This window comes from Hevea brasiliensis, chromosome 10 (assembly GCF_030052815.1).
Source record: "Hevea brasiliensis isolate MT/VB/25A 57/8 chromosome 10, ASM3005281v1, whole genome shotgun sequence".
NCBI classification, from domain to species: domain Eukaryota; kingdom Viridiplantae; phylum Streptophyta; class Magnoliopsida; order Malpighiales; family Euphorbiaceae; genus Hevea; species Hevea brasiliensis.
Genome location: NC_079502.1, coordinates 6,021,254 through 6,092,446, shown reverse-complemented (window position 1 = coordinate 6,092,446; position 71,193 = coordinate 6,021,254). Strand labels below are relative to the sequence as shown.

General features: G+C 33.5%; 6 protein-coding genes and 1 pseudogene across 12 annotated transcripts; 3 read left to right on the top strand and 4 right to left on the bottom strand.

Annotated features, from left to right (window-relative positions):
- Window positions 1-9,395: 9,395 nt before the first annotated feature.
- Window positions 9,396-11,870, bottom strand: LOC110650704 (protein NRT1/ PTR FAMILY 5.2-like; annotated as a pseudogene).
- A 6,656-nt stretch (window positions 11,871-18,526) lies between these two features.
- Window positions 18,527-21,504, bottom strand: LOC110663364 (protein NRT1/ PTR FAMILY 5.2). Its single transcript, XM_021822636.2, has 4 exons — window positions 21,229-21,504; window positions 20,937-21,154; window positions 19,739-20,313; window positions 18,527-19,589 (listed from the first exon to the last, which is right to left on the bottom strand). Exons 1-4 carry the CDS (start codon window positions 21,359-21,361, stop codon window positions 18,692-18,694), a joined length of 1,824 nt encoding a protein of 607 aa, XP_021678328.2. The 5' UTR covers window positions 21,362-21,504; the 3' UTR covers window positions 18,527-18,691.
- Window positions 21,505-30,515: 9,011 nt separating this feature from the next.
- Window positions 30,516-35,513, top strand: LOC110663360 (thioredoxin-like fold domain-containing protein MRL7 homolog, chloroplastic). Of its 6 annotated transcripts, XM_021822628.2 has the most exons (6): window positions 30,524-30,707; window positions 31,067-32,210; window positions 32,882-32,966; window positions 33,350-33,461; window positions 33,560-33,671; window positions 35,200-35,341. In XM_021822628.2, the coding sequence occupies exons 2-5, from the start codon at window positions 31,273-31,275 to the stop codon at window positions 33,661-33,663; spliced, it is 1,239 nt and encodes a 412-aa protein (XP_021678320.2). In that variant the 5' UTR covers window positions 30,524-30,707; window positions 31,067-31,272; the 3' UTR covers window positions 33,664-33,671; window positions 35,200-35,341. The 6 variants fall into 6 exon arrangements, 5 of the variants coding, with proteins under 5 accessions (XP_021678319.2, XP_021678320.2, XP_021678317.2 ...); XR_009140633.1 differs by lacking the exon at window positions 35,200-35,341 and having other exon boundaries at window positions 33,330-33,461; window positions 33,560-33,594; XM_021822627.2 differs by lacking the exons at window positions 33,350-33,461; window positions 33,560-33,671 and having other exon boundaries at window positions 30,516-30,540; window positions 35,200-35,513.
- Window positions 35,514-36,171: 658 nt separating this feature from the next.
- LOC110663358 (succinate--CoA ligase [ADP-forming] subunit beta, mitochondrial) lies at window positions 36,172-41,994 on the top strand. Its single transcript, XM_021822623.2, has 12 exons — window positions 36,172-36,410; window positions 36,707-36,817; window positions 37,176-37,287; window positions 38,181-38,245; window positions 38,928-39,005; window positions 39,163-39,237; window positions 39,351-39,503; window positions 39,626-39,760; window positions 40,789-40,953; window positions 41,127-41,249; window positions 41,380-41,451; window positions 41,547-41,994. The coding sequence occupies exons 1-12, from the start codon at window positions 36,312-36,314 to the stop codon at window positions 41,622-41,624; spliced, it is 1,266 nt and encodes a 421-aa protein (XP_021678315.2). The 5' UTR covers window positions 36,172-36,311; the 3' UTR covers window positions 41,625-41,994.
- Window positions 41,995-42,109: 115 nt separating this feature from the next.
- On the bottom strand, window positions 42,110-45,187 carry LOC110663359 (long-chain-alcohol oxidase FAO2-like). Of its 2 annotated transcripts, none has more exons than XM_058129043.1 (3): window positions 44,866-45,187; window positions 44,384-44,656; window positions 42,110-43,920 (listed from the first exon to the last, which is right to left on the bottom strand). In XM_058129043.1, the coding sequence occupies exons 1-3, from the start codon at window positions 45,091-45,093 to the stop codon at window positions 42,190-42,192; spliced, it is 2,232 nt and encodes a 743-aa protein (XP_057985026.1). In that variant the 5' UTR covers window positions 45,094-45,187; the 3' UTR covers window positions 42,110-42,189. The 2 variants fall into 2 exon arrangements, with proteins under 2 accessions (XP_057985026.1, XP_057985027.1); XM_058129044.1 differs by having other exon boundaries at window positions 44,852-44,985.
- A 7,781-nt stretch (window positions 45,188-52,968) lies between these two features.
- Window positions 52,969-56,790, top strand: LOC110663357 (putative disease resistance RPP13-like protein 1). The gene has a single exon (XM_058129042.1). It carries the CDS (start codon window positions 53,094-53,096, stop codon window positions 56,487-56,489), a length of 3,396 nt encoding a protein of 1,131 aa, XP_057985025.1. The 5' UTR covers window positions 52,969-53,093; the 3' UTR covers window positions 56,490-56,790.
- A 719-nt stretch (window positions 56,791-57,509) lies between these two features.
- On the bottom strand, window positions 57,510-63,412 carry LOC110663356 (glutathione gamma-glutamylcysteinyltransferase 1). Its single transcript, XM_021822621.2, has 8 exons — window positions 63,122-63,412; window positions 62,310-62,466; window positions 61,607-61,845; window positions 60,694-60,857; window positions 59,954-60,005; window positions 58,893-59,120; window positions 58,291-58,800; window positions 57,510-57,741 (listed from the first exon to the last, which is right to left on the bottom strand). Exons 1-8 carry the CDS (start codon window positions 63,194-63,196, stop codon window positions 57,655-57,657), a joined length of 1,512 nt encoding a protein of 503 aa, XP_021678313.2. The 5' UTR covers window positions 63,197-63,412; the 3' UTR covers window positions 57,510-57,654.
- Between the last annotated feature and the right edge of the window lie 7,781 nt (window positions 63,413-71,193).

Sequence of the window (71,193 nt, the reverse complement as noted above, 5' to 3'; positions counted from 1 at the left end):
TGAAGTTTAATTAAATTTTTAATTAATTAATTAATTAATTATTATTATTTTTAAATTTTTGGGTTATTACATTCTTCCTCCCTTAAGAAAAATTCGTCCTCGAATTTTCGAATAACCAAGAGATAAGGAAAAGAAGATTATTAGAACAAGTGCAATTATTACTCCTCCGGCTATGCAGAGATTGGTATAACATTTATTCTTCAAACTCTTCGTATATTATATATGACATTTTACTGCTCTCTGATTCTATTATAGTATCCTATTTGTCATTATCTCTTCCTAGAGATGCTTTTATCTCTTGGCTATTCATTGATAATTTTTCTGACATCTCAAGTATTTATTATAACTCCACTACTCTCGACTTGATATCTAATAAATTTAATCAACTTTGGCTCTTGCCTCCTTTTTATTACCCCCTAACGTGTCTCTTGGTGACTTCAGTCATCATTCCTTTGTTTCAATAATCTCTGTTTCCCCAAAACATGACTTATGTTCCTTATCCTAAGGCATCATATGAGTAGCTTTCCTGTAGCACCTATCATATACATCTCGTTCGAAACCTTTACTTATCCTTTGACCTTAACGGTTAGTACCAACGCATCTTCTCACTTTCATGATACTTCAAATTTCTAATCTATTTGTGTCTTTAGTAAGGTACTTAGACTAACCTATGTCCATCTTATGTAACCAGTCAGGTAGAGTCCCCTCCAAGGGCCAAGTGTATCATTTATCAACATTGGAAAGTGAACTGGGTCTCTCCTTCTAGGTGACAAAAGTGTTTATATTCCCTGACAACTCAGTCTATGCGACTTTATCGTTTCCCACTCCTTCTCTGGAACGGAAATATCTAGACTTATTCCTAAAGCTGCTTAGTATGTGTCCTACTTCTGACACATTGGCACTTAGATCGAGGCTCCACTACTCCTTTAATATATCATCTCATAATAACTGATTTCAAACATCTCTTAATGTGTTCCTAGCATACCTATTCCTTCTTATCCTCATCATTTTAACTAGCTCTACTGAGCTTTATTCCTGTCATTTGGATCTTATCCACTTCCTTTTTCCTATTTCTGGTATTGTTGATATCTTTTCAACCTGCTGTACTTATTCCTTAATTTTAGTCCTGTCTCACCCTTACACCTTTTCCTTCAAGGATGTCCATCCTATCATCAACTTTAACTTTCTTTTCTTTTTTTTAGTCTTATCTTGATTACTAGTTCTATTACTTCAAGAATTCTAATTTTACAATTGACTCCTACCAGCACATTTTTCACATTACGTAACACTTATAATTAATCATAGAAAATTCTTTTTGTATCCCCTTTTTCCAACTTAACTATTAGAACATTATCATTCCCTACCTCTCTTAGTAGGAAATTGTACATCCTGGATGGATAGGAGCCTTAAAAACTATAAGTTTCATCTGAACTAACACGGCTGTGGGAAATGTGTGCCATGCCTTAATTCCAAACAAGATACTTCACGTGTTCATTCTCCTTAATATAATCACATATACTGCCCATAGCTTTCCAAACTTCAGCTTCAAATTACCCATCGCAACAATTTCATCTATTGAAACTCATCCACAAGTAGTACGTCATCCAGCTCATAGTTTAAAACAGTTGCAAGCCTTGGTAGCTAACTCCATTGACTCCTATCACTATTCTGATCGTCCTTTCATAATTAATATTAGGTATGCACTCACCGTCATTCTCCTAGCACAATTGTGCTCTACCTATAAGGTATCATCTGCATGAACCCTTTACCATAACATTGTCCTTTCTGACATAATATTTTATAATTTATTAACTGTACTTATACTCGACCTACGATTCATATCTATCATCGTTTATATTGTGCCCTTAACTTTTGTTGAATCCTGAAAGATTTCTCTCACTAATAGATTCTTCCAACACTAATTCCACCCTCATCTATGGTCATTAATTTGATCCTTAAACTTTTTAGTGATTTATAACCACTCATACTTGTCACTTTTCGTTCTACTTCTACTGTTGTTCTGTCGTTATTGCTTCACTGCAAAGTGATTCTGTTGATCACACTAAAAATGTTTGCCTGACATTCATAACAAACCTCTAACTACCTTCTCACTATCTCAAAAATCTAACCTAAAGCCTATGTGTCATTATCTATAATTCTTTCCTCTCATCATACCTATTTGATCCCTTAGATTGACTTTTATTCAACTTACTACTTGCTAACTTCTTTTTCTCTGCCTAATTAGATAGTTCGCAATACCATATCACACCTTCTAGCTTCTGCTCATTATTATTGTATTCGTCGCCTAATTTTCTTGATACTGTTAACAAGTTAAAAGAATCTTGCCCCATTATTATCCACTTCACTTTAGGAATAGGGAATAGATAGAGTATGATCCAATCATGCAACTCCAAGTACTATATTTTAGCTCCTAGCACTACCTCAATTACATCATGCTATCAATTGTCCAAACTTTCATTCTGCACTTTCTCTATCCATTGGTCTTCTATGATTTATCTTCACTAATTTATTACTCTTAATACTATTATAATTAGATTATACTATTGTTTTGAACAATATGAAGTTAGAAAGGAACTCAGGAAATTGCAGTTATACTTTTATTGTATGATCTCTATTCTTATCCTTTAGCTTACATAATACCCTTACTACCTCGAGAACTGATTCTGCAGCAATTTTTATTTATTTGTTATTATTATTATTATTATTATTATTTTTTATTATTATTATTTTATTATTTTTTTTCCATATTTACTCAATTAGTCAAAACTTAAGATACCGGGCACCTAAACCCATCATCCAATTCAAAGGATTTACATCCATCATGATCTGATTATATATGATTCCTATAATGGAACTTGTATCCTCTCCAGGATACCCGAGCCAACTACTCTCTACCACACTCTACAGTCCCATCTGGGGCACTATTTTGTTGGTCACCATTATTAGTAATAAACCCCTATCCCTCTTGAAAGAATAAGACCACTTTACATCATAATTGACTGCGAAAAAGGTACTACATCTTCCACCTTGCCACAACCATGTCAGGCTATCTACTCTCTTATTATACTACAAACCCCTTAAAGCGTCGTTTCACAGGCTATGAACATCATCCATAGCATCCTGTCTCTCTTAGGGGAGAAAAATCGTACCCTGCGCCTACTGCTATACAAGGAAGATACTGTTTTTCACTAAACTTTAGGCAAAAGGCCCATTACAATGCCAAAACTCTCTAAGACCCCATATAAAAAACCAAATGGCCTCACCCTATAGATGTTACCTTTAATTTATGACTATACTGAAACTGCTAGTCTTTCAGCAATTCCTGATGTAACTGTAGCTCATGTTAGGGTAACTGAGTCACTGACTCTAGCTACCTTGCAACTGTGACCCTTTAATATTCTAACTATAGGGTTTTAAATCTCTACCTAGGATTTCCAAACTCTTTTGCAGTAATAAAACCCTATTCTGGCATAACTGTACCAAAACAGAGACTGCCTGCAAACATCCTCATCATAAGCACTACAAGAAAGTACGCAGCTCTACACAATAATCCCATGTCGGTACTATAATCTGCAGCTTACAGAGCAGACATCGAGAATATTGTATAGTTACTACGATACGTCCTGACCGACTAGGTCTCCTAATCTCTTATCTCTCTTGAATATACTATTATCATAAACTTACTCTGACTGGGTCATCCACTGACGATTGCGAGCAGTGGTATCCTCATCCTTATCTAGGGCAACTGTACTTTTAAGACTCACCTTTATGTACTCGTGCCTTGCACGAAATGGGCACACCATTTAAACCCATACTGACAAAAATATAGTATTTATTGGAGTACGTGTTTCCATGGTAGACCTCAATACGTCTGCTAAATCTATTTCACGTTTCTATGTACTCCACGAAAATTAAGACACTAACTGAGGCGCTCTTATATTTCCTGAGGTATAACGCAGAATCTAGAAACAAAGAATTACAGAAAAAGACAAAACAGAATCCTATACTCTACATGTAACATTCTAACAAGACTCATTTTATACTCCCAAGTATATTATTTCCCATGAATCTAGAGCCTAAGCTCTGATACCAACTTTGTCACGACCCAACCTATAGGCCGGACAGGCACTAGGACCTGGGCCAGCTTAAAGCCCTCGAGGCCCGTAGTAAGCCTAACTATTCCTCAACCCATGACTAGGTCCCACAATTTAGGCCCAATATACATATAAAATAATTTAAATTAAACTGTTATAATTTTATTTCGGGCCAACTTAGCCCAGTAATTATCAGAAACTAAAATTAGGAGAGCCCAGCTCAACCCTGTTACATCATTTACAAACTATTTAAAACTCATAAAAATTTTTCATTTATTAATATAAAAACTTAAATTCATGCAGTCCCTGACAGGATTAATGCCACTACTAGTACATGCAGAGTTCTAAATTATAAATTTAGATAATAATAATACAGTTAAGTAATTTTTATTTTCATAACCTACGAGGAAAGGAACAGGTTATTCTGAAAAAAGTCTTCTCCTATAGCCTGAAAAAATATGGTGAACAGGAGTGAGCGTTCGACTCAGAGAGTAAAATATCAATTTTAACCATAATCTCTATAGCTATCCAAAGCTAATGCACCCTGTAGAGTGAAATGCAACATCGTCAATATTTTTACATCATAACAGTAAAAAGGTAATCTGGAGCATTCATACACCCGATAAGGTCAAACAATACATATATGGGAGCTGATCCCCTATACAGCCCTCTTAATCCAACCTGTGCCAGCGAAGAACTCAAGCCGGACTTTCGCTTAATAAACCAAATCGGGGTCCCAGCGAAGAACTCAAGCCGTGTCTACCCTGAAGGACTGGGTCCCAGCGAAGATCTCAAGCCGTGTCTACCCGTCCTGTCCATAGACAACACCATACCACACGCACGCTAACTCACGCACACTGCTCCAAATTTCCACAACAACATCCATGGCACTTTAACAATTATGAATGTAAAATAAAAACGTACCTAGTGTTTAACTACATAAATACATATTTATAAGTGATGCATGGGCATGCTTGAACATATAATAATTTTGAAATTACAATTAAAATTAATATTTTACTCACAGTACGCCGAAGACTATTGTGGCTGCTGGATGGAGAAAAATAGCTGACATCGATCACCTAATAATTAAATTATAAATTTATTAGTACTAAGTCAAAATGAAACTCTAAAGAGGCAACAGACAGCCTAATTCATGCCGGAAATCCGGCAGAGTTTTCCCTATACCTGGGACCTACCCAACCTATAAAAAGACTTCAAAATACACTTCTATATCCTCCAATCACACAATCACAACTCAATCACATTACAAGGCCCCTCCTGGGACCACCCAAACAGTCAACAACCAAAATTTGAAAAATTACAATTTAGCCCAAATAACTAGTCCTTTTGCAAAAATTATCCAAACGAGCTCTAAAAATTTTAAAATTTTGCCCCGCGGTTCTTAATAATATTATAAGGCTATTGCAAAAGAAATTATAATTTTTCAATCATCCACGAATATTTTATGAATTTTATTCTAAATCGATATTAGCCGAAAATGAGCAACTTGGAGTTCGGGTTTACCTATGCCAATTCTGATACCTGGAACGTGTCCAAAACGTCTAAAAATGTTAGGATTGACTATAATATCGACCACGTTCTGAGATGGGCCGTCGGGCAGTCGGATCTGGCTGAAATGCGGTCCCGACACCCGTGAGCTATCCTTGATCCGATCGCACCTAAATTAAGTCCAAATTTTGTTAATAATTATCATAAAATTATTTTTAAATTTTGAGAATCGAAAAAGTTCGAAAATCTCACCAAGCTATCTAGACCGTTTGATTATCGTCTTTTTCAAACGGTGTCCGATCGGAGCAGGACCGGTCCTATCTCAAAAGATCTTGTCGTCCCGAGTCCATTGGTGGCCTCGGATTTCTGATCCCACAGTCGGATCTCCAGAAAAGTGATCGAAACTGAGAAACCCATATGATTTTCTTCTAACTTTCCCTCACCGGTTCTCTTTCGTCCGGCCACCAAACGGGGTGCCACTGGTCTCATCTGAAAGTTCATCATCTTGGGAGTCAGTGGCACTTGAAATCACAGGGAGTGGCCGCCGGAGTTGGCTGGGGCAACGCCGCAAAGTCGAGCCCCTGTCACGCACGCTCTCCCTCTCTCCGCTCCTTCCTCTCTCCTTCTCTCTCTTTCTCACGCATCTCGCTCGGTCTTTGCCCGTGCAGTGGTTGTTCCGGCAGTGGGGAAGGTCGGCAGACGCGATCTTGGCCGGTCGAACGAAAATGGGAGGGAGAAAGTGAGGGGAGAGTGGAGTCGGGGAGAGAGATTTTTTTTTTTTTTTTGGGGGGGGCTGCTGCGTTTTAAGTTTCTACATTTTTTTTTTAACTTCTAATTTTACTATTAGTCCCTCAACTTTTTAGAGGTTTACAACTAGGTCCTAAATTATTTTATTATGTTAAAGTTTAATTAAATTTTTAATTAATTTATTTATTTATTATTATTATTATTTTTAAATTTTTGGGTTGTTACAAAACCGATCGGGTAACCGATGAATCAATTGACCAGACCAGATTTGGTCCGACTTTCCAACACTTTAAATTAAAAAAATATAAAGTGTGGGCGCTGAGTATCGAACCCAAAATTAAAAATTATCTTTTGTGACCAAATTATTCAATATCTAACACACCAACAGTTTTCAATTCATTATCCAACCAAATTATTCTTACAGCAATAAAAATATAATATGTGCAATTCAAACCAACTATTCAGCTTTGATTTACTCAGGATGGATGAAAAGCTATAAAAAGCATAAATTAGTTATTTATAAATAATTTTAAATTTTATTTATAATTCTTATGATTAAGTATAGTCCAAGAAAACATGTGTTGATGGTCTGGATTAATCATTAAACAAGTTCAAAAAACACAGTAGAACCAATGCCTACTATTGACTAAGGCACTGTATGATACTGTAAAAATTAATATAAAAAAATTAATTAATTATTTTAAATATCAAATTTAATTTTAAATTAAATATATTAAAGTGATGATAAGAGCAACTTTATGCTCATTCCAAGAAATTTAATATTTATTTAATTTAAGTGATTTTTCTTTTCAGAAAAAATTATTCCATACTTTTAAATTATAGAATTGCGTTAATAATACCTAAAAATGCATCTGTCAATGTCCAAATTCACGGATACTATTTAATTAGCTTCAGGGGTGGAACAAAATAATTTTAAAGAGAAATTAATTGAAATTTTGATAAAAATATATATAAGAAATAAAATAAAAATATAAATAAAATTACAGTAGTTGAAAAAATGATAAAAATATTGAAGAATCAAACAATAATTTTTTAAAAAATATATTAAAGTTTATGATAAAATTTTAATTTTATAATTTTTTGAGCGCAAACAATAAATTTTTTTTAAAAAAATACATCTAAATGTAGGATAAAATTTTAATTTTAAAACCTTTGGAGGGCCAAAGCCCCCCAAAGAATTACCTAATTCTGCCCCTAATTAGTTTGCTTTTATTTGGAATTTGAAGAAGTTATTCAAGTTGGATTATAATTATGAATTTTTTTTTATTAAGACTCGGTTCATTATAAACTCAAGATATAAGATCTATAGTAAAATTTACATATTAAATATATGAATCTCACTTATTTATATTTTAAACTCATAATAAATTAAATTTAAATAAAAATTTTCTAAAAATCACGTACACCTTTTCACAATCATACTTAATATTAAATAAATAATTTTTTTAATAAATATAAATATGCACTCATTAAAGTACATTTAATGTAATTTTTACACCTATTAAAGGTTCATTAAAACACTCCACTAGTGAGGTGTATTTATCATTAAATTTGTAATTCCCATATTAATGGAGTGTATTGAATAAATATTAACGGGTGAATATTTGCACCATTAAAATACGGTTAAATAAATATATTAGAATTCACCTATTATAAGTTGGACCTCTTATAAAAACGAATGTATTAATTATTGGATTAAATATTTATATTAAAATTAATATAATTTAATAAAATTATATATAATAAATATATAAATTTATATATAAATATTCAACCTAATAATTGTTAAGTTTATTTTCATATTAATTTAAAGTTTCTATAGTCACACCCAATCTATTTATACTTGGTAAATGTGATGGGTCAGATAATTCTGTGGGAATACAGCTTAATTTGTCCCTAAATTTCAGATGAAGTTCAATTAGGTCCAACTGCATTATTATTATTATTATTATTATTATTATTATTATTATTATTATTATAAAAAATTGCCTTGACATTCGCAGTAATTGATCTGCTAAGGTTAATTTTTGGCAAACTATTGTAGTAAACTTTTTATATCCTAAAAAAAAAAAACTTTTCATAGTTTATGCATATAAACAGCCCAAACTTAAGGGTGAACCTGATGTGTTAAATTCGTACCCATTTGTCATATCTCTCTAATTAAGAATAAATTTTGAGTAAATTCGTTAATTGAGACTCAGCCTTACATTTGTTCATGTGTTATTAGTTTGTTATTCTATGTTGGTGAAGCAATTTATATTAAATGACAAATCAATTAGATATAAATAAAAATATTAAAAAATTATAGGATTGATAATTTTTTTGAAACCCATTATTAAGCGATTATTATTTAATGGGACTCATTTATATATAGTTACTCATGTTTTCATGGCTTGATATTCCATACACATAGGATGTAAGGCATCCTACGTAGAATTACCATTTTATTTTATAATTTCTTGAAATGTAGATGGAGATTTGGCTGCTAGATTTGTAAATATATGCAACTATATGCATGCAAGAATCAATATGGTTGATAAATATTGCATCCATCCACTTTTACCGATCACTTTTTAAAAGTTATTTGGTTTAAAATTTTTTGTTACTTTGAGAAGATTAGGATGCATTAATTAAATTTTTTTCAGGTTTACCCTTATCTCTATTAAGTAAAATAATTATTTCTATTATTTTTTATAACTCATCTTATTATCTTCTTCTCTCTTAATTATTGTGCAAAATAAAGAGTAATTTAATTAAATTATGAAGGATTTTTTTATAATTTAAGTTATTTAATTATTTTTTTAATTATTATATAAAGACATTAAAAAATAGGATAAAAGTGGAGGTATTAAATTATTAAGTTCACTTGGTATAAATACATAATCTCTCATAATTATAATTATATAAGATTCACTCTGGATATATATTACAAGAGGACTCACTATTTTATAATAGAGAGAGTACCATTTTTGTATGCATAGAGTATTCTATAATTTTCAAGTGAGGTGGTAAAGTTACGTTCTTCCACGCCAATTAGAGCAACAGAGACAAGTAACAATGGTCCATCTATGGTCGAGCTTGTTTCCAGTTATAGATAATCAATGATACTCTTGCCTCTTTCTTTAGATTAGATCGGTGTGTGAAGATTTCAAGAAGCAAGAAATACACCAATAGCGTCTCAACTCCTATTAATTTTGTCCAGTTTTCAAGTCTTCCTTATCTTGGGTATGGAGCTTGTCTGGTCAAGCTTCAGTGGCTTCCTGCAAATCCGTTATGGAGTCCACATCGATCTTGTAAACAAAGAACTTGGCCACAACCAAGAAGGTTAGAAAGTTAAGGAACATCAACACGGCCAAGAATGCATAATAGTAGTCTAAGTGAGAGATGTTCAGATTATCCAAAATCCATCCTTCATGGCCATGCTTCTTAGTGATGATATCAACTGTTTTGAGAAGAACATTACTGAGAAAATTCCCAATTCCCAAGCTACTAGTGGAATATGAAGTCCCCAAGCTCTTCATTCCTTCTGGTGCTTGGTCGTAGAAGAACTCTAGCTTTGCAACTTCCACAAAAGTATTAGCAACTCCCATTAAAGCAAACTGAGGGACGAGAATAAAAATGCTAAGAGGAACTATATCATCCTTTTTAATAATATTATGCTCCCTTGCAACAATTAGTCTCACATGCAATATAAACCCAATTCCCATTCTCTGCAGCAATGAAATTCCTCTTGGATTTTTTGTGTATTGCCTAACTGCTGGAACGAAGTATCTCTCATATATGACAAGGCTGATGAGCATGAAAATTGCCACAAATGCTGTGAGGCATGCTGGTGGAATTTCAAAATGTGGTCCTATGCGTCTATCTAAGGTGGTGCCTTGCTTGATTAATAATGTGTATACTTGTGCATTCAGGGTGCTTGGTATGAATGTGATGAAAAAAACTGGAAGCATTTTGATCATTTGTTTTGTTTGTTCGACTTGGGTTATCGAACATAGCATCCATGGTGAGCTTGACTCATTCTTAACAGCAGCTTTGTCTAGGAATCTGCAAACTACAAAGCCTTAGTAAGATTGAAATTATTAGAAAATGTTATTACATCGATTAGATTAGGATGATTGATTTAGGAGGCTGTTAAGATTCTAGTTGGTTTGAGATAGGGGTAATATGCCCCTTGTATGGTTTTGAGCACCTCTCCCCCTTGAGCTAGTTTTTGGGGGTGAGTTAAGCCTGATCCATTTTTGTTAAGATGGTATTAGAGCCTCTCCAACCAACCAATGTTTGAGGCTCTCATAAGTGTTTCACGCTCCAGGTGTTTAATTCTAAGCCTAAAGGGGGTGTATTGGACAAGGATAATGTGCCCTTATACGGCTTTGAACACTCCTCTTCTTGAGTTATCTTTTGAGAATGAGTTAGACCCGATCCATTTTCTTAAGATAGTATTAGACCCCCCAACCGTTGTGCATATCATTTTCCTTAGCAAAGTGGTTACAAATTCCAACCGAAGCCTAATCAACCCAAAAAAGTTAAAATGTTGAGGAATCAAACCTTAATGACGAGGTGTGGCTAATTCTGAATTTCCCTGAACTTGATGAGTACTCCTCTTGGCCAAGCTCATGGAGCTCTTTTGGGTCATTTGGGAGATCCACATTTTGCTTCCTCAATGCAGCCACCAGAACTTGAAGTATCCTGGTGAATGGACTTCCAGCGGGTAATTTGTGCCTGTAGAATGGAGTGCCCACCAAAAACACAGCTATTGAGACAGCTAGACCAACTGTTGGAAGGGCATAGCCAAGGGCCCAACCCACGTTGTCTTGTATGTACACCAAGAAAGCGTTAGAGAAGAGGGTGCCAAAGAAAATGCTGAACATCCACCAATTAAAGAATGATAACTTCTGGATCCTTTCTTTGGGGTCGAAATCATCGAATTGGTCTGCTCCCATTGTGGAGATGTTAGGCTTGGTTCCACCAGTGCCGGCTGCAATTATGTACAGTGCAGCATAGAAGATGCCCTTTTGGAGGGCTGAGGCCTTTTGGGCACAATCTTCGATGCTAGGACCACAAGATGGAGGCCTTAGGGATGGCACCGAAACTGCTAGGGTTAATAAGATCATTCCCTGTTCAGTTTACATAAAATTATAGAAACATTAATATACAGAGGATTATAACTTGAAATCTAAACTGAAAAGTTGAAATTTGTCCACAAGTTTGCAATCATATGGTCCACAGCTATAAGCATGGATTCCAGGATATATGTTACCATAAGATAAATGGCTGAAGCAATGAGAAAAGTCCAGAATCGGCCAAGATAAGCATCTGCAATAAAAGCTCCTAAAATGGGCAACATGCACGCGGTACCAACCCATTTGGTGGCATGTTTTGAAGATGTTACCGTTCCTTCATGGAGCTTCTTTGTCAAATACAGCACTAGATTTGATTCTATCCCATAGTATGCCATCCTCTCGAAGATCTCATATCCTACAAATTAACCCCATATCCCAGAAAGATAAGCCAAAAATATGCATGTAAACTATATAAGAAGACATGCTTTTTAGAAAAAAAATGATGAGTTAATCTCATATCCTACAAATTAACCCCATATCCCAGAAAGATAAGCCAAAAATATGCATGTAAACTATATAAGAAGACATGCTTTTTAGAAAAAAAATGATGAGTTAATTACCAATCATGAAGTAACAAGCTCTCCATCTCCCAGTCTTTGATCTCAAGACTGGCCTGCCCTTGAGGTCGACCGCCCCATCTTCTGCATAATCTTCTCTCCCACCTGCAGGGCCTCTCTCTTCTAGATTCTCCATTGTTGGATATTAGAACTTAGAATGGTTTACTAAAAAGAAGGTAAGCCTGTTGGCCTTCTTCTATAATTGGATGGAAGGCGACAACTAAGGCTTTACCAACTGAGGCACAGTTAATGAAAAAGATTTAAAATGCAGACTTTCTTCTTTAATTTTTCAACCTTTTCTTGAAAAAGCTCTTGACAAACAAGGATGGATTTCTATTTATCAAGGGCTCTTTCTAGAAAAATTTATTCCTAGGTCAAACATAGGGTATCTTAGTCGAACAAGTCAGCCAAATTGTCTGTGCAAACAAATTCTTGTTGCACATACAACACTTTCTTGAATTTCCGCACTCCTTTAGTTTATTTTTGTTGAATTAATTAGTTGCACTGAAGCATTAAGTATGCATTCTTTTAGAAGTGCTTAGCTTTGAATTTTCAGATGGGTAAGAGCTGAAACTTTTTATTTGGGATAGCAATTTCATGATAATAAAATAAGTATAATAAAAAAATAATTAAAAAAAATATAAATGTCCGATCAAGTGTAGGTGAGTGGAGTTAATCTTTTGTGCGGCTTTCTTGGATTAGCTATGGTTGATTTTGTGAACCAGCTTTAATTAACAAAATATAAATATATGATCAAGTCAAGCAACCCACTTCTCAATTATTTAGTCACTATCAACCCACTTCTGACTTCTCAGCCACTATCAATATTGTTGTAGAACGCGTGGAAACAAGCATAGAAACATCTGTCCAAGAACGTTGCATGCTTATCAGTTCACCATGCAACTCATCCTTTCTTGAAGGAATTGTCTCTGTTGAATTTTCAACAGTTGCATTCAACGGAGTTTTCATTAACGGTTATTCCACTAATATTTTTGAGTTTTTTTTTTTTTATTTGGTATTAGGTAAGTCTTTAAATAATGGCTATTTTAGATTCAAACCTTTAATCTTATTAAAAAAAAAAACTCAAAAAAAATCAGTGGCAGTGTCTTTTCATTAATTCCTTTTCTTCCAAGTTACTATGAGTATGAATTTTAGATTTCAGCCTTCACTAATTTTAATTACGTTTTTGTATAAATATTCAATAATATATGTTATTATCTATGACTATATATATATATATATATATATATATATATATATATATATATATATATATATATATATATATATATATGAAAGTGAAAAAAGAATAGTGAAAGATGGATAAAAATATAAAAAAAAATGTATTATAATAAAAAAGAATTAAATTTAATTTACCATTACAAATTTTTTTTAGTGTTATTTTATAATTTTAATTTCAATATAATTATTTCTAAATTTTTCTAAACTCTAAATTTTAGGGACGATATTTTTATATTAAGAAGGAAATTTCTTTTTTTAGAGGATAAGAAGGAAATTAAATTAAACCTTGTTAAGTTCCCTACCTCAAATTTTTTATAATTTTATTTCTCTGCATTTGTTTTCGTTGGAGATTGCTCTACCAAATTCAACTGCTTAAGATAAATCAGTAGGAAAAAAAAAATAGAAAAAAAGGATTTATTTGGCAAAAATTTAACGAAGTCTTTGGTCAATGTTGTATCCTTTTCTTTGCTAGGGTTTTATCCCTTAGAATATTAAGTTTTAGGTATGGGTGTAAAGGGGATGGTTGCTGGCCTGGTTGTAGTTTGCACTTCTCCATTCTAAGTTTTCCGGACTTTTCTTTTATTAATAATAAAATCACAATTTATTTAAAAAAAAAAAAAAAAAACCTTGTAAATGATGCACTGCATGAATTCAGCGACGGGGGGAGGTTGGGGCGAGGGGCCATTAGTCCCCTGAAATTTTAAAAATTTTTAAGGTTATAGTCACAATTTTTTAAAAATAAATATTTTATAGAATAATTTATACTTTAGTGCTTAATATTTTATGAAAAATATAATTTAATTCATATATTATCAAAATCAAATAAATTAGTTTCTCACTTTATAATTCATCAATAAAATAATTCATACCATATCAGTAAAATGGGTTTTAATTTAAAGGCAGAATTACTTAGAGATAAGGGGCATACCCCCTCAAGTATCTAAAATTAAAAAATTACCCATAAATTTGATGTATTTTTATCAAAAAAAAATACTATTTACCCTCTACAATTTTTAAAATTAAGATTTTAGTGTTTTTTAATAAAATTATTGTTTATCCCTCTAATATTTTTATCCTTTTGTAAATTTCATTCATAGTTTAATTTTGATATCTTAATATTTTATATTTTTATTTTAGTCTCTATATTTTTATAAAAATTTCATTTGTTTCTTATTAATATTTATTTCATCCCCTCAAATGAGAAATTCCTAGTTCTACCTTTATTTTAATTGAAATAATTAAATTTATGTCATTTTGATGAAATTGACAACTTAATCATTGTATTTTCAAAATAAAATAAAGTAGTTTCTCACTTTTTAAATTATATATATATGTATGTGTGATAAAACATATCTAAAATTAGATCATTAAAATAACTTTTTATATTTTTTTTATTAAATTTGCTTTCCATTATTGTTTTGGAAAAAATAGATTTGAGATAAATTAGACAAGTTTTTTAATTTTAAGCCATCATAATAATTCATAATATAAAACATTTATTATATTTTTGAATTAACAACAGTTTTATTTAATTTTTAGCAAGTTAATTTTATTAAAAAAAAATTAAGGTATTTAATTTGTTATTATATATTAATAATAACAATATATTAATTTTTGTGAAAAATTTTCTTGTCAATTTTAATTTATTTAACAAATAACATATTTTAATTGAATCCCTTAAATTAAATTCTTGGCTCCATCACTGCATGTATTTATATGACAAGAAGACTATTTTTAAATCAAAATATTAATTTTTGAAATGGAAATATCATTATATTTAAATATAATTTATGTTTGACTAAGGTATAATCTGCAAAGCACATTAACAGGTGTAAGAGTAAGACTTTCTTGTTTAATTTTGTACATATAATTTATGTTTGACTAAGGTATAAACCTGCCAACAAATTATTATATGTGCAAAACTAGGAATCATCATCCATGTGTCTAAAAGAATATATGTTTAGGTGTATATAATATATGTTCGAACTCATATGAGAATAAATTTAATTATCGTTCGATTAAATATTTATATCAAAATATGTGCAGAATTAATTAAAATATATATATATATATATAATATATGAATTTATATGCAAAATTTCAATCTAACAATGGATGTATGAAAATATGAGTTTGAACTTTTTATAAACATATCATATATATTTAGTATCTGTTTAACATTGCGTTTAGAGAGTTGAAATTGTTGTTCTGAATAAAAATACCATTTTAATATTGTTGAAAGAAATAATTTGAGAAAAAATGTTTAATCATTTTAGTATTTTTATAATTAAAATTTATCAAATTTAATTTTAAATTATTTTTTAATACACTCTAACTAGTATATTTAAAAAGTGATTTTCTTAATATAATTTTTGTTAATCCCAAGAGTTCAAATATCTCTTCAGGGTTTGAAATATTAGCGAATATCTACATTAATTTCCAACTTAAAAGCCTCACCCAAATGAGAATTTACTATATTTAAACGTCTGAAATTACATTAATAATAAGTTGTCGATTCTAACTTATATAATTATTATTATTATTATTTTTTATAAAAAGGTCAGCATCGCCCTCTAAAAGAAGACTCAATAATCTTTTATTTTCAATGATTATTGTGCCGACTTAATCCCGCTGGAAACTAGATATGTCAAACCTTTCAACTGTATATTATTTATAATTTACGTGTGTTAAAAGTTTATGTAAGGAAATTTCTTACCTAAATTAAAGTGTATAAACTGGTGCTTTAGTGTCTTACATTGTCTGTAAAATGTGTACATATGAGATTTATATAGAAATAAGGATTTTATTAGAATTGTCATGGTTTTGATGGTGATCTATTTTCATCACTGAATTTTATGTGGCGTGTTTTATTATTTAAGATAAAAAAAGATAGACAGTCTGAGTGGGTACAGTTTGTGTGTTTCGTCTACATAGGCTCTGTGAGCTGGCGCTTCGGCATCTTACATCGTTTGTAGAGTGTGGCGTATGTGGGATTTATATGGAAATAAGGATTTTATTAGAATTGTCATGGTTTTGATGGTGATCTATTTTCATCACTGAATTTTATGTGGCGTGTTTTATTATTTAAGATAAAAAAAGATAGACAGTCTGAGTGGGTACAGTGTGTGTGTTTCGTCTACATAGACTCCGTGGGCTGGCGCTTCGGCATCTTACATCGTTTGTGGAGTGTGGCATATGTGGGGTTTATATGGAAATAAGGATCCTATCAAAATTATTATAGTTTTGATAGTGATTTATTTCTACCACTGAATTTTTTGTGCATATATTCTCTAATTTAAAAAAAATATATAAATTAACACTTAATCAATAAAAAATTACATACATGTATTTTTATATGAAATTTATTATAATTTTAATTAAAATAATAATTAATAATTAATTGAATACATCTAAAAAAATTATATAATGAAATTGATATACATATAATAATTACATTATAATCATTTATTATAATGGGTTCCACGTACGTTCGAACCTCCGACCTAAAGATTGAAGCCACACCTGACCAAGAACTCAAGAATGCCCAAAAGCCCTTATCAGAACTTACAAAGACGAAAATCAGATTAGAATGGCGAAGCATAGAACGCACATGCCATTGACGTCGTGTGCTTAAGCATGCCTAAACGTGATGTGCCTCGCACAAGAAAAATGCACCTCATGCGCTGCGTTTTGGATGTAAACAGCACTGTCTTCCTTTGTAAGTTTGGGCGATGCAGTGTTGGGCTTGGCCTTGCCCTTGGCGAGATATGCAAATGCGCTCGCTGAAGGAATTAACAGTGATTTCATGCTACTGACATAAAATAAATATGCATAAAACATTGCTCCTGTCATAAAGTCTAATTGAAATAATTTAATAAAATAATAATTTTTTAAATAGTAATTTATTAATTATTTTAAAATTTATTGAATATTCTTATTTTATTATTATTTATTTAAAAATTAATATTATTAAAAAATAAATTTTCAAATACCTTTAATTAGTAGTTATTTATTAACTATTTCAAAATTTATTGAGTATTTTTCTTTTATATATTATTATTTAGTAAATATTTTTTTTAAAAAATAATATTGTAGAATACAATTATTTTACAATTCAGTGAGATAATTTATTTACTGTTAGTGTTTGTTAATTAATAATTCGTTTATTAATTACTTAACATTCATTGAATCGTTTTTTACTAATAAATCTAAAATATTATCCAATCAAATATTTAACTTTAATTCTTTAATTTTATCTTAATTGCATTAAAAAAAAGGAAAATATAATTAATAATTATATAAAAATTTTAATTATTTAATTATTAATTTTTAAATTACTAATATACTTATACTTTCAATTTCATAATTACTAATTATATAAAATATTAATTTTCAATTAAATTTAAAAATATATTAATTAATTTAATTAAAATTAAAAAAAATAAAACAAAAAGTAATATACAATAAATATAATTAATATAGTTATATTTTCAATATCATAATGAATAATTATATAAAATATTATTAAAATTTTAATTAAATTAAAATATATTAATATTATAATATGTACAATGTATATTCAACAAATTAAGATTTATCCAATAAATCACCCAAAAATTCACTATTTCATAGCGGATTCTTATTTTCAGTCAATTAATTGTTGTGATGAATCTTCATCAGTTTCGTTTCATTTTTTTTGAAAAAAAAAATAAAAGTTTTAGCAATTGGATTGACTCAAATTAAATTAAACCAAAACAAATTTGGAATCAAAATTGAAATAGTAATCCTATGTTCCGATTTAGGGCACTTGATTCCATAAACAAGAATTATCAATTCCAACTCTAAATCAAATAGAAATTGGTAGAATTATCAATTCAACACTAAATCAAATTGAAATTAACCATGGCTAGAGCTAATGGCAATTAGGCATGGCTAGAATTGGATCGGTCTAATCCAGAATTAAAATTGGACCAAAATCAATCTGAATCAACTTAACAGAAATTAAAAAATTATTGATCGGTTTGATTCTAGATAAAAAAAAAATTTCCTTTTAATTTTTTTAAAAAAAATCATCCTTTAGATTTGATGAAATTGGATGAACTAAGACTGAAACCAAAACCGCTTGCAATCCTATCTAGATCCCCTTGAATCAGTGAAATGCATCAAGTGATAATACATTTCTGGACGGGAAAAATAAAGACATGCATCAAGTAATAATGGTCCATCTATGGTGGAGCTTGTTTTCAATTATAGACAAGGGAACTATGCCAATGTCATTAATATTATAATGGTACACTTGCCTCTTTCTGTAGATTACATTGGTGTATGAAGATTTCAAGAAGCAAGAAATATATCAAGTGGGTCTCAACTCCTATCAATTTTGTGCGGCCTTTAAGTCTTCCTTGTGATCTTGGGTATGAAGCTTTTCCGGTGAAGCTTCAATGGCTTCCTGTAATTCCCTTTTGGAGTCCACATCGATATTGTAAACAAAGAACTTGGCCACAACCAAGAAGATTAGCAAGTTGAGGAACATCAACACAGCCAAGAATGCATAATAGTAGTCTAAGTGAGAGATGTTCAGATTATCCAAAATCCACCCTTTATGGCCATGCTTCTTAGTGATATCAGCAACTGTTTTGAGAAGAAAACTACTGAGAAAATTCCCAATTCCCAAGCTACTAGTGAAATACGAGGTCCCCAAGCTCTTCATTCCTTCTGGTGCTTGGTCATAGAAGAACTCTATCTTTGCAACTTCCACAAAAGTATCAGCAACCCCCATTAAAGCGAACTGAGGGAGAAGAATAAAAATGCTAAGAGGAACTATATCATCCTTTTTGACAATTTTGTTCTCCCTTGCAACAATTAGTCTCCTCCTTTCAACTAAGAAGGCTGTGATCATTATAATCACATGCAAAATAAACCCAAGTCCCATTCTCTGCAGCAATGAGATTCCTCTTGGATTTTTTGTGTATTGCCTGACGGCTGGAACGAAGTATCTGTCGTACAGGACAAGGCTGACGAGCATGAAAATCGTCACAAATGCTGTGAGGCATGCTGGTGGGATTTCAAAATGGGGTCCCATGCTTCTATCTAAGGTGGTGCCTTGCTTGATGAACAATGTGTGTACTTGAGCGTACATGGTGCTTGGTATGAATGTGATGAACAAAACTGGAAGCATTTTTATCATTTGCTTGGTTTCTTCTACTTGGGTCACTGGACATAGCATCCATGGTGAGCTTGAACCATTCTTCACAGCAGCTTTGTCTAGCAATCTGCAGACTACAAAGTGCTAGTAAGATTGAAATTATTACATCAATTAGATTAGAATGATTGATTTAGGAGTTAATGGATATTTGATTAGATTAGGATGGTTCATTCTTACATCAACCATTAAAAAAAATGAAATGTTGAGGAATCGAACCTTAATGAGGGGGTGTGGTCAATTCTGAATTTCCCTGAACTCGATGAGTACTCCTCTAGGCTAAGCTCATGGAGCTCTTTTGGGTCATTTGGCAGAGGCACATTCTGCTTCCTCAAGGCGGCTACAAGTACTTGAACCATCCTAGTGAATGGACTTCCAGAGGGCAATTTGTGTCTGTAGAATGGAGTGCCCACCAAAAACACAATTATTGAGACAGCTAGACCCACTGTTGGAAGGGCATAGCCAAGGGCCCAACCCACATTGTCTTGTATGTACACCAAGAAAGTGTTAGAGAAGAGGGTGCCAAAGAAAATGCTGAACATCCACCAATTAAAGAATGATAACTTCTGGATCCTTTCTTTGGGTTCGAAATCATCGAATTGGTCTGCTCCCATCGTGGAGATGTTAGGCTTAGTTCCACCAGTGCCGGCTGCAATTATGTACAGTGCGGCATAGAATACGCCCTTTTGGAGGGCTGAGGCCTTATGGTCACAGTCCTCTTCTTTGATGCCGGGGCCACATGATGGAGGCCTTAGTGACGGCACCGACACTGCTAGGGTTAACAGGATCATTCCCTGTTCAGTTTACATGAAATTATGGAAAAATTTAAGCCAGTTCCTATATATTTGGAAGACTTCGTAAGCTTTTGTTTTTTCTGTTAATGCTCTTGTATTTCATATAATCAAGATAATTAATTAAGTAATCTAAGTAATTGTTTCCAATGTGATTTATTAATTCCATGAATGAAAGTTTGGGATCTTCTCCATTCAAAATTCTCAAATAAAAATCTGTTAGTGGGGTGATTTATGAAAAGGAGAGCTTCCCACTTTGTAACCTAAGTGATTGAATGTTTCTAAATTTTCTAAAAACTGGTAATCTAAGCAATGATAATTAGGATAATTAAAACCCAAGAGATTATAACTCGAAATATAAAATGAAAGGTTGAAAATTGTCCACAAGTTGGTGAAATGATGGTTCACAACCATAAGCATCGATGTCATGATGTGTGTGGTTTCGGTTTCTCGATGAACAACTATTACGTGCTTGATTTTGAATGGTGCGTACGTGTTAGATGAAACTCACAAGTGACGTGAACCATAAAATGGAGAAAGATTTTTTCTTTTCTTGGTTAGAAAAATGACAAACCTACCCCTGAAGCTGCTATGAATTGTGAGGAAAATGGAGTTTTTAATGTTACCGAAAGATAAATCGCAGAAGCAATGACGAAAGTCCAGAATCGGCCAAGATGAGCATCTGCAATATAAGCACCTAAAATGGGTAACATCCACACAGTACCAACCCAGTTGGTGACATCATTTGAAGATGTTACAGTCCCTTCATGGAGCTTCCTTGTCAAATACAGAACTAGATTCGATGCTATCCCATAGTATGCCATCCTCTCGAAGATCTCATATCCTACAATCCCAGGACCCAGAAAAATAATAAGCCAAAATATATATGTAAACTACATGCTAATTATTAAGACATACCAACAATGAAGGAACAAGCTCTCCATCTCCCAGTCTTTGATCTCAAGACTGGTCTGCCCTTGAGGTCCACAGTCCCATCTTCTGTATAATCTTCTCTCCCACCTGCAGGGCCTTTCTCTTCTACTTTCTCCATTATAGGTTAGATATGCTTGGCTACTAAAAGGTCAAGTAAATGTGAGGACCTCTTTATAAATTGGAGGTAGGACACGACTAATGAATGAAACTTTAAAGCTTCAACCTCCAAGATACGAATTTTTTTTTTTTTTTCATTTGCTTTCCTGTTTAATTCTATTTCAATAAATATACCTCATTCCAATAATAATTCAATACCTCATTCCAATAATAATTCAACTATATATATTTAAAAAAAAAACCAACCTCCTCGTTGTTTTATACAATTTTCTTTGAAATTGATGGCGTTTACCACCTTTAAATTATTTAGCGGTCGTTCCCTAGCAATTTGAGAGGCTGCTACAAAGTAGATGTAATAATAAGATACAAATCTTGGAAAACTACAGCTTTACGATGATGTCCAATGAAAAAGAAGAAGAAGAAGAATAGACGGACATATAAAGAAATTTTTCGTTCTTTGATTTCTTAATCAATTATACAATATGGTTGTCTTTTAATAATTACATTTATTAGACTGAAAATGTCACATTTGTCCTTTATGAAATGACCCATATAGGAAATGGCATCTGCTATCGGCAAGGAAATAATTGCTAAAAACAATTTTCTTCTCATTTTCGGTGTTCTTGGCTCTTTGCTTAAAAGCTTGCTTTTGGCAAACATGTGCATATTATATTGTATGTTAAATTTACTTTTATGCTTCCAAACTCGAGTACTTGTCCCTCTACTTTGTAGGAAAGAGAGAGTAGATTCGATAGACTATATTTATAGATGGAAGTGATTATAAAAATACTCGAGTTCATATGAAAATGAACTAATTAATCATTAGATTAAATATTTATGTATGTATTTTATATTTTATATATTGTCATGACTCAAATTATACGTCGGACTGACACTAGAACTTGGGTCAGTATAAGGCTTTCAAAGCCAGTAATAAGTCTAATTGTTTTTAGTTCAATCTTAAAGTCCATATCCAAAGCCCATTTTCAAAAAATCAACCAAGCAGAGTCCGACCATAAACTAGACCATCTAATGAAAAGTTTTTATCTCACTTGACCACTGATAATATATATATATATATATGGGGAGCTCGGTTCACCCTCACAATCCTCAATCAATCACTTTAATCAAATGTGAGCTCAGCTCCCTCATCCAAAATAAACGTCCATCCCATACATTTACACATGCATAATTAATAAGTTTACAATTTCAAAATAAATAATCTTTTACAGTCTCAAGTCAAATAAAATACTCCTAGTACACACAGAGTTTTAGATTTCAAACTGAAAACATAAAATATGGGTACTGCAACTATAGACTTGCGAGGAAGAAAGCAAGTTAATCACTAGGAAAAAGTCCTCCTATAACTTGGAAAAATGGGGTAAACAAGAGTGAGCGTTCGACTCATAGAGTAATATATTGATTTTAAGTATAATTTCTATAACTATCTAGCACTAATGCATCCCTAAGGATTAAATGTAGTACAGATCAACATATTCAATCAAATTCAAATAATATTCAAACAAAAAATAATTTGGAATACTCATACATCCGTATGTTATATTAGAATATATACATATAGAAGCTAATCCCCTATATAGTTTTCTTAATCCAATGCCTGCCAGCGAAATCAACTCAAGTCGGACTTTTTCTTAATCCAAAAGCGAGGGTCAATAAGATCAATTCAAAGTTGTACTCACCCTGATTTATCACAAAAAGGACTAAGCCCCAAGCGAGACTAACTCAAGCCGATCTGTCTGTCCTACCTATATTGAATACCACCACATCACACGCACGCTAACACACACACATAGCTCCAAATTACCTTAAAGCAACACCCACATCTATTTCAGCATAAAAGAAAATACAACATATAGCGTGCTTAGTATTTAACTACATACATATATTTATAAGTGATGCATGGGTATAATTTGAATATATAATAATATTTAAATTATAAATAAAATCAATATATACCTATAGTACATCAGTAGTCACCGCGTCAACTGAGCAGAGAAAGGCTGACCCTGCTCACCTAAATAATTATATTACAAACTTATCATAATCAACTCAAAAAAAGACTTTAAAGAGTCAAAGACACTCTAATTTATGTCAGAAATATGACAGAATTTTTTCAATACCTAGGACATACCCAACCTATAAAAGGGTTCAAATAACACTTCTAAAATCACACATCTCAAATTCACATCTCAACAACATCATACGGCCCCTCTTGAGCCCGTTAAATCAAGCAAACTCAAGCAAATCAAAAAATTTAGCCATAAGCTTTAAAACTAATATTCTTCAAAAACCGACCAAACTAGATCTAAAATTCTAAAATTTTGTCCCACTGTCCGTAACAATGCTATAAGGTTATTGCAAAAGGAATTATAATTTTCTAAACACCCACGAATATTTTACGACTTTTTATTCTAAACCTGGTACTAAGTAAATAAGGAAACTTAGGGTTTGCGTTTACCTACGCCGATTCTGATTTTTGGAACACGTCTGGGGCGTCTGAAAATGATGGCGAGGACTGTGATTCTGACCCGTTTTTGAAGCGGCTCTGGGAGCTCATCTGCTCGGCTCAAAAATGCAGATCCGTGTGCCAGTGAAATTCTCGTGAAACGAAGGTATCTATATGAAGCCCACAACACTAGGAGTTAGAATAAAATTTTTATAAAATTAAATAAGCTCATTTAAAGCTTGAAAAATTATTGCGAATTTTGTAGGACCCACCGAATTTTCGGTGTCAAAAAATTTTAAAATTTATATTGCCGCGAAGCTCTCCCTGAGTAGAACACACCAATACTCTCGGAATCTCCGTGGGGTTCCTGGTTTGAGAGAAATTTAGCCCAAAGTCGAAATGGCATAAAACTTTTCATACTTAAATCCGACAATTCGCTCAACGAAAATTCATGTTCTTAGTGTCTTTGCAAAACTCTCGAGGTGTAGAACACTTTTGACACTGGACCTGGTCCGATTGATGGCTGGATTGACAAAATTTTGGCCAGGTAGACCAAACGTCTCGCGCGCGCGTAGGGAAAAGTTTGGCTCGATTTTTCGGCCAACTGGGGCAGTGGCCAATGGTGGGGAGGCACTCTGGTGGTGTGCTGACGAGTTTGGGAGGGAGGGGTGGCGGTGGCTAGCAGTGGGGAGGAGAGAGGAGAGATAAATCGAAAGGAGAAAGGGAGGTGCTCAAGCGCGCAACGGGAGAGGGAAGAAAAAGAAGGTGGACTGGTTCGATTTAATCAGTCTGATTTGGTCTTGTTTGATTTAAAGTAACTAAAATTGAATTTTTACTCTGCTATACGACCTAAAATAAGGCACAAAAATTTCAAAAAAAAATTATAAAAATCTCAGAAAAATTTTTGAAGTCCAAATATATTTTTAGTTTTATCAAGTGGTCTTTAAAATAATTTTAAAAAATAAAAAAAAATATTTTTTCTCTAAATCAAACCCAATTTTAAAAATTTAGAAAACTTCAAATAAATTCACATAATATTTAATAAAATAAAATAAAATATTATAATTTACATAAAAAATAATTATTTAAAAATTCAAAGTTTTACATATACACATTTTAATTAATTTTACATAAATCTAAATATAAATATTTAATTTAATAATCATTAATTTCATTCTTATATGAGTTCAAGCATATATTAGATACACCCTTCATAGATTTTGAATATTAAACATGTGCAATACCTAATATCATATCCAAAGTTAGGAGAACATATATATATATATATATATATGCAGGAATTTCCTTATATATTCAGCCTATAACGAATTAAGGTTGAAGAGAAACTAGAAAGTATTATTATTATTATTATTATTATTATTACAAAAAGTTTAGGCATGAGAGGGTCATTCCCATCCCATTATAGAAGACTTAAAATTTATAATAAGATTTATATATTGCTCATTCATCAGAATCTTCAACAAAAGTCAATGATAAAATTTGAAATGACAAGTGCAATATTATATATATATATATATTTGAAAGAGAGAAACAATTAATCAAACTTGTCAATTTTATTTAATTTTTTAAAATGGAGTGGTGCCAATTAGCATTTCATGTCAGAATCTCTCCTTAGCTACAATCGGAATCTAATAACAGTAACTTCCATGTTGATTAAATCAATTGCGAATTGAAGTTAATTAATAATTTATGGCCCTATACAGTCATCTAAATTGTAAAATTTATCCTTTAATATGGACAATACGACCCTTCAAGTTGTTAAAAACAATAATATCTTAAAGTAATTTTTAACAATTTATGGTATTTAATATGCACAAAACAAGACATATAGAAAATCAATCATTAATTATTCTATAAGAAAGAGCTCATGAGAAAGGAATTTATGTAACATTAATTCAAAATAATTTTTTTAATTTTTTTATAAAAAAATATTCATTCAACAAAAATAATCATACAATATCTATAATTAATAATATTAATGCCAAAAAATTATAATAATTTAACTTTTCAAAATGTATGTTCTTATTCTAATATATATGTAAATTTAAAACATACATAATCGTATTATCATATAATATAAAAAGAAAAAAATAATATAAAATTTACGTAATTTAATCATTAATTTTACGTTCATAAATAAGATAAGAGAAAAAGTTTTAACAAAATACTATTGTTAGAACTTTTAAATCCTAATTCAATGTATTTTCTAAATATTTTATAAATTTATCATAAATGATAAAAAATATAATATTTATACTTATTTATACCTATAAATTTTATTTTTTATTTCAATCGAATTATAATGCAAAATTTTCAGATTGAGTTTCATAAAAATATATTCAAAATTCAAGCGAAATAAAATTAACAAATCTCTTAAAATATTATTTATTGTTATCCCTTCAACGAAACTTAAATTGTTTTGATTTCCAAATATCCAGAGCTTCCATTTCAATTGTCGCAAGAAATCACATTTATTTAGCAAAATAAATCAATAATAATATGAAGTCGATATATATATATATAGACATCTTCCAGTAAATTAAAAAAAAAAAAACCTCCATAGAATGGAAGAAATAAGAAAATAAAAACAATATCTATTATTAAAAAAATATATATGAATTTCGAAAGCAAATGAAGAAAAATGAGGTATAGGGACTATCATCCATTTACAGTAACAGCTTTAAACTAAAATTAGAGTTAAAAGAAATAAATTATTATAAAATATATTTAAAATTCATTTAATTATTAAAATTATTTTAGTACGTGTTATTTATTTATTCTATAATAACATAATTAATTTTTTATTATATTAAAATTAAATAATACAATTTTGATTAGACAAAAGTCCGGAAAAGATTTCAAAAATATTACTTTTGTTATAAAGAAAAATAATTAAAACAACTTAAAATTGTTTTCTAAATTTTAATTAAATTTAAAAAAAATTAATTTTTTTAATTTTTCATTTAAAAAATTGACACATTTAAATATAAAATTATATTTTTTAATTTTCTTATAAAATTTTTATAAAATATTACTAAATTTTGTAAATAAATAAACTCTAAATTAAAAATAAAAATAATAATAATAAATTTTACTTAAAGGAGGAGGGTTGCGGTAGGTGACAACCAGCGTAAAAATTTCGTCACACCTTATGATATGGATTCAAATGATATAAATGTTGGGGCGTCCTCTACTTACGACTCGCTATATCGGAGTTCGGGTGTAGTGAGAAATATGTAAAGGTGTAGGGCGTTCACCGAAAGCAACGCACTATGGCAGCCCCCTGGTGTGGTGTTAAGTGAGCAAGGGTTCTCACATCATGGGCGGATGTAGGTAAAGAAGTTAGTCCATAGGACAGATAGTAGAACAGATAGTGGAACAGAACACAAGATAGATATAGAAAATAATAGAAGATATCATAGAAGAAGACCAATTAGTAAGGAACAGGATAGGAGGAGGATTAGGGTTGGTACTTTAAATGTTGGATCACTTACAGGAAAATTAATGGAGCTTGTGGATACCGTGGAAAGGAGAAGGGTGAATATTGCTTACATTCAAGAGACTAAATGGGTAGGAGAGGAAAGTAAGGAAGTGGGTAATTCAGGGTACAAACTGTGGTTTACCAGAAATGAGAGAAACAAGAACGGAGTGGGCATAATCATAGACAGGACATTGAAAGACGCTGTAATAGCTGTGAAAAGAGTAGGAGATAGAATTATACTAGTAAAGCTAGTACTAGAAGGAGAAACAATAAATGTAGTTAGTACTTATGCCCCACAAATAGGACTAGATAGCGAGAGTAAACAAAGGTTTTAGAAAGATATGGATGATTTAATGCAAAGCATACCGAATGAAGAAAATGTTTTCATTGGTGGAGATTTGAATGGATATATAGAAAGTGATAGGCAAGGTTATGAGAATGTTCATGGAGGTTTTGGTTTTGGCAGTCGAAATGAGAAGAGAAAAAGCATCTTGGATTTTGCTATGGCATACAACCTAATAATAGCAAACACCTACTTTATAAAAAGAGAGTCACATTTAGTGACTTTCAAAAGTGGGCAACATAGAAGCCAAATTGACTTCCTCTTAACCAGGAAGACAAATAGAGCTCTATGCAAAGATTGCAAGGTCATTTCAGGAGAGGTTTTAACAAGTCAACATCGGTTAGTGGTATTGGATATCAAGTTTAAGAACAATTCAAGTAAGGTCAAAAGAAATAGTGTAGCTCGAACAAAGTGGTGGAAGTTCAAAGGAGTAAAGCAAGTGAAGTTCAAAAATGAGCTTCTCGAGTCCGAAACAGGAAAGCTAAATATGGAGGCCAATAATATATGGATACAGATGGCATCAAAGATTAGAAAAGTAGCTAGAAAAGTACTTGGAGAGTCTAAAGGACATGGACTACCCTCAAAAGAGAGATGGTGGTGGAATGAGGACGCACAAAAGGCAGTGAAGAGAAAAAGGGAATGGTATAAGAGATTACCTAAATGTGATAATAATGAGGTATATGAACAGTACAAAATAGCAAAGAAATAGGCAATTAGTCAAGCAAGAGCACAGGCCTTTGAAAAGTTAGATGAGAAACTTGGAACTAAAGAAGGAGAGAAAGATATTTATAGATTAGCAAGGAGGAGATAAAGGAAATGTCAAGATCTCAATCAAGTTAGGTGTATTAAGGATAAAGAAGGAAAAGTGTTGGTGAAAGATGAGGATATTAAAGAAAGATAGAGAAATTATTTTAATGATCTTTTTAATAATAGTCAAAATGGTAATAGCGTGAATATAGACTATAGAGCAATAGAAAAGAATGTGAATTATACTAGAAGGATTAGATCCTTAGAAGTAAATGAAGCACTTAAGAGAAAGAAAGTAAGTAAAGCCTGTGGACCAGATGGAATACCAATTGAAGTGTAGAAGTGCTTGGGAGATATGGGAGTGGCATGGTTAACTAAATTATTTAATAAAATTCTAAACTCAAAGAAAATGTCTGATGAATGGAGGAGGAGTATTTTAGTACCTATTTTTAAAAATAAGGGAGACATACAGAGTTGCTCAAATTATAGGGGAATTAAACTCATGAGCCATACTATGAAGTTGTGAGAGAGAGTTGTGGAGCATCTACTATGTCATGATACTTCTATCTCTCTCAATCAATTTGGCTTTATGCCTGGTCGTTCAACTATGGAAGCGATCTTTCTTATTAGAAGCTTAATGGAGAAATATAGAGATATGAACAAAGATCTACCCATGGTTTTTATTGATTTGGAGAAAGCTTATGATAGTGTTCCAAGAGATGTCTTATGGAGTGTGTTAGAACAAAGGAGGGTATCTATTAGGTACATACAAGTGTTGAAAGATATGTATGAAAGAGCAACTACTATTGTGCGCACAGTGGGAGGGGACACAAGAGATTTCTCGATCTCAATTGGATTACACCAAGGATTAGCTATAAGCCCTTACATTTTTACATTAGTTTTAGATGAATTGACTAAACATATACAAGAGAGTATTTCTTGGTGCATGATATTTGCAGATGATATTGTTCTGATAGATGAGACACCATGAGTCAATAGAAAGCTAGAGCTTTGGAGAAGTACTCTAGAGTCAAAGGGCTTTAAGTTAAGTAGAACGAAGACAGAATACATGCATTGCAAGTTCAGCGAAGGCTAAACTGGTGATAGGGAAGGAGTTAGTTTGGATGGAGTGGTACTGTTCCAAAGTAATCACTTTAAATATCTCGGCTCAGTCCTTCAAGTAGATGGGGGATGTGAGGAGGATGTTAGTCATAGGATTAAAGCCGAATGGTTGAAGTGGAGACGTGCCATGGGAGTTTTATGTGATCGCAAGATTCACAATAAGTTGAAAGGAAAATTTTACCGTACTGCCATACGATCGGCTATGTTATATGGTAGTGAGTGTTGGGCACTGAATGAGTCATATGCGTCTAAGATAAGAGTTGCAAAGATGAGAATGTTAAGGTGGATGAGTGGTCATACTATACTAGATAAAGTCCGTAATGAGAGTATTAGAGAAAATGTAGGAGTAGTGCCAATTGAGGATAAGTTGAGAGAAGGGAGATTGAGATAGTTTGGTCATGTGAAGCATAGACATACGGGGGCTCCAGTTAGACAAGTAGAGCACATTTGGTTAGACGATAGAAAGAAAAAAATGGATAGAACTAAATTGACTTGAAGGAGAGTAGTACAATATGACCTAGAAGCATTAAACATTTCTGAGAATTTAACCCAAAACCGTTTAGAATGAAGAAAGCGAATCCATATTACCGATCTCAAATTTTTGGGATAAAAACTTAGTTGAGTTGAGTTGAGTTGAGTTGAATATCACTCTCAATTTAAATACAAGAATCATAGTTAAATAAAAAAAAAATCCAACCAACAAAACTTTTATCCCTTCTATTACTATTGTTTTTAGAGAGAGAGAGAGAGAGAGGGGACCGTACAGTTTTATACACTTACTAAAACTAAAATCCCTAATTTGATTGATCGGACTCGCAATATTTCCAATTTATTATTCTAACGGCTTACTCCAAAACGGTGTGGATTAAAATTTAAGAACTTTTGCCAGCAGGAGGCAAGGGACTGCGGCACAGAAACGACACCGTCTGTGTTGGATAAGATTCATAAGAAAAAAAGTCGGGGTTTTGGGTTTTGCTTACTGGTGCGCCTAAGGCCATGGTGGGCATCTCTCTCTCCCTTCGATTTTTTGAAAATTTTTCTTTATTTTAGCTTTAATGGTAGGAAATTCCAACCATAACCAATAAAAACTAGCAACCAACTTTCCCCGAAAGAAAATTGTGCTTCTTTACCCGGGTTTCTATTGTTTATGCTGCTACCTTTTGGAGGTGAAGTGAATTTGAGTTTAAGTTTAGTACCTTATCTATGTTTTTGTTTGCATTTAAAATAGATATTAGTTATAAAAATCTGTAACCCATTTGCGCTTCTATGTTATAATCTCTAATAGTTGAGTTGGTGTTGCCAAAACTCTTAAAAAGATGATGGAGCTTGGCAGTATTCTTTTGGTAACCTTTCTGTGATTTAAGCGCTTCTACTGGGAAATGGATGAAGAAACAATTCTAAAAATTAAGTTTAATGGGTTAGTGTTTTAGTTTTGCACTGATACTTGTAGCGTAACTGTAAGTTGATGTGCTTAGTTTTATTTTTCATTTTCTTTGTTGATTTTTTTTTTTGTCGTTTTTAATAGGAATTGAGCGAGCGAAGGATACAAGATAGTGAATTGGAGACCTGAATCGTTATCTGTAGAATAAATTGAGAGAGACTTTGACTGAATTATGGTAAATCTTTGAATAGTGGAAGCATAGAAACAGATATTGAATTGCTTGTATGGCATATGGGTTTCCTTATTTCTCAGATATAAATCCTTTCCATCTTTGTCTTTACCACTAATATATGTTTGTTGTTCCCTTGCCTAACAACATTTCCGCGTTCACAATCACATTTGAGTGGAGAAAAATGTTTTTCCTTCAAACTATTGTTATACCAAAATCTTTTTCACCTCTTTGTTCAGTAAAGGTTGAGCCTAATTTGCTGTTCGTTTCATCAATTTCTTCTCAAAACCCTGTTTATAATCCTACTTTAGGCACTTTTAGTCGTCAGGAAATTGTGTTGCCTTCTCACATTTACTGTGGACGCAGCACAAAACCTTTATCTTGCTTTGCTGTTGCAAGGACATCTGGTTCAGAGCCTGACCCTGACACTAGCTCCAAGCCCAAAGCTAAACCTAAAACAAGAACTCACCATCCAAAAGCTCTGGATTCTCAAAAGGAAGATGAAAAACCTGGAACAATCTTTCCAACAACGATTCCACGCAAGCCAAGGCGTGGTCGTAGGAGTGAAGCAGCTGCAGTCGAGGATTTTGTTCGTGACTCACTTGAACAAACATTTGCATCAATTCGGCAGCAGAACCCAGAAGCTTTAGAGAATAAGGAAAATATAATGAAGGACAGAGTTAATGATACTGTAGATTCTGAAACCAGTGATGAAGATGATGATGATGGTGACAACGAATATGAAGATGATGATGATGGTGACAACGAATATGAAGATAAACATGATGTTGGTAGAGGAAAAAGAAAGAAAAAGAAGATGGTGGTTGAGGAGGAAGACCCAAATTGGCCATTGGATGCTGATGTGGGTTGGGGAATCAGAGCATCAGATTATTTTGAGAAGCATGCAATCAAGAATGTTGTGGGGGAAGATGGATTGGAGATTGATTGGGAAGGGGAGATAGATGATAACTGGGTGAAAGAGATTAACTGTCTTGAGTGGGAGAGTTTCGCTTTTCATCCTAGCCCACTAATTGTTCTTGTTTTTGAAAGATACAACAGGTAACTATCTTCTTTCATTTGGCATTTTCTCATACTAGAAGCTTTTTTATTATAATTTAAGAGCACAAATATTGTTATTAAAGGTGTGATAATACATACAAGGTTCTTTCCAAATGATTTAGAAATTGATCTATTCTGGAAATTTAACATTTGGATCTAAATGTAAGTCAAGAGACATGAAATTGGGACAGCTTTGTATATTGCATGTTTTTGCTTTATCAGCTTCAAGACATTAATTTAAGATACTCAAATTGAAAGCCTTTATTGTTTTTTATCTGCAATTCTGCATGATATATGCTTCTGTTATTTAGTGCAAATTGTAGTGTAAAAGGGATTTTCTGAAATAGGGAAAAGGTCTATTATCTTAGTGCCTCGTACCTTCAAAACATAATTTTCATAAATAAGATGCGGAAACCCACTTGTTCTAATATGAAAATGTGTGGTTTTTTTTATCTTGCTAGGGTATATGTAGGTGCTCTCATGTTTTTTAATGATAGAAAATAGGTTCAAAATATGTTATTCATATTTCATTGATGGACCAGATTACTGAACAAGAAAGACAAAGTAATCAATGCCTAATTTGAAAGTCTACGTGAATGTTTGGGAGGAGAGTTCTTAATGCCTAATGGGCATAAATGAATAATTAAGGCACAACTGAAATTTGTCTGCAGGGCAACTGATAACTGGAAGACTTTGAAAGAGCTAGAGAAGGCAGTCAAGGTGTATTGGAGTGCAAAGGATCGACTGCCTCCTCGGGTAAATTATATGTCTCATTTCTTTTCCATTTAAAATTTTAAACTTTCTTAAGAAGTGGGATTTCTCTTTGCTTTACTTGATTATTTGTGAATAATTTTTTCAATATAACTTTACTAACTCTCTGATCAGGAACTGATGTGTGCTTCTTGTTGTTTCTACATCTTGATCAACATTAGAAATTTGAAGTCCTTTTTTAAAATCCAATCAATGGAATTTGTTTTTTCTATGCCTATTACAGTGAAAATTTTGGGATTTCTTTTTTAGTTTGTCTTTATTTCCTAGTTTATGACTAACAATTAGTGTATAAATGACCTTGGATCTTCTCAAATTGTTGAGCCATGTGAATAACTGATTATATTGAAGTTGGAACCTTCTGGAATCAGACGGTGAAGATAGACATCAATATCGAGAAAGATTTGGCATATGCTCTTAAAGTTAAAGAATGCCCTCAAATTTTATTTTTGCGAGGAAACAGGATCATTTATAGGGAGAGAGGTGAGACATTATTCTCCTTGTGGAGTTTCAAGAAGCATGGTTTTGTTCAGTTGCTACCAAGATATAAATATATCCTAATTTGTTCCTTAATTTTGCAGAGTTCAGAACTGCAGATCAACTGGTACAGATGATTGCACATTTCTACTACAATGCAAAGAAGCCTTCATATGTTAATTATGCAGCTCTATTTCCCCCTTTTTAGTTTGTTAGGTACTCAAATGGATTCTATTGGGAGATATTATCTACTTCTTGCAAGTTTATTGTTGATGATTAGCTTGCTCTTGAAGTAATGCCTATCTTATTCTGGTGAAGCAGGATTAATCACATTGTTTGCTAGCTCTTATACTCCATTCTACTTTTTGTGGGGGACATTCATGTAAATTATGCAATTTATATTAGATGCATTATTCATTTTATAATTTTTCAATTTGCATTTTTGAAAGATTCCTTGGGTTTTTGCATTAAAAAATAACTAGTCATGGAACTTTTTGCTAATGGTGTATGATTTTAATCAAGACTTGATCAGGAGTCTAGAGAAATGCTTCACAGTTGATGTAGTAAAGTAATGCAAATTAAGGACTTCTAGATGGTGGTTTTAGTTCCTGAATGGAAATGTTAACTCCAAACTCAAGTGGGTTTGTCAAAAAAAAAAAAAAATAATAATAATAATATATATATACATCTGACTATAGGATTGTCTTGTTTTGCGTGCAAATTGTTATGTTAATGCAACAATTGTGCACCTTTATCTATTTCTTGCTTAACATCATGGTGATGGTGCTTACTTGCATGATTGGTTGATGTTTATGTGACGTTGAGTCTTGAATAATGGTAAATGCTTTATTGAATTCTTAAATATTTGTTTTGGTCCATGGGATTATCATCCATTATGCATGCTTTTCAGTTTAGTGCTGTTTTCTTCTGTTTCTAAGCTCTTGCTTTTCTGGTAACCTTACCAGTTGTCCTTAATTTATGATGCCAGATCATGGCCCAAGTTAATGTATTAATATTAATGTGCAAATACAAGGCATAAATGATCTGTGATATCTTGGGGATAAGAACTACTCTGCTATTTACTGTGTACTAGATATTTGCCTTTTGAATTTGGTAAATATCTTTTCTTGTGAGTCCATAAAAGCTTAATTATGTTAGTGTGCATTTTAATGTGGCCCTTATCTGTAATTAATTTTCCTTAATTCCTAGTAGTCTTTTGTTGAGGTTTATGATCAAACCAAGTCTGGATAGTCATGACCCATGAGTGGGTCCTGGAGCCAATTTTTTGAGAAAGGAGTAATGCTTACCCCTTTGGATAATCAGACAAATGTGGAAGAATATTTCGTTAGCAGACAAAATAAGACTCATATGCCTATAAATAAAAAGCTTAGCTTGGCCGATTTTGCTATTAATTAGTTGTGAAGAGATGGCAAAATTGTCCTCCTCCTGCCTTTTCCTTGTCCTCCTATTCTTAGCAGCAGGTCAATAACTCCTCACTCTCTTATTTTTCAGTTTGCGTTCTTGTGTTTTAGTTGTACTGTGCATGCAGATCTAAACTGGGTTAAGGGTTTTGTCTAAGACAGAGAAACCAAAACTCAAACAGATCTTTGAAATGATCTTTTTCTCTTGTACCTTTTTCCTCTTTCTTTCTCTATGAATTGTGTCCAATGTGTTATTAATCCAAATCTTTCCTGGTATCTTTTTGGCAAGAATATGACATGGATGCTGAATTTTCTTGTGGCAGCTGAAGGTGGACTATGCCAAGCAGGAGAGCCTTACCAGTGTATTATCAGCTGGGACTGTCAAGACAATAAAGCTTGCAAGAAGGAATGCAGCACCAATTACCGGCGAGGCCGTGGATTCTGCACAGGCAGTCCTAAAGCCTGCTTATGTACCTATGATTGTTCTCATTGATATGCTTGTGGAATTGTATGCAAGGCAATATACAAGATACCATACAAGATGGAAGATGAAAGTGTAATGCTTAAAATAAAGTTACAAGATTTATGATGGTGTCACATATTCTAATTGAAATGTATGATCTGCAATGAAGAGTTCCTTCTGTTTCACATAAGCAATCAAAGGGGTTATGTGAAAATTTCACTACTTGGGATTGGGTTATTCTTTGATTGCTGATTCAGTTTGTGTTGGTAGTCAATTGAGAATGATTGGAAGGTGTTATTGACCATAATGTAATATAATGAATTGAATTTTTAATTAAATGAATTATTTCTTAACAAACATTAATCAAAATTTGATTTGAAAATTTTATTTTTGAATCAGATTTTTCCTTTTTTCTGAACTCCTTAATCAGATTTTTCTTTTTGAACTCCTTAATTTTTGGCATTTATTAATTTTAAGAATGTGTTTGGTAGGAGATTAAAAAATTAATGTTACGTAAGTTTTAATTTTTATGAAGAGTAATTATTAATGTAAGTTTTAAGGCATGAATATTTGTAAAATAAAAAGTAAATTTATTCTTTTTTAAGAATAATAAGAGTTAAAATTTATAAACTAATAATTATATTTATTAATTTTGTACTAAACAACCTCTAATTGTTAATGAAAAAACCAACGAGGTAGGATTTCACATGTGAGGAAAAAGGTATCAGAAGAGAAAGAAAGGAGGGGGGAATAATTAAGAGGAAAAGAAAGGGGGCGTGCCCATAAATACAAAAACATTTGGGGCGAAAACGGAATTTCGGCAAACTGAAAAATCTAGGGTCTGCATCTCTTTTCTTTTGACCCGATCGCTTCTGATTCCGGTAGTACTCTCCTTTCACCTCTCTCATTCTTCTCTTTCGTTCTGTGATATTTCCATATCTAGGGTTGGAAGTTTCGGTGAGAAGGAGCATAATGAGAGGATTGCTAAACAAGCTGGTTTCTCGCTCCCTCTCTGTCGCCGGAAATTGGCAGCAGCAGCAACTCCGCCGTCTCAACATCCATGAGTATCAGGTCTTTCCCTTTTTTTTCTCCTCCTTTTACATGCATCCACGTATATGGATCCTTGTATCTGTGATTTTCTGCCAGGCTACCGAGAAACACACCCCCCCACCCCCCCCCCCCCCCCTCCTGTTTGGCATCTAATCAGAACTGAAAAGAAAATTGTAACACGTATATCTTTTTTAATTGCCCAAATGACGTGCTGGTTTTATGAAGTCTGTAAGTGTTAGTGTTGTTGTTAGTCTCTGCATTTGCTTAGATTATACGCATTGGCTTGATTCCACATGGTAATTTCGTTTTTTTAATAGGGAGCTGATTTGATGAGCAAGTATGGTATCAATGTCCCAAAGGGAGTAGCTGTTTCGTCTGTTGATGAGGTCAGAAAGGCAATTCAAGAAGTATTTCCTAATGAAAGTGAGGTAAGTATTCAAATATTGTGGCATGCTATTAAAATTATTCACGCTTTAGTTGTTAAGAAATGTGGAAAAAGAAAGCAAATTTGATCTGTGGATCTTATAGTGTTTTTCTGTTGGTTTATATACAATGAAATTGGAGCGGAGAGGAGGGAGGATGTAGGGGGATGGGAAGTTCATTCAAACTGGGAAGTTGTTGCATGGCGTCTTGGTTATTGTATTCTAGTTTCTTCATATATATATATATATATATATATATATATATATATATATATATATATATATATATATTGAAACTTTAGCTTTTAGTTATTTGTTACTGCTAGCATGAAACTAAATGGTGGTAACTTTGGCTCTGGTGCAGTTGGTGGTTAAGAGCCAAATTTTGGCTGGTGGGCGAGGCTTAGGAAAATTTAAGAATGGCTTTGAGGGCGGAGTTCACATTGTTAAGGCTTGCAAGGTTGAAGAGACAGCTGGTAATGAAGATTGGATTTTTTTTTTCCATAAGAACTTGATGCAAAGATTTTCTTTTCTGGGTTATCTCTATCTCCAGTTGCTATTTGAAATTGCTCTTTTCACTGAAAGATAGAATCCACTTCTGTTGCTGCAGTTAAATAGAAAATGTTTAAATGTGAGATGATGTGCTATTGAAAATGAATCATGGTTATTACATGGAGTTACTGTTGGTGTGTTTGTGTAGTCATTCAATCTTATTGACTTATAGCTTGTGTGCGATGTATGATGATTTAATCAATTAGTCTAGTTTAGTTGCTATGCTACTTGAGGTTTTAGCACCCAAGTTTTGCCAAATGCCAATCCATGACAACTGAATTTAGGATGAAATCCAAGTTGAATTAACTTGTGCTTGTCTGAGTTCCTATTGTTTCTCTTAAAGTAATTGCAGAACTGATTTTCCATAACTATCATTTATGAACCTTGCCAACATGAATTAATAGATGTACTTTATTTCCTTAAAATGAAGAGAAGGGCATTCTATCAGTGTAATAAGATGTGGATTGCATAGAAACTGCTGTTCAGGTTCATGTTAAAATACTTCATATCTTTTGTTGGTTTAGTATACCGTTATATATTTCTGTTTATTTGGTTCTGGCTTCAGACTTGGGCAACTGGAATGTTTTTGTTCAGATTGATGATTGATGGGCACTGCTTATTGCTTTTGTGTTGGTTTCCAAATGGTGTTTGTGGTAGCTTTTCTTTGGTGCGTGAACATCTTGTGTCAAGATTTGGATATTTGAGAATTTTAATGAATGCATTAAAAAATTTGTCGTATAAAATTGCACTACATTATTTTTAATCTTTTAATTTTGTTGATCCCTCCAATCATTTCTCATACTTTTATTGCACACAGGAAAGATGCTTGGCCAGATACTTGTTACCAAGCAAACTGGTCCTCAAGGAAAAGTTGTCAGCAAGGTTTGGCATTGTTGATTCCTTTGAAGTAGAACTTATGTTGAGAAATAATCTTGATGAACTCATATGCATATCCTTGCATCTGTTAAAATAGCTTGAATATAGTACAGTAAAGCAGGACTCTGTAAATTCAGGTAAATTTTTTTGACCTTTGGAGGAAATAAAGGTCTTGTTTGACTAAGATCTAAAATTTAGTGTTTCTAATTTATAAGGTTAGTGCTGTATAAACATTCACACTCATCTGCTTGTAGTGACAAACCCTGCTGAAATTTTGACCTGATGTATCCCTCAAGGATTTGGTGTATTATGGAGAATTCACTGCTATCTGATGTTTATATTAGAATGAACTATCATGTACAAAACTCAACTAGCAGTCATTTGTAACCATCATTTGAAATTCTTTTTGGTTCATAGCAAATTACAGTTGATATTGTTATCTATGTTCACATAAATACATTGTCATGGAAGATTCATGAGGTTCATAAGAATGACAAGCTCAAAACTCTTGACAACATGATCATTATTCACTGCTCTTCTTATTTTCAGTCAATTATAACTGGAATACTAATATCAAGTACTAATTTCTTGAATTGTAATATTCTCACTTGATACTTCTCATACTTTTCCTCTGAAAAGGTTATAGCTTTTTAAGAATTGACTGCTTGAATATCTGTTTCTTTGGCAGGTTTACCTGTGTGAAAAGTTATCGCTTGTCAATGAGATGTACTTTGCTATCATGCTGGATCGTCAAACTGCCGGCCCAGTATGTTTCATTGTCTGAGATTGTTATTTTTGCAATTGCTTTGGATTATTGATTCAGACTTTGTAGTCTCTATCATTATGTTTGTCCATTTCAGCAAGTCCTCATGGGAAATTAATGTTCTGAATCAAGTTGCATGTATTTTTATCATGTTTTTCAGCTTATTATTGCCTGTAAAAAGGGGGGAACCAGCATTGAAGACCTTGCAGAGAAATTCCCTGACTTGATTATTAAGGTTGCCATCCTCTCTTTACCCTTATGTTTGTAGCATGGTATTTTAGGCAGTCTCCTTGTCCTTTTTAGATTGAATTCCTCTCGTGTAATTGATCCACTGTTTGTTTCTGATAGGTGCCCATTGATGTATTTAGAGGAATTACTGATGAAGATGCTGCAAAAGTTGTAGATGGTTTAGCTCCAAAGGTGGCTGATAGAAAAGATTCAATTGAGCAAGTGAAGAAATTATATAAGCTTTTTTGTGAGTGTGATTGCACATTGTTGGAAGTGAGTAAAAAATCATTTTCCTTGACTGCAATATATATCAATTCCCTGCCCTCAATTGCTGCTTTTGCATTTTCTTACTTATGTGAATATCTTACCGTAAACAATCTTGGTTCTTTGTGCAGATCAATCCCATTGCAGAAACTTCAGATAACCAGTTGGTAGCTGCTGATGCTAAGCTGAACTTTGATGATAATGCTGCATTTCGTCGGAAAGAGATATTTAATCTTCGTGATCCAACGCAGGAGGATCCTCGAGAGGTTTGATTGCATTAAAACATCAGGAAAAAGTTTATTAGAGAGTATGACTTTTTAGTTTGGGTAAATCACAAATAAGGTGTTGTAACATTCAGCATAATTTGCACTTGAATATTTGCTATTTTAAAAATGAATTAAATAGTGATCAACTTTTTAATTTTACTACACCTTGGTCTTTCCATTAAAATATTATATACTATAGTTCCTAAAATTTTATATAGGTTGCATTATAGTTTTTGAGTTTTCAAATGAAACAACTTTTTAAATTCCTAAAAGGTTAAAAGGTGAGGACTAAAATGTAATGGAAGGAATAAAGTGTATATTTGTCTTAAAGTTAAGGACTATTTAATTCGCTTTTGAAAAAGCAAGGATATAAGTATAAATTTGCTTAATGTCAGGCGAATTTTGTAATTTACCTTTTAGTTTTCTTTTTTCTTCCTTTTTCTTTTGGTTAGTCAGTTAAGGAATTTAATCTTTACATTTCTTTTGAAAATGTAGTCCCAAAGTGAGTATACCGAAGAGAGGGAAGTGGGGTGGGGGGAGGGTGGGAGGGGAGGAGGGATGGGGGAAAACCATATAACTGACCCAAATAGATTGGGATTGAGGGTGAGTTGAGTTTAGGTTTTGCTGATCAGTAAATTGAAGAGTGAAGACTATGCCACTAAAAGACTTCAAAGGAGGTCCCACTTGTAGACAGCAGTGCCTCCATAGGAAAGAAAGCTATTCGTGAATGTATGAAAGCATACTATGAATACAAAATTGGCATGATTATTTTATAATCTGAACATTAATCAGTTTTTCTCTTGTCAAAGGGAGGGAAAAAATGTAGGGGGTACATTGTAAGGAAGTATGAGTTATTTTGTTTACCCTTCTTTAATAATACAATGAGTGCCTTTGAAGTTTGGCCGGTTGGGTGCATGTGTATCTCACTTATGTACAGACACTGAAATTGTTGTGCATTTTCTTCAGCTAAAAGATGATGAAAATGGTCTATTAATCTTTCATTTGTTGTGCTTTTTATCTTTTGATAGGTGGCTGCTGCCAAGGCAGACTTGAATTATATTGGCTTAGATGGAGAAATTGGTTGCATGGTGAATGGTGCTGGATTAGCAATGGCTACGATGGATATAATTAAATTGCATGGCGGAACTCCTGCCAATTTTCTTGATGTTGGTGGGAATGCATCTGAGGGCCAGGTAATAATTTAATTGAAGTGTTTTGCTTTTGATGCGATTATTATTCACGGGCCTTTCCTACCCAGTGCGCTTTTTGCCATCTGAGTGGGTCTGCATGTTTATGAGCACTCGTGCATCATGTTTGACATGAAAGTATGCTTTTGTCTCATGTACTTTTAAATTTTTTGTGGCAGGTGGTTGAGGCATTTAAAATATTGACTTCAGATGATAAGGTTAAAGCAATTTTAGTGAACATATTTGGAGGAATAATGAAGTGTGATGTGATAGCAAGTGGAATTGTTAATGCAGCCAAACAGGTGAGATTTTCGTCAAATTGTGTTTCACGATAAGAAGATATAAAAATGTGTTTTTTGAACTTTATTGTGTGTGAATTGTATTGTTGAATATTTTATGAAGGCATTAATTTTCCTTGACCTTGTGTATAAGGTTGCACTGAAAGTACCAGTGGTGGTTCGTCTAGAAGGTACTAATGTTGACCAAGGAAAGAGAATTCTCAAGGTAAATTTGAAATTTGGGAATGAATCATCTACAGATATTTTTTTGTATTAAGAATTATGGATGAGAAGCTATGTTGATGATCAATTTGTGTGCAGGAAAGTGGAATGGCGCTAATCACAGCGGAAGACTTGGATGATGCTGCGGAGAAAGCAGTAAAAGCATTAGCTAGTTGAGAAATCAAGGAACAAACCCAGTTTGTTGCCCTCACCATTTTTATAACTCTCCGGATGGATTTTGGGGAAACATATGTATTGAATATTGACAATAACATAGCAGCAATGAGGGTTATTACCCTTGGAATTTTTTTTCTGTTACCATCACTAAATATTGAGTTTTTGTGGTTGGGAAAATTGTCGCAATCTCTATGGTTGTTCTTGGTGATGAAAGAACCCCAAGCCTAGAGGCCCTAGACAGTAGACACTGTCGTTTCAGAAATTTTATATGGCTTGCAAGTCAATATGCTATTTGTAAAAGGTGGAAAGATTTTGGACATCTGGCATTGTCAAGCCTTGATATTTGATATTTGTTGTGATTTGAACATTATATGCCCTTTGTTTGTTCATTGCATACTATACTTGTATTGCATGGATTCCCCATCGAATAAAAATGTCCATGTAAAATTTCTTGTAAAACAATGGTTGAATCTCCTGAAAGCGAATGAAGAGGGGAAAAATTGAGATTTGCTTGTTGATTATTCCTTAAATACAGTTATCAAGGATTATTCTTGCATGCAAGAAATTACTTGTCTATTATTAAGGATTCAGCTATCTTCTTGGAAATGCAGTATGCTGTGGATTGGATTGTGATCATAGGGTTAACCCCAATTGCGGTTGGCAGCACACTTCCATCGCATACATACAAGTTCTTGGCCTCCCAGCTTTCGCCATCTTCATCAACTGCACCTTCTTCCTCTGTGGCTCCCATCCTGCAACTACTCATTTGATGTGCAGAAACGAGCATGGTCCAGTGCTCCTCCATCGATCTTAGCCCACCAGGTAGTGTTACAGTGTCCAAGAACTCTTCCAAATCTTTCTCCTTAATTCCTTTACATGCAATCCTTTGGCCATCACTACGGCAAGTGCCTACTTCCACAGCTCCAGCACCAACTAAAATTCTTAAAGCTTCCCTCAACCCAATTCTAAGATTGCCTTTATCCAACTGGTCTAGACGGTGACTAATTCTGCCCTCCACTTTCACTTCTCCTGAACCTTGATCTCTGATCAACGCAAAAAGGTGGGCTGTTCTAGCATACTTCACCATCTTGTCCTTGAAGTCCTGCCCTGAAACCCATGGAGATAATACTGCGTATGAGGCTGGCCCAAGTGCTGGATTTTCTATTATGGCGCAGACCTGGGAAGACTCTGAGACCACTTTGTGAATTGATGTGATGATTCCTCCCTCGTAAATTTTGCCTTTGAAATCTGATACATTTTCTGGAAAGTATCCCCATGCCATTAGAACTGGATGAAGATGAAGGTTCCTGCCAATATTTGGATTCACCAACCCACTGGAGATCATTAGAGGAGGTGTCAACAGAGAACCACATGCTGAAATTGTTACTCTAGCCTCAATTTGCAGCTTCTTAGTTACATTTGTATTTGAAGCTCTAGCAATCACCCCCAAGCATTTTTTCCTACTTCCAATGTTCCCATCCTCCAATATGAATTTCTCAGCTTTGCATCCTGTTAGAATTACCCCACCGCAGCTAACAGCATCAACCAACCAGGTGGAATCAGTCCCTTTCTTTTCTCCAGTTCTACAGCCATAGCAGCAAGAACCACAATAATGCTCACTAGAGGAATTCCTTGGAACAGAATCAACTTTTAAACCAAGATTCTCGCACCCTCTACGAAGAACTTGATTCTGAAATCCTTCTTTGGAACAGTTATCTGTAACACCAATCCTCTTACACACAGCATCCATTGCATTTTGATAGTAAGAGCTTCCAAAAAGTGGAATCTTATGATCCACACGCCAGTCTCTGAGAACAGAATCTGGTGTCCTTATGCAGGCAGACCAGTTTACAGCGGAGCCTCCACCTACTGTTGATCCAGCCAATATCATCGTTTTCCCATTGCGAGTTGATAGAATTCCACCGGACTCATAAAGTTCAGCCATAGAAGGCCCTTCCAGTGAAGAATAATCTTCTGGCACATAGTAGTTCCCTTTCTCTAGGACCAGTACTTTCTGGCCTGAGCTTGCAAGCACTGCAGCTGCAACCCCTCCACCACAACCAGAACCAACAATCACAACATCACATTTGATCTTGCAGGTTTTGTGCTCTAGATCTTCAATGACTTGGAGGCCTTTTTGGTTGAGAGATTGGATAAGAGTCGAGTCATCTTCATTTGCAAGTTCTATGACCCCCCTTTGAAGAGGTCTCTCCTCTTTGGTTTTTCTCAATTTTTCCCTTGTGTCTTTATGATATCCAATTGCTTCCCATGCTGGGTTCTGTAAATTTTCATCTGTCTGTGACAAATAGAGAATTTAAAAATTATGGTAAATTACATTGACTATCCTTCATGTATGCTTTGGTCTCTGATAAATTCTTTAAAATAAAGAAATAAATTTTCAACATAAAGATGTCAGATTCAAAATTCCATTAAAGCCCATATTTTTTTAAAAGTGAAAGCATCATAAAGCTATCCCAATATAATTTTGTGGATGGAGGACCAGGAATCAGACATTCACACATAAGAAATAACTACAACATGTATGCTTTAAGTGTCAGAAACACATCGCTATATCTATGATCAAATTTTGAGTCTGATTTCACACCGGCAATTTCAGAAAGTACAAAAAACAAAAACAGTAACATTTTATTCTAATTTTGTAAAGTAATCCTCTTTTATTCGAGATGAACTTCCAAAGGCTTTTATCAGCATAATATTTAAGACCAAAAACCAAAATCCAAAAGTAAAATAATCTTTACCATGGAGAAGAAGGTGTACAAGCAGAAGATTTTTACAGCTGCAAACACTACTCTGAGAGGTATGAAGAACTTCTCCCTCGACCATTTCTTGAGAATTTCCTCTCTCTTTTCTAAAGAAATTTCAGAGAATTTGTGAATGAAGGGCCAGTTCCAATCAAAACACATGAACCCACAAAGCAACAGTGTTCCCAATCTGAAAGAGAGAACCTTCAAAACCAATTTCACTAGAAACACAACTTCTTGTACACCTCTCCTGACCAGAAACTCTGCTACCTGTTTTCCATTGTGAAAAAGGAAATAAATAAGGATAACAACTCCATCCTACAAGAAAAATATAGCTCTCTGTGTGACTCTAGAGACAACCCAGAAAAGTTTGCAGATGGTAAAAGAGAGAAACCATAACTATAAAACTTAACAATAACAAAAAGGCTTTGTATATTATAATTTGAAAAAAAAGAGAGAGATTACATATAAAGATTGACCTCATCGGGGATTGGAGGCTCAGACCCAGAAGATTTGTAGAAGGAACGAACAGCCTGCAACTTATTAACTGGGATTTCCTTGTTGAGATCGTCCATTGGCAATGGAGGGATGAAAGTTTCACACAAGGCAGCAAGTGATCGGATCTGAGATGAAGAGAGACCGTGGCTGTACGTGCTCATTCTCTTCCCTCCTCTCAATGAAGGATGGCAACTCTCTCTTTGCTCCATAGTTTCTTTGCGCGTTCGTGTCTCTCTATGCGCTGTTTTTTGTAGTTCTTGTTGTCATTTTATAGGAGGAGTTGATTTGCACTTTGGAATTTGAATTGCCTCAGCAAGTCAGCGTCCTGCTGAGCGCTTCCAATGGTTTATTATCTTTTTGAAAAATTATTATTTAATCTTTATTTTAATAAAATTAATTATTTAACTTTTTATTATAAAAAATATATTAATTAATTATATAATTTTATTTTTTAATTCCTTCAATTATTTTTAAATATTAATTAAATGAAAGAGTCAAAACCAATATAATGATGATAAAAGCAGTTAATGCTTTAAAATAATCTATGCATGAGTTAATAAATATTTTTAATCAACTCAAAGTGACTGAAATAAATTATAATTATTATAATAAATAGTAACTAAATATTATGATTCCATTGGATAAAATAATAAATTTTTATGCCACAAAACATTAGATTTTTTTTACTTCAATATTTAATATATTTTCATAATTGGTATTAAAATTTATTTTAAATATTTAAATTAAATAAAATTATTTTTCCCAAATTAAAGAAAAATTTTTAGAAATAAATTAATAAAATTAATCATTAAAAATATATTTTAATAATTTAAACTTTATTAAAAAAAAAAAAAAGCCAAAGGCTCACTTTGTCCTCCTACTTCCTAATTTTTGAATAAGGTCATGATATACCTAATTTTTCTTGGATGTTAATAAGAGATTAGATTAATTTTTAAGATAATTAATATTTATTCTATTTTTAGAGGTTAAACATTAATCTTGACAGATTATATTAATAGAACTTAAAATATGCTAAGAAGACATATTTTATTATTTTTTTTCTATCAAATATTATTAATTAGCAAGCCTCTAATTATTTTAAACTAGAACTAACCATAATTTTATTATTTAAGATAATTAAAGAGTAATATATATATATATATATATATATATAATTTAAAAGGATAAATTTATTTTAAATAGATACCCTCGTCTTTAATATATTAAAAAAATTATGCTTATGAGTATAAAACTGGAGAGAATTATGAATTTGATTGGACTTGAGACGAAAACAGGGTTAACACAGGAGGGTGTTATAGTAATTTAAAAGAACATGGCATTGATGTAATTAAAGTCGGAGACAAGGGCAATTCTAAAGACTCCCTCTATAAATATAAACAACCCACCATTTCCTTCAAATTATATATAAACCTCGTTCCGCTCTTTTAACTTTCATCTCCAGAAACTTCTCCCTCTGTCTCCTCATCCTATTTGAGCACCGAAACGACGATGCGTCCCCCTCCCCCCTCGCGTTTTGAAGCGAAAGGAGAGAGAAAGAGAGAGAGAGAGAGAGGGTTATTCCCTGAAGTCGTCGCCACCAGCAGCAGCAACAACAAAATTACCCAAGCCGAGCGTTCCACAAGATGGGTCAGAGCCGAATTCGTTTAATCTGGTACTGGCTGGGTACTTACTACTTAGCGCACGAGTACCTAACTAAAGCGACGATCTATGGTCAACAATGGGACCCAGCTGGAGCCGAAGAGGAGCGGAGTGAGGATGGCGAACAAGAAGCCGAGCCGAATAAGGGAAATCATAAAAGGTACGTGGAGGTATCAAGCTTATTGAAGGCAGAAGGGGCCCACTTACCTGGCGTTGTCAACTGAAGCCAGCTGTCTCGCTTCTTGCAGATATGAAATGGGCGCTAAACTGTGTTTTTTAACACGTGGAGCTTTGTCATTGGAGAATTGTTTTTAATCTGATCTATATTGTATAAACAAACCTAAACGCGCGGTTTGGTTTGTAAAAAAAAAAATTATTTATTTAATTTTAATTAAAATTTAAACTTAATTCTTTACCTTTCTATTAATTTATTTTAGAAAACTGGCACTTTGTTTTTAACTGAAGCTAGTCATGTTACCCTTATGCAGCGAATTATTTATTATTTTAATAATATAAATTTATATTTTGCATTTTTTATATTTTATATTTTTATAATTATATTATAAAATTTTATCATTAATAAAATTTTTAATTAATTATACTTTTGTTTTAAGTGTGAATAAATAAATAAATATATTATTTGTGAATAAAAATTAATTATGATTTTTATGCTTTTTAGACATTAAATAATTTTAAAATCTAAATCTTTTATTGCAACATCTATTTTTTTAAAGCACAATATATACCTATACACATAAATAAATGAGATTGAATAAATAGTTGATCAAATATAAATATAAGATTTTTTTAAAAAAATAAAAGTATAATTATATAAAGAACAATTAAATTACTAAAATTAGCTAGTGAAAATAGGTAAATTTTAGTAAGCACTATATTCAAAATTCAACAAAAGTGAGCAATAAATTTATTTTTTAGTATTAATAAATTTTATTAAATTTTAAAACTTGAAATTTAATAAATAATAAATTATTTATATTTTTAATTAGTTTTTTTAGAGAAAATTTGATGGTTCATTAATCAAAATAATAAGATAAGTATAATATAGTGTTCTCTTAAGAGAAAAAAAGATAAACATAAATAATTAAAATATTCTGTTCAGAGATGATTTGAATAGAGTATAATAGGCTTTCACATAGTAATTGTTTCCTTTTTATTTTTGATGACCAAAGAAAATTTTTACAATATTGTCGTTGCAATAAAAAAAACATTACCCATACCTAGTCTTCAACTAAAAGAAATCAATGATCTACGCTGAATTTTGAATTTTTAAATAACTCATTCAAATATTGATAAAAATAAATAAAGTCTTACTAAGGGAAGAAAAATAAAATCCCACTAAGAGAAGAGAATAAAACCTCAATAATGAATAGAAACAGACTCTAATACCAAGAGAGAATCTCAAATTTATTATTTAATGAAATAAATATAAGGAGATAAATTTAGATATGTTCCAAACAGATACATATATAAAAGATTATTAGAAAAAATAACAAAAAATAATAATAAAGAAAAAGAAAATCGAGCCGGGGTAGCCACCGATGAAAAATTTACTAGTGGCTGTCTAAAAAAAGAGATTTGAAAGAGGAAAGAGAGAGAGAGAGAGAAAAATAAAAGGAAGATCATATTTTTTAATTAGTTCATGAATATATATTATCGACTGAACAAGAAAAATCAATATTTAAAATACTTTTAATTTAAATTTAGTTAAAAGGATAAATTGACTTATATAAATTTTAAATAATCATTATATTTATATCCTTATTTGCATATCAATTAATCAATATTATTTAGTAAGTGACTTTTTTAATAGTTGACTTACACAAATTAAAGAAAATAATGACAATTGGTTATTTATTTAGATAGATTATTTATAAACTTATGTATATTTCAGCTTTAATATATATATATATATATATATAATGCCCTCACTTTAGGTAGTTTCGTACATTATATTGTTTCAGTAACAAATGACTGTCTGGAGAGTCAGAATGTCTGCAATTATGTTTAAACTATAGTAAGGAGTTATAAATGGTCTAAGTTATGACAATAAAAATTAAGGAAAAATTTTAGAAATGAAATACAATAAAGTTAAATGAGCCGGTGCCTCGGTGATAGGTGACCTAACGGAAAGTTGCGGTGAAGACAACTAGTAGCCCTAAACCAGAGGGGAACCCTATGAAATAATTTCTAGGATGTCAGAGAAGAGTTACGGAGCCCTAGATAGCATTAGAATGCCAAGAAAATGTTAGGAGAATTTTTAAGATCGGTACAGACAGTTTTGACTCCTTAAGCCAAACGGATGGCATTTTGATCATTTCGTCTTCAGAGATAATTTTTGACCAACTTGTCCAATTGAGTAAATAAATTATATGACATAAAATATGAATAAAAAGTGATGAAAATTAAATTGAAAATGAGTAGAGGAGAAAAGAAAAGAAAATGAAATAAATGGGACTTATGACATCACCATGATGCAATTAAAAACTCTCCACCCAATCACAATTTGACAAACAAATTAAAGGGATAAAAATGAAATTTAAAACATAAAAATCAGCCCATCTTCTTCATTTTGCTAGCCTTGGCCGATTCTTCTCTCCCATCCTCCATGGCTTTGCTTTTTCAAGCTTTGATTTGCTTAATTTCACACCATAAAACCCCTTCCTATCTTCACTAAAATTAATCCTTACCACTAGAGCAAGCTTGAGGCGGCAAAAAGAAAGAAAAATCAAGAAGTTTTGGAAGCTAGGGAATTGCTTACACAAGGGTTAGTGCCTAATCCTTCTTCTTTTATTTAGATTTTGTGTTAGTCTCATGAATTATGCTAGGAAATTGAGAAATTGAATAAATATATGCATGTTAGGGCAACTCCCCATTTTTGGCAGCCATGAGATGGTTAGGGTTTTGAAGGTTTAGTTGGAATTAAACTTGAAGATTAATGTTAATTGATGTGTATATTGAGTTAGATGATATTGTATATGTGTTGCATGAGATTTACAAAAGTTATAAGTTAGGGTTTAGTATGGAAATTGGGAATTTGATGATATATTAATAAATTGATATTGTTGAGATCAATTATGGACTATTTGAAGTATATGGAATGTGATTTGAGGTTGGTAGTAGTGTGAAATGGTGGTATTGGGAGTGTTGTGTTTATGCAGGATTTTATGGACCTTGAGTCCAGTGTGGTTTTTAAGCCATAAGTAGAGTTGTGTTACTCCAATTGGTGTGAGACCAATTGGAGATGAAAACTAAGACAATTTACCACAATTTTGATGAAGAGACCCTGCCCAGAAAACCAACTTAGAATGACTTAAAAATTGGCCAAATTCGGGTAACTAATTCTAGACCTGGTAAAAGTGACCAAATGAACAATCATAATTCAGTGTAGAAATGTCCAATTGACCTGAATTTTATATCAATGGAAAGCTTAAACAATTTAGAACAACTTTCATGAAGAACACCAACTCATATTCTAAACTTAACCCATCCGAAATGCTAGCCAAATTCAGGATACCCAATCTGCCAGAACCAGTTTTGCTCAGAATTCTGGGTACAGGTTAATCTGGCCAGTTATGGTAAAATGGCCATAACTTGAGCTACAAAACTTCAAATGGAGTGATTTAAAAAGGAAATTAAAGAAGACATATAAAGGAACAACTTTGATTAAAAACATTTGGCCAAATTCTCACTGTAGAATTACCTAATGAAACAATAAACTCTAGCACCCAAAACTAAAACTTTTAATTTATTTCCTATTGGTTTGAAGTATTGATTGGTAACCAATACTAACACTTTGATGAACCAAAATGTGGTAATCTTATGTGGTTAGAACTCATGTAACTATTATGTATGAAAAAATCAACAAATTGAGTGAATAGTAATGTGTAAATAGTAACAAAAAAAAAAGGAATAATAAAAGGAATTAAAGAAGCCATTATGAGTACTAATATATGTAATATAATTAGTAAATTAAAAATTCTTGAACTTTAGTGATTCTAGAACATAAAGGAATAATCCATAGTAAGGGCCTTAGGAAAACATTTCGATGTACAAATAGTACACGAAAATTGGTTGATGTGAATTGCAATTATCATGAATGGAATAATGAATATATAAATTACGAGAAATGTATAAATTATGTGTAATTGTGATTTATGAATTTATGTTTTCACTAGAAATAGAATAAAATTTTATCAACTGTAAATTGAACCTTATAATGAAATAATGACATAATAATACATATTAAAGCTTAATGATACTAATGTACCCATTTATTGCCTAGACATATGTGTCAGATTTGATAGATTGGCATGCCAATAAGGTATTGTTTTAGCAGTACTGCATAAGACTTTATGCATGTATTCATGGCTTTATGCCTGCACTCATGGTTTTTATGCTCGATTATATGTTATCATGACTTTTAACCATACTGATATGTTATCATGACTTTTTAGCCATACTGACCGCATACGTGGATGACGTTCCGCATTTCACGTCCCATGGTATGGCGGCTCGAGGCACCGTGGTGTCCAGTGCCAATGACCCGTTATTCAGTTTAGTTAGTCTGTCATAAGTTACTTGGGCAGTGAAATTTATTGAAATGAGTTAAGAATATTAGCAACTAAAAATATTAGCAACTAAATAAATGAGTAAGAATATTTAAAATAAATTAAATTAGTTATTTCATAGAAAGAATTGAAATGAATTGGAACGATATTAAAATTTAATTATTATGAAATAATCTCCGATAACCTAGAAAGTATTGAAAGAAATGATAAAAAAAATTTGCAAAAGAGATATAAGTATATTACTACTGTGAATTTAGGAATAAATTGCTTCTTAAGAGGAATAAATTAGAACGAAAGATAGTTGATACTAAAAGTATTATATTAAATTAGATTAAATTCTAGAATGTCCAAAGTATAATCCATTTCTTTCTTTATTTGTATATTATTTTCTTTGTTATATTATCACACCACTAAGCAGCAATGCTTAACGTGATGGATTTGTTTCCTCGCGCAGGTACTGAAGATAAAGCCTAGTAGATATTAGACTGAGATATTGGAGTTCTGATCTGCAGAGTGTTCAAGGTTGTCACCTCTTCAACAATGCATGTAGATATGACCCATATAAATCATTTTATGTATTTTGTATATTATAAATATTTCTTATGTTGTAATGTAAACTAGGAAATTGTAATTAATGTGCATATGTTGTAAATTAATAAATTAGCTATTTAATCTGAAATTAATTTGTATATTATGTAAATTATGAACTTGTGTGATTAGTTTATAAATCATGTAAATTTATGTAATTTGATAATTTTTACATATGAATTGAGTATGAATGCAAAGTGTGTGGATTTGAATACGGAATTGAGATATATGGATGATATTCAGTATGGATGAGATTTTATTTCAAAATATTATTGAAAATTTCAAGCAGGTGAATAGTGAAATACGCCAAATGGTAATAGAAACCAAAAAACTTAGCTGGTTTCTCTTTAGAAAAATAATTGATATTAAAATATAACGAGAACAAATTATTAAAGAAATAAAGTAAGATAAGATATGGTGTTTTAGCACTGAGTATGACATATCTTGCTCGGATACACCATAAACGAATAAGAAATGTCACAATATATATATATATATATGATTAGACTTTCAATAAATTTTAAGGGATTGCAAAGGGGCCTTTCTCCTCACTATCACCATCTATAGAGAATCTCAAAGAAAACAAAAATTAGACGTGATTAAATAAAAAAAATAATATTTTAACAGTCTCAGTCCTATGCTTATTTGCCTGTTTGACATTATTTTTAGATGGTCAAAATTAATTTTCTGAAATAAAAATATAATTTTAGATGTTATTAAAAAAATTTTTTTAAAAATTATTTTATTATTTTAATATTTTTATAATTAAAATTTATCAAATTTAATTTTAAATTATTTTTTAACACTCTTTAATTAATATATTTAAAAAAATAATTTTTTAATAATAATTTCAACAATAATACCAAACTAAGCCTTTCTCTGTTTGGACCATCGCTGCATTTCCCTGCTTCTCCAACTCCAAGCTTTAATCCTAAACCTAATAACCACACCAATGTCACCAGCAAAATAAAAGCCATAGAAAAGGGAAAAGAATAGAAAAACATGTGCCGTGTTAATTATGAGCTGGCGGAGCCTTGGCTGCAACCCATATAAAAGAGGAGTTTGAGACCGCCGGTTAGACTCAGCTAATTAGTTCAGAATTTTAATAGAATTAATTTAAATTAAATTGAAATTGAAACTGATTAAATTCGTTTTTAATATAAATTTTAATTATATTATAAATGAAAATCAAATTGTTTAATGAGTAAACCGAATAGTAATTAATAATAATAATAATAAGTAGGTAGTCAGTCATGCTCGCACTTCATATTGCCAAATGAAGATTTGAGGATTCAAATGAATCTTCGATAGTTCCATTGATCAAAATACAACTTATTTATCCTTCACTGATTCAATTTCTGTTTGCACGAACCATGGCAGACGCACTGATAGGAGGAACGTTTCTCTCTGCTTTCCTTCAGGTCTTGTTTGATAGGATTGCTTGTCCGGAGATCGTTGACTTCTTCACCGGCCGGAAATTCGATGATCAATTGCTGAGCAATTTGAAAACAACCTTGAGATCTGTCAATGGACTGCTCGATGACGCAGAGGAGAAGCAGATTTCTAAACCAGCTGTGAGAAAGTGGGTCGATGAGCTTAAAGATGCTGTCTATGAAGCTGATGATTTGTTGGATGAGATTGCCTACGAAGCTCTGCGATCGCACTTGGAAGCTGGATATCAGTATCAGGTGCGGAATTTTTTCTCTTCTCTTAATCCATTTATTAAAAAGAGGATGAAAACAAAATTAGAAGAGATCGTTGTGAGGCTTGAACATCTAGTAAAACAGAAGGATGCTCTTGGTTTGAGAGAGGGCATTGGCGAAAACCCATTTTCACAAAAAATACCAACAACTTGTCTGGTAGATGAATCTGGTGTTTTTGGTAGGGATGATGATAAGAAAGCCATAATGAAATTTTTGTTATCAAATGATGAAAATAGCTGTAGATTAGGTGTGATTCCTATATTGGGTATGGGTGGGGTTGGCAAAACCACCCTTGCTCAGCTTGTTTACAATGACAGGGCTGTGGAGCAGTGGTTTGATTTGAAAGCATGGGTTTGTGTTTCAGAAGAATTTCATGTCTCCAAGGTAACAAAAGATATTCTTGAGGAGGTGGGTCGGCATACTTGTAATGACAAGACTCTAAATCAGCTTCAACTTGAGCTAAAGGAGGCATTGAATGGGAAGAAATTTTTGCTGGTTTTGGATGATGTTTGGAATGATAAGTTTGCTGATTGGGACATTTTACAGAAGCCTTTGAAGTTTGGGGCACCAGGAAGTAAGATTATTGTTACAACACGCAATGAAAGCACAGCATCAAACGTGTGCACTGTTCCTGCTTATCATCTGAAGGGATTAACTGAGGATGATTGCTGGTTGTTGTTTGCAAAACATGCATTTGATGACAGAAATTTCAATTCACATCCTAGCTTAGAAGTGATTGGTAAGGAAATAATGAGGAAGTGCCAAGGTCTACCTTTGGCCGTAAAGTCACTTGGGGGTCTCCTGCGATCTAAAAGAGACATAGGTGAATGGAAAAAGATATTGAAGAGCAATATGTGGGATTTATTGAATGACGACATTCTACCTGCTCTTAAGTTTAGCTATCATTATCTCCCATCCCATCTAAAACAATGTTTTGCTTATTCTGCAATATTTTCTAAGGATTATGTTTTTGAAAAGGAGGAATTAATCCTTTTATGGATGGCAGAGGGCTTTTTAGTGCAACCCAATGAGGATATGGAGATGGAAGAAATAGGTGATGAGTACTTTGAAAATCTTGTCTCTAGGTCATTTTTTCAAAGATCAAGTTTTCATCTGTCATGCTTTGTTATGCATGACCTTGTGAATGACTTGGCCAAATTTGTTTCTGGAGATTTTTGCTTTAGGTTAGAGGGTGACAATTCATGCAAGATTCCTAAAAGAACTCGACATTTATCATATGTGAAAACAGAATATGATGCTTCTAGGAAAAATGAGAACATCTACGAAGCCCAACTTCTGCGCACCTTTTTGCTTGCAGAGTGGTCGTGCATTGACAATAAAGTTATGCATGATTTATTGCCAAGACTCAGACGCCTACGTGTATTGTCTTTGGCTCAAAATCGTAGCATAACTGAGTTGCCTTATTCAATTGGCAACTTAAAGCATTTAAGATATCTAAACCTCTCTGCAACATCAATAATAAGGTTACCTGAAATTGTGAGTACTCTGTACAATTTGCAAACGTTGATATTGTGTCAGTGCAAAGACCTTGTTGAGTTACCATCCAAATTGAGAAGACTTATAAACTTGTGTCATCTTGATATTAGGGAAACATTATTGCGAGAAATGCCATCACAAATGGGTAAACTGACAAAGCTTGCCAGGTTAACTGATTTCTTTGTTAAACAAAATGGTGGCTCTAGCATCACTGAATTGGGGAAACTACAACATCTGCATGGACAGCTTTGTATTTGGAATCTTCAAGATGTTCTTGATGTACGAGATGCCATGGAAACTGATTTGAAGGGCAAGAAGCATCTTAAGGAGTTGGAGTTGAGGTGGAATGGTGATGCTGATTGTTCATTGCATGAAAAGGACATACTTGAGCAACTTCAACCTCATACGAGTTTGGAATGTCTTTCCATTGTTGGTTATGGATATTCGAGATTTCCCGATTGGGTAGGTGACTCTTCTTTCTCAAATATTGTATCCTTAAAGCTCAGTGGATGTAAACACTGCTGCTCCTTGCCACCATTTGGGCAGTTGGCATCTCTGAAAGATCTCTCGATCAGAGAATTTGATGGAGTCGTGGCTATTGGTCCTGAGTTCTATGGCAGTTGCGTATCCATGATGAGGCCATTCTCATCTCTTCAGATCTTAAGGTTTGAAATGATGCCACAGTGGCGTGAATGGATTTCTTATGTGGAGGATAGTGGAGCTTTCCCTCTTCTTCAACAGCTTTACATACGAGAATGTCCCAACTTAACAAAGGCCTTGCCTAGTAACCTTCCTTCTTTAACAACACTTGAGATTGAAGGATGCCAACAACTTGTGGCTTCAATTCCAAAGTCTCCATCCATTCTTAGAATGAAGTTAAAGGATGATTCTCGTCTTCTACGATTAATGAAACTGTCTCATGGACTGTACCGTTTTGTGGTCATCGGATTCCATTGTCTAGATTCTGTACTAGAGGAAATGGAGCAAATGGGTGGTCTTTTCACCGCTTTAGAGGAAATTGAAATAAATAACTGTGATTCACTGAGGTGCTTCCCATTAGAGTTATTCTGCAAGTTAAAGACACTTCGCATCAGTAGATGTCCAAATCTCACATCCCTTTTTGCTCCTGAGGCAGATCATGCAGATTTCACATCTCTCAGCTCCATAGAAATCAGGGAGTGCCCTAATTTGGTATCTTTTTCTATGGGAGGATTACCAATCCCAAATTTGACTCGGCTTCTGTTAATGGGTTGCTCAAATACTGAATCTTTCCCTGGGAAGATGCTACTATCCTCAACTCTTACCTCTCTTAAAATCTGGGATTTTCCAAACCTGCAATATTTGGACTACAAAGGACTTCAACACCTCACCTCTCTTAGAGAACTGGAGATCTGTAAATGCCCTAAGCTTCAGTCCATTCCAGAAGAGGGTTTGCCCTCCTCCCTTTCTTCGCTGTCTATCTTTTTATGTCCTTTACTGGAACAAAGATGTCAACAAGAGGAAGGGGAAGATTGGCCCAAGATTTCTCACATCTCCAACTTGGAGATTAATTTCCAGAATGTCAATTGATTCCGGTGTAAATTTGATGAGGAGGAAAAAAATGAGAGTAAGAGCTAAGAGACTCATCTCACTTTGTAGTTTCAGATTGTCAGCAATTACTATTATTTTGTTCTCACTTGACTTACAAGCTCCTGGATGCTTTATTTGTTTACATGTACTTGCTTATTTCACCTGTGATACAGAAATCAGTGGATTTGATGAGCTCTTGAAAATTTTAACCTGAAACACCAACCAAAATAACTGAATCTTGCAAATAGTTGCTCCAGTTGGAAGTTGACTATAAATGAATGGATAATTTTCTGTAGATAAATACTTGTATTGTTTGTGATGCTCCATGATTCAGTAATGAAAAGCATTCATTTCTGCAACAAGCATAAGAAGATTTTCCAGTTTTTGCCCCCGTGAATTTTATTCATTCTATTTGGATTTGCTTGATAGGTGCTAGTCTGTTAATTCATTATTCTCCATTTCTGCATAATATTTTGAGGCCTTGGAATTGTGTTTCCTTTTTTCTAGGTAAATTGTAATTTAGTTCCTAAAATTTAATAAAATATATAACTTAATCTCTATATTTTTAAAAGCTACCTTTATATCACTACCATTAATATTACTGTTAAATCACCGTTATTGAGAGGGAAAAGACCAAAAACACTCTCATTTTTACCCATCTACAGAAGATGGAAAACCGTAAGTATGCCTTGAGTTAACAGAATAAAAACTAGCCATTCTTGAACACACATTAAAAAGACAAAAAAAAAAAAAAAAAAAAAAAATCACTCCCTCACATTGTGCTACGGTAAAATATGTTCAACTTTCTTGCCGCCATATTTGTTTTTACAATTTTGTAAGTTTTATAAATTATTAAAATTATATTAAATATTAATAGAATTTCCTGCTAGCCTTCTTTTTCACCTGACATTGTCTCAGCAAGCAAAAAAGCATCAACACGCCCAGCAATCAATGATTCCATATAAGGGGTCTCCTGAAGATGACCCTCTTTTCTGTAAGTGCTACATTCTTGAAGACCACTTTTCTTTACCGTGTGAATTTGGTCCCTCCCTACTTCATTAATAAACAAGTCCCGGAGGTGCATTTGCGTTTACAATTTTCATATCCATAATAAAGCACTCTTGGCTTACAAAAATAATGATTTTATAAAGATATTATTCAAGTACTAGGAAAGAGGCGCACCAAGATCCTCATCTACCTTATTCTCTTGGCATCTCTTAAGAAAGTAGAGTTGACGCCTTAGATGCAACACCTACCACAAGAATAAGGTTCGAGTTAATACATCTATAAAATAATTAATAAGCACATAACAACTACAAACACGCATGACACAATTTGACCATCACAAATGTTAAATTTGGAACGTCCAGATCATGAGCAGATATGTAATGGACAATGTCTCAGCCACGGAAAACACTTAATAGTACATATAAACAACAATCTCAGATTCAACAAATCAACAAAAACTTTCACGTTACTTTTCTCCCCTATTCCAAACAATGCACATTGCAAGCAGATTGCAGCGATACCCATCAGCGGCAAGTTTCTTCAAATCCCTATAATGCCTCTTTAGTATACCAGAAAAAAAACATCTGTTTTAAGCCGGGAAAACAAGCATCTGATTTCCAAGGTATAACAATATCAAGGATTAAGTAAATACTTGAACAGATTCAGTGATAAAAATAGTCTTTTTCTTTTTCTTTTTTCTTCTGACTGCTCTCCTAAGAGATAGGCTATCGAATAAATCATTTTTGCAAGTGAAACAAAAAGAAGAGAAAACAGACGAAGAAAATATAATTACCTCTTCTTGAAGCAAAATCGGAAGATTTTGGGTTGAAACAAGAGTGTACATTTCTTGCAAAAGTTTCCCCTCTTGGATACTAGACCATGTTTCAGGAGGCAAAGCCAGTAGAAGTGCTGTAAGAACATCATTGCCAGCTGGATACATCCCAATGCAACTACTTGGGCCACAGCCACAGCAACTCGGTTTCATTTGAGAAGAAGGAACTAGCACATCAAGCCCTTGCTCATTTCCACCGTCTACAACTTTACCAGACACCAAAGTAATAGGCTTTTCATCAGTGGTCTTCAACTGCCTCACACAAGTTTCCCTACAACAATAACCTCCTGAAGAACTGAACTTCCCTGCCAAAATCTCTGCCCCTTGGCAACAAATACTTGCAGCAATATGAGGAAGATCATCTTCTGGACTTAGAATTGGCAAACTTTTGCAACATGTGTTTGCTGAAGATAAAAATGATGCTACACGTTTAAAAAGTCCAGTTTCCTGCACTTGTTTTAAAACCTCCTCCTGCAAAAAAACAAAGTTTCAAAACAAATTGCATACAAACATCTTGCTCTTTATGAGAAAAAGACCACAAAAAGGATGACACGTTGTAACACCTTAACAGCAAGCCTTCCTTTCTCCTCTTGGCTTAGACTTGCTCCGCCATCCTCATGTCTCCGCACTTCAGCAATCCACTTAATAAATTCTCCAAAATTTGATGGGAGTGACGAGAAAACAACATAGAGCAATTTATTAATGTCTTTCACATCTTCTGTTTTTAAGAGAATAGGAACATCATCCACTAAATACTTTGCAATACCAGCCCAACTCTCATGTTTACAGCTCTGTGCAAGTATCAAAGTACATATTATATCATTACAAACAATGTAATTCATTCAATCTTTCACCAATCTCCAAGTTTTTCAAATCACACATAGTGGATGGAAGGGAAAAGAAAGGAAGAGGGAAGCAACAATAATAAAACTCGATATTAATAACTTAGGCACCATGTGCAGTGACTGCCTAAACGGCCACATGTTTGAAGGTCATAAGTTACTGCTTAGAGTGCATTATAGTATGTACTTCAAAGTTCAGACATATCAAACAGTATGAAAGTCACAACACTGTCAATTATACAGTCTATCATGAACCTTAATAGCAGTGCTCTCAGTGGGTCGGTTTGACAGTGTTGTTGGAAGTAATAAGAACTTTAAAACGCCAATAAAGCCTTTTTCTTTTAAATTCCAATTGCTTTTTTCAATAATATCTAAAATGGTGCTTTTCTACAAAATGCTTTTTTTGCATCCCAAATGGGGCCATAGTGTCTCAACTCAACTCAACTCAACTCAACTAAGCCTTTATCCCAAAAATTTGGGGTCGGCTATATGGATTCGCTTTCTCCACTCTACAAATAGGGCCATAGTGTCTGATCAGAGAAAAACATATAAAGGAAAATGACAAAGAAAAACAGTTAGATTTCAAAGTTATACTTACCCAATTAGAGGAATATTTTAAAAAAACAGAATAAGAAGTGTATTAGGAAACACTCTGTTGTAAAAACGTATTAAGAAGATATAAAAGGTGAAATTATAAGCAACTACACATGCATGGAAATGTGAGCAAATGTGATAGCAACCTTGAAGATGTGCATCATATATGCCATCAACTACAATCATACCAAGGTATAAAGCAGTCCAGGCTCTGTATGAGGCCTCGAAATGAGCATGAACCTGCAGTATAATCAAACTTCAGAGGTGAATAAAGAACAATATTTTGATGCAAATTAAGCATAAATAAACCAAATATTTAACAAAAAGAAAACAAGTTGGAAAATAAATGACCACAATAAGTAAATGGTCATTAAAATTCAAAAGAGAGTAGAAAGAAAATTTTAACTATTTGGCTTAGAAAACAGTAATAGCAGGGAGAGTTCCTACTAAATGAATCAACGGGGTGATTGCCTCACCAATTTCTTATGGCTCCTGTGCTGTGTTTACATTTACTATATTCTTGGTTAACAATTTCAAGACAATACATGTGTGTGTATGTGTCCAATATTCAAAACAAAAATCAAACACAAACACACACTGATGTAGGTGAAGATGGTCAAGCTTATGATACCATCCACAAGTAGCAACATCTGACCTATTTGTCAATTACAAGCTCTGACATGAACATGTCAAAACTATATCTGATAATGAGGATACAGGTTGTAGGAACTAAGAATATAACACTTCAAGATGCAATTCCCATTTTGTCAATCACACAACTACCACTCTTAACAGTTAACATTGTTTTCCAATTTATGCAATTTCATTTTTTTCAGTGCCTTGAATTGATTGATGAGACACCATTTAACAGATATAGGAAGTTTAACCAACTCAGAGATAATGCGTCCCTTTATACAGAAATACCTACCCTCTGCGTTGCCCAGTTGTCTCATCAATACAATTCATAGCTTCCCACAAAAGGTTTAGTGGAACCCAATGTGGAGGATACTTAAAACGTGCAACGTCCAAAATCAATGCCATGTCCCTTCCAGCATGATAACCACCAATAGGTGAAAAATGACCAGTTCCTGTCTGCAATGAAGAGTGACAGAAGTTAAGTATTTAAAATATAGATTCTCCAATGAACTCTTCAACACATAAAAGAGGCAACTGGACCACTTTATTTGCAAATCAGTATAGGGCTATAGGCAATAGAGTCCATGAAGAGTTGTGGGGATTGATCTTACTTCTTTATTAAACATAAACGGTTACAACAATAAAATTAGCCTTCCACCATATCCTGCCACTAAGTCTTTTAAGACCAAAAATTAATTTTGTTTAGAATGATTACACAAGTCCATTAACCTTCTGACTTCATCAGGTCTACAATAACAGGAAGTGATTTTTCATTTAAGAGTAAGTAATATACAATACATATGTAGAACAAGTATTTCAAATAACACATTTTGCCGCAACATGGATTAGTGTCTTTGAGCAGTGCACAACAGATGAAGCAGCAAAATCAGCCAGGCGACAATAAATATTAAGGTAGTCGAGCATCTTCTTTGTGATGCAGCACAATTCCTTATGTGGTAAAAAATAATGCTGTATTAACCATCAATATAGATGTGAACAATGCATAACTATTATCACAAGTTTCATTAGGAAATATTAAACTGCAATTTCCATAAATCATAACCAAATTCACAAGCATTGCATGGTCCCTTTCTTGAATGATTAATAATAAAATCTCATACAAATGGAAGATTATAAATTTAGATACAAAATATAAGATTGCATTAAAATGTAAATAAATAGGAAAAAAATTTAATGACTTGTACCTGTTTAAAAGCTCCTCTATGATATGACGATATCATATGGCAATCATCAGAAGTGGAACATCTAATTACATGCTTACGAAATTCATCAATGTTGCTCTGATTTGTACGGTATGCTTCAACTTTTGCCCCAGCACAATGACCCAAACATGCAAGCTTCCCAAATGAGATGCCCTTAGCTTTAACCTTCTCCAACGGTTCACAGCAATCTAACATGGATTCATCAAACCACCTCCAAGGTCCTGCAAGAAAATTGTTGAACATTTACCATGTGTTTTATGATAACAGAATAAATTAATAAATTCTGACAAAAATTTAGATAGAAACATGGTTCAAGCCTTTTTTGGGAGCAAAAAGTAAATAGAAATAACTATTTCTATTACATTATGGCATGTTTCAACAATAGCTTATAAGGTGTAATCATATCAGATAATCAGTATGGCCTTCTGTGAAACAATACATGATTAAGCTTGAGACACAATTCCACCTACAAGGATAGGAATCACCCTACTTCACAGAACTAACAGGCAAATTCACTTATCCATGATGCATGCCAGTGCACCATGCTGCCTTGGCAATCAACCCCTACCTGGGTCAAGAGCATTGTCCAGAAGCAGAAGTACAAATTACAAAATGCAAATTAAGCAACAGCTAATATAGATCTAAAAAACACATCTACTCTTGTACCATGTGTAACAAGCATTACCTTTCCATTTTCTTCCAGGATCAATGGCAAGGGCATTCAAGACCACAGAAAGGCTAGCCAAACCACAATAAGCAGGCTCTGATTGCGTCTGAAAATAAGAAATCAACCTATAGAAACCTTCCATTGTTCCATTTTGAATGGCTTCAACAAAAAGTTGCTGCAATAGCAAAACATGGACTTAATTGGCAATGAAAATCAATTGTGATGATCAGAATTAACCATAAGTACACCGAGCAAAACTATACGTTGCAATGATTGCAAACAAAAAGAGAAAAGCTCCCATAAAACAGCTCCCATTGGTTACACACAAATACTAAGAGTTGTTAAAAATGATGTTAGAGGCTTTAACTAACTTTTACCCACGCACAACATGCACGCCCTATGCCCAGATTGTTCCTTCAGCTTAATAGTGGCTTTAAGTACATAGCCAATACGAGGGACAACTAGAAAGTTAACAGAACTAATAATTAAGTTCAAACTAAAAAAAGAAAAGTATTTTACTAAGATTAATTACATTATTGCTCTCTCAATAACTTCAATTACTAGATACTAAAAATTCAATACAGGAATATGGTGATCCACTGCATTGCAGTAACTTCACAACTACACTTAAAAAGAGAGAATTCAACTTCTCATTGAGATATTAAATGCCAGATTTGGCAATCACATTATTATGCATAGATGATCAGGAGCACCACCACTAAACCATCACTATTTAAATCCCTTCTAAAACCCTATCCCTCGATTTTGCTTATTCCAACTCAAGATAAATAAATAAATAAGATGGAAACTGCTGAAATTGCAGAGGTTACCTTTCCTTCAGAGGAAGCGAAATCGATAGCCGGAGGAGAAGGAAGGCATCGACGGTACAATCCAGCCATAGCCATTTTTAAAAAATCTTCCAAAAAAAAAAACCTACATGTTTTGAAGCAGAGAATTTGTATATTGTTGGAAAAAGGAAATCGTAGATTTTCGCACGATTATGTATCAATCAATAGAAATTGGCCGATGATCCTTTGTAAAATGATGTGAAACCGAGACTTTGGCGCTACTTTCTTTTTGTTCATTAAAATCGCCGTTATGCCCCCCGTGTAAATTTCACGCTTTCCAAATAGGTTAATGCAGACACCGTCATTTGCGCAAAAAATAGGGAGTGAATCGGAAATTAAATTACGAGTCGGCTCAGTTGACTTGTCTGTGGAGGGGAGGGTTTTGAATCAACTCATTCAATTTTTATTTCAACCTAATTTCGATTAAGATTTGAGTGATTTTTTCTTTTTTCAAATTTTTTCTTTTCTTTAAGGACCGATTCAAATTGAATTGATGATCAATTTTGATTTATCTGATTCAAGAAATAGAAACACAGAGACTTACCTTTTTTTTTAAGACAATTATAATTTGATTAGGTTTTTATTTTTTTTAAAAAAATTCTATATAAAAAATATTTCTAAAATATTATTTTTTTAAAAATATTTTCTATTATTTAATATATACATAGAAAACGACTTAGGAAGTTTGAAACTAAATTTTTTTATTTTTTATTTAAACTTAAAAATTAAAAAATTCAATTTCTTAATTTTTTTTATTTTTAGATTAAATTAAATTTAAATTAAAATTTCTATATTAAATTAAATAAAAAGTTAAAAATAGCCAAATAAAACTTTTCTAACAAGTGCATATCGTAATTGATGCTTAAGCCATTTCATTTCCTACGGATTACAATTTATTTCCAAATTTTAGCTTTGTTTGTAGGTTTACATAATTATTTAATTTTTATTTTGTTTTAATAAAATTAATATAACTAACACTTTTACAAATTTAACTAAATTTTATATATAAATTTTATTCAATCAACCAAGTAATTCTCTAATATTTATGAAAATAATGAAACATCATTCAATATAAAAGATTAGCCAATCGATCATTAGAAAAACTACACATTGCAATTATACAGGGATTACTTTAGGTGAATTTATTGTGTTTTATCAAATCAAATTGACAAAGTCAATTTTTATAATATTTAAATTAAAATTAATAAATTAAATTACAAAATTATATATATTCAATTTTTATATTAAATGAATTGGATTCGGGTTTGTGTAGTTTTTATTTCTTTTGACACATTTTAAACTTTTATAATTCAATTCTTATTATATATATATTATTATATATTAATTGAAAAATAAATATTAATTCAAAATGAATTATTTAATAAAAATAAATAAAAATTAAAAAAATAAAATAAAGTTATTCATGTATTTCTTTATTTTATATATATACATATCAACGCATTTGATTTTTATTAATTTTTTTCTATGTTAATCCAAAATTTAAATTGAAATCATAATTAATATTTAAATATATAAAATTGTAACACCTCTAATTTTAAATTTTATTATTTTGTGAGTAAATATTAATATTTTATTTTATTTTATTTGAAATTTTTCGAATTTTAGAAATTGGGTTCGATTTTTCGAAAATATAAAACTTTGATGATTTTTAAAAATTAATTTAAAGATCACGTCGCAAAACTAAAAATATATTTGGACTCTACGAATTTTTTTGAGTTTTCTAGAATTTTTTCGAAATTTTTGGGTCTCGTTTTCGGTCTCAAGGCAGAGTAAAAATTCAAAATTTTGTGTCCTGAATCGGACCGACCAAATCGAACAGGACCTGATCGGATCGGTAGAATAGGACCGGCCTTTTCTTTTTCTTCTTCCTCCTCTCGCGCACGCCCGACGTCACTCCTCTCTCTTCCGTTTTCTCTCTCCTCTCACCTCCCCTCACTGCGTCGCCACCACCCCAGCCCTCCCCACTCGCCAACGCGCCGCCCCAATGCCTCCCCACGGTCGCCCGACGCTCCAGGCAGTCGAAAAATGCGAGCGAAGTTCCCCCTGTGCGCGCGCCGTTTCGGCTTCCCGACCAAAATTTGGCCGATCCGACCACCGATCGGATCGGATCTTATGTCGAAACTCATCTACACCTCGAGAGCTTTCCATAGACACCAAGAACACCAAAATCCATCGAGTGGTTTGCTCAATTTTTGTTCGGAAAGTTTTAGCCCATTTCGATTTTTGGGCTAGATTTCTCGCAAACCGTAAATCCCACAAGAAAATCGAGAGTACCAAAGGGCTCCACTCATCGAGAGCTTCTCGACAATATAAATTTCAAAATTTTTCGACATCATTTTTCGGTAGATCCCATAAAACTTTGTAGTATTTTTTCGAGCACTAAATGAGCTTAGAAAATTCTGTAAAAATTATATACTAACTCCCATGTTGTGGGCTTCGTGTAGGTACCTTCGATTCGCGGAAATTCAACAGTTGCCCTAGTCTGTAAGTTTTGGGCCAAACAGACAGGCTACCGAAAAAGTCTCTGAATTGGATTGAGATTTTAGCTACCCCATCGTTGTCAGACGTCCCAGGCGCATTTCAGAGGTCGGAATTGGCATAGGTAAACCCCAACTTTACTTTTTCTTAATTGTCTAGTGCTTGAATTGGATTAAAAATTTATAAAATATTCGTGGTAGATCAGAAAATTATGATTCTTTTTGCATTAGCTTAGTAATATTGCTAAGGACCGCGGGGCAAAGTTTTATAATTTTTAGAGCTTATTTGGGTAGTTTTTGCACAAGGGTCAATTATAATGATTAAATTATAATTTTACATATTGTGATTGATGACTGTTTGGATGGGGCCAGGAGGGGCTAGGTGATGTGATTAAGTTGTGAGTGTATGGTTTTTGGATATAAAAGTGCGTTTTAAGCCCTTTTGCAGGTTGGGTAGGTCCTAGGTATAGGGGAGACTCTGCCTAATTTTCAGCACGACTTAGGACATCTTTGGTATTTTCTTAGTTTGTATTGAGTCAAATTTATTAAATAATTATAAAAAAATTGTCAAGTGAGCCGGGACAGCCTTCCTCCTCCGCCTAGCCGCCACAGTGACTTCGATTGAGTCTATGAGTAAAATATTAATTTTAATTGTAATTTCGATATTATTATATGTTCAAACATGCTCATGCATCACTTATATGTATATATCTATGTAGTTAAACACTAGGCACATTTTATATTACATTCTTAATTGATGGATTGCCATGGGTGTTGTTTGTGGTTATTTGGAGCAGTTGGCGTGCGTGTGGTATGGTGTTGTATATGGACAGGACGGGTAGACACGGCTTGAGAGATTCGCTGGGACCCGGTCCTTCGAGGTAGACACGACTTGAGATCTTCATTGGCAGAGGTTGGATTAAGAGGGCTGTATAGGGGATCAGCTCCCGTATATGTATTGTTTGATGTTATCGGGTGTGTGAGTGCTCCAAATTGCCTTTTTGCTGTTATGATATGAAAATTATGATGATGTTTCATTTCACTCCACATGGTATATTAGCTTTAGATAGATATAGAGATTATGGTTAAAATTGATATTTTACTCTCTGAGTCGAACGCTCACTCCTATTCACCTATTTTTTTAAGGATATAGGAGGTTTATTTTTGAGTTTTAACCTGTTCCCATTCCTCGCAGGTTGCCTGTTTATGTTATGATATTATATAATTTTTATTTACTCCTAGAATTTCGCATGTGTTAGAAATATTTATTTGATTGTTTCTGTAATATAATTATCATGTTGGACCTGTAAACTTATTAAATGCATGTATGGTTGGATTGGATGAGGGAACCGAGTTCCCATTTATTTTTATGACATTTGATTATGTGGAGGGTGAGCTGAGCTCCCTAGTTTATTATATATATATTGTGTTTATAGGTCGGGCGAGTTAAAAACTTTCCATTAAATGGTCCATTTTATGGCCGGACTCTGTTCGTTAAATTCTTAAAATTGGGCCCAAATGAGCCTTAGAGTTGGGTTGAGGAATAATTAGGCTTACTACAGGCCTCGAGGGCTTTAAGCTGGCCCAGGTCCTAGTGCCGGTCCAGCCCATAGGTTGGGTCGTGATAAATGTGGTATCAAAGCTTAGGCTCCAGATTCATAGATAAATTATCTAAAGTGTTGGGAAGAGTCTAATAGGAGTCACATGCGAAAAATAGGGTCCACATTCGTCTTGCATTGTCATCTTTGCTTCTAGTTTCTGCTTTATATAATTGTGTGTAAATATGATTCTATAGAGCTATGTAACATGCAGTTTTGAATTTTGTGGGCTAATACTGCTGAATTTCAGGAAAATGCATAGAAGCAGGAGAGCTGCCACTGCACCATAACCATATGTGCCTGATGAGGTGTCGGCACAGAATGAGGCGCCTGCCCCGAGGAGGCGGGGTAGGAGGCCTAGAGCTGCTCAAGTAGAGGAGCATCCACCACCAGTTCAGGAACAGTCTTTTATGTCTTAGGGTCCCATGGACCCAATGGCAGCTACTCTAGCCGGTTTGCAGAGAACCATCGATATGATGGCACAGTATATGGTCCACCCTTCCTAACAGCAGCAGTCCACCGTACCAAGAGGGGAACCTTATAAACAAATAATTAATTTCAAGAAGTTGGTGCCTGGTACTTATGATGTGTCAGACGATGCCTATCGGTTTTTGGATTCCTGCAAACATGCAGGAATGGAGTTGCAGTTGATTGATAGGAGGCTTATAGAGTGTGTGCAGCATGTATTGGGGCCAGTGCCAAGACAGTGGATGACAGACTACGTACTACCTCGTATTGAGGGTTTGTCTTTGACTCAGTTTGTGGAACTATTTATCAACAAGTTTGTACCAAAAAGCTTCAGAGATCAAAAGCAGTGGGCCTTTGAGGCCTTAAGGCACAATGGTAGGTCTGTACATGAATATGCTACAGAATTTCTAGAACTGAGCAGATATGCCCCTACAACAGTGGCTACAGAAAGTATGAAGGTAAAAAGGTTCTTAAAGGAGCTTGACAGGAGGTATGCAAACCTGGCCATGATGTCTGATCAGTCTTTTGATATGGTAGTTGATCGAGCCCAACAGATTGAGATTAGCTATACAGGAGATAATAGCAAAAGGGCAAAGAAAAATATAGCAGAGTCAGGTGTTCCCCACATGGGTGCTACGGATAGAGGAGGCCAAAGTCATTACAGAGGAAGAATATAGGAACAAGAAGAGTAGTTTTAGACACAAATCTCGAGGATTCAGACCAGGGTATTGATCCAGCAGTGGTCATAGTTCGGAATACAACAGTTCTGGGTCTGGTTCAGGATCCTCCTTGGCACCCTACGCACAATGTGGAAGAGGACATTCAGGACCTTGTATGATGGGTTCAGAAGTATGTTTCAGGTGTAGCCAACAAGGTCACTTTGCTAGGGAATGCCCCGTGTTCAGCGAGCCACAGATGGGGTCACAGGGTTCTGTTGCAAATGTTCCTCGTCAGTTTTATCCTTGTGCTTCCAGCATGGCAAGCAGTCAGTTCAGTGGCCAATAGGGCCGAGGACAAGGAGGACATGGATTTGGAGGCAGGTCAGGAGGTAGAAATCAATATCAGGGTTCTGCAACGCAGGGTAGGGGTCAAGATCGAGTTTTCACCCTAACCCATCAGGATGCTCAGGCTTCCAATGCAGTTGTGGCAGGTATTCTTCTAGTCTGTTCCTATGAGGCTCGTGTTTTAATAGATCCGGGTGCTACACACTCATTTGTCTACCCAATTTTTGCCATGAGATTGGGTAGAAACCCTACAACTTTAGAATGCCCTTTGTCTGTAGCTACCCTACTTAGTGATAACATAGATGTAGATATGGTTTTTCCAGGTAGTCCAGTAGTAGTGGATGAAAGGATCCTCCCAGCAGACTTAGTTCATCTACCAGTAATGGATTTCGATGTAATTTTGGGAATGGATTGGTTGGCAACTCATTATGTCACTTTAGACTGCAGGAATAAAAAAGTGTATTTCCACATACCTGGTGTGGAAGAATTTAGCTTTGATGGTGACAGGAGCGTGGCTCCATATAATTTGGTGTCAGCAATTAGTTCTAGAAAAATGTTGAGGCGTGGATGTCAAGGGTATTTGGCATTGGTGAGAGATACATCTGTAGAAGGTGTCAACATGGAAAATGTTCCTGTTGTCAGAAAATTCATGGATGTCTTACCTAAGAAGCTTCCAAGGTTGCCACCAAGAAAGGAAATAGAGTTCTGCATTGATGTTGTGCCGGGTACAAACCCCATATCAATGCCGTCGTACAGGATGGCACCAGCAGAATTAAAAGAGTTAAAGGAGCAACTACAGGAGCTTTTGGACAAGGGTTTCATACGTCTGAGCACTTCACCCTGGGGTGCTCCAGTTCTATTCGTGAGAAAGAAAGATGGGTCCTTGAGGTTGTGTATTGATTATAGACAGCTGAACAAGGTGACTGTGAAGAACAAGTATTCACTTCCTCGGATCGATGATCTGTTTGATCAGCTCCAAGGGGCTAGATTTTTTTCCAAAACAGACCTACGATCAGGCTACCATCAGTTGAGAATCAAGAATGAGGATGTGTCCAAAACAGCATTCAGGATAAGATATGGTCATCATGAGTTCTTGGTGATGTCTTTTGGACTCACTAATGCACCAGCAGCCTTCATGGACTTGATGAACAGGGTGTTCAGGCCATTCCTAGACCGTTTTGTCATCTTATTCATAGATGACATTTTGGTATACTCTCGAACTGAGGAAGAACATGTACGGCACTTGAGGATGGTGTTGCAGACTTTGAGGGAGCACCAGCTACATGCCAAATTTTCAAAATGTGAATTTTGGCTAGAAAGCATCTCATTCTTGGGACACATGATTTCTAGTGAAGGCATTCAAGTGGATCCCAAGAAAATTGAGGCTGTAACTGATTGGCTTAGGCCTACAATAGTCGCTGAGGTGCGAAGTTTTCTGGGTTTAGCTGGCTACTATAGTCATTTTGTGCAGGATTTTTTCAGGATAGCAGTTCTCCTAACTAAGTTAACTCAGAAGAATATTTCATTCATTTGGATAGATGATTGTGAAGAGAGTTTCCAGAAGCTTAAGGAGTGTCTAACCACCACCCTTGTGTTGACATTATCGATGAGTGGTGAAGGATATACCATGTACTGTGATACTTCCAGAGTTGGTTTAGGGTGTGTTTTGATGCAGAATGGAAAAGTAGTGGCTTATGCTTCAAGGCAGCTAAAGAAGCATGAGCAGAACTACCCCACCCATGATTTGGAAATGGCGGCTGTAGTCTTTGCACTAAAGATTTGGAGACACTACCTGTATGGTGAAGTGTGCGAGATATACACCGATCACAAGAGTTTGAAGTACATCTTCCAATAGAGGGATTTAAATTTGAGACAGAGAAGATGGATAGAACTTCTGAAGGACTATGATTGTACCATCCAATACCACCCTGGGAAGGTTAATGTAGTAGCAGATGCTTTGAGCAGAAAATCTTCTGGCAGCTTGGCTCACATATCAGCGGAGAAGAGACCATTGATTCAGGAAATACATGAGTTGATGGATCAAGGTCTGATCTTAGATCTTTCAGATGAGGGGGTATTGTTGGCCCATTTTTAAGTGAGGCCAGACTTGAGAGACAGAGTCAGAGTTTCTCAGCATAGAGACCAGCAATTGATACATATCATAGAAAGAGTACAGCAGGATGAAGGTGGTGAATTTGGATTTGCCAGTGATGGCGCCCTTATGCAAGATTTCAAGTTATGTGTGCCCGATGTGGACAATCTCAGAAACAAAATCATGCGAAGGCATACTATACATTGTACAATGTCCACCCAAGCTCCACTAAGATGTACCATGATATGAAAGATAGCTATTGGTAGAATGGCATGAAGAGAGATATAGCAGACTTTGTGTCCAAGTGTTTGACTTGTCAGAAGGTGAAATTTGAACATCAGAGGCCGTCAGGGAAGCTACAAGAGCTCCATATCCCAGAATGGAAGTGGGAAAT

What these genes read in the sequence shown, in the direction of transcription:
- LOC110663358 (XM_021822623.2), top strand. Translation starts at nt 36,312, where the DNA reads ATGAGAGGATTGCTAAACAAGCTGGTTTCTCGCTCCCTCTCTGTCGCC. An exon ending in TATTTCCTAATGAAAGTGAG is followed by an intron (nt 36,818 to 37,175) that starts GTAAGTATTCAA and finishes GCTCTGGTGCAG; the next exon opens with TTGGTGGTTAAGAGCCAAAT. An exon ending in TCCCTGACTTGATTATTAAG is followed by an intron (nt 39,238 to 39,350) that starts GTTGCCATCCTC and finishes TGTTTCTGATAG; the next exon opens with GTGCCCATTGATGTATTTAG.
- LOC110663357 (XM_058129042.1), top strand. Translation starts at nt 53,094, where the DNA reads ATGGCAGACGCACTGATAGGAGGAACGTTTCTCTCTGCTTTCCTTCAG.
- LOC110663360 (XM_021822627.2), top strand. Translation starts at nt 31,273, where the DNA reads ATGTTTGTTGTTCCCTTGCCTAACAACATTTCCGCGTTCACAATCACA. An exon ending in GTTTTTGAAAGATACAACAG is followed by an intron (nt 32,211 to 32,881) that starts GTAACTATCTTC and finishes ATTTGTCTGCAG; the next exon opens with GGCAACTGATAACTGGAAGA. An exon ending in AGGATCGACTGCCTCCTCGG is followed by an intron (nt 32,967 to 35,199) that starts GTAAATTATATG and finishes TTCTTGTGGCAG; the next exon opens with CTGAAGGTGGACTATGCCAA.
- LOC110663356 (XM_021822621.2), bottom strand. Translation starts at nt 63,196, where the DNA reads ATGGCTATGGCTGGATTGTACCGTCGATGCCTTCCTTCTCCTCCGGCT. An exon ending in ACAACTGGGCAACGCAGAGG is followed by an intron (nt 60,006 to 60,693) that starts GTAGGTATTTCT and finishes ATTATACTGCAG; the next exon opens with GTTCATGCTCATTTCGAGGC. An exon ending in CTGGACTGCTTTATACCTTG is followed by an intron (nt 59,121 to 59,953) that starts GTATGATTGTAG and finishes ATACTTGCACAG; the next exon opens with AGCTGTAAACATGAGAGTTG.
- LOC110663364 (XM_021822636.2), bottom strand. Translation starts at nt 21,361, where the DNA reads ATGGAGAAAGTAGAAGAGAAAGGCCCTGCAGGTGGGAGAGAAGATTAT. An exon ending in CTTCTGCGATTTATCTTTCG is followed by an intron (nt 20,314 to 20,936) that starts GTAACATTAAAA and finishes TAAACTGAACAG; the next exon opens with GGAATGATCCTGTTAACCCT. An exon ending in GACCACACCCCCTCATTAAG is followed by an intron (nt 19,590 to 19,738) that starts GTTCGATTCCTC and finishes TGTAGTCTGCAG; the next exon opens with ATTGCTAGACAAAGCTGCTG.
- LOC110663359 (XM_058129043.1), bottom strand. Translation starts at nt 45,093, where the DNA reads ATGGAGCAAAGAGAGAGTTGCCATCCTTCATTGAGAGGAGGGAAGAGA. An exon ending in AGCCTCCAATCCCCGATGAG is followed by an intron (nt 44,657 to 44,865) that starts GTCAATCTTTAT and finishes AATGGAAAACAG; the next exon opens with GTAGCAGAGTTTCTGGTCAG. An exon ending in TGTACACCTTCTTCTCCATG is followed by an intron (nt 43,921 to 44,383) that starts GTAAAGATTATT and finishes TATTTGTCACAG; the next exon opens with ACAGATGAAAATTTACAGAA.